The 70,951-nt window shown below is 49.0% G+C and overlaps 1 protein-coding gene and 1 long non-coding RNA gene across 7 annotated transcripts; one reads left to right on the top strand and one right to left on the bottom strand.

Moving 5' to 3' along the window:
* Positions 1–26,422: 26,422 nt before the first annotated feature.
* Positions 26,423–27,666, bottom strand: LOC120372871. The gene is made up of 3 exons (XR_005585228.1): positions 27,609–27,666; positions 26,661–26,832; positions 26,423–26,554 (listed from the first exon to the last, which is right to left on the bottom strand). It is a non-coding gene; the product is annotated as an uncharacterized LOC120372871 (long non-coding RNA).
* A 1,202-nt stretch (positions 27,667–28,868) lies between these two features.
* Positions 28,869–67,993, top strand: LOC120373706. Of its 6 annotated transcripts, none has more exons than XM_039492482.1 (14): positions 28,869–29,023; positions 42,031–43,173; positions 46,760–46,976; positions 50,892–51,049; positions 53,536–53,637; positions 54,788–54,985; positions 55,858–55,919; positions 57,691–57,970; positions 59,105–59,321; positions 60,834–60,976; positions 62,278–62,391; positions 64,016–64,222; positions 65,702–65,795; positions 67,215–67,993. In XM_039492482.1, the coding sequence occupies exons 2-14, from the start codon at positions 42,294–42,296 to the stop codon at positions 67,276–67,278; spliced, it is 2,736 nt and encodes a 911-aa protein (XP_039348416.1). In that variant the 5' UTR covers positions 28,869–29,023; positions 42,031–42,293; the 3' UTR covers positions 67,279–67,993. The 6 variants fall into 6 exon arrangements, with proteins under 6 accessions (XP_039348416.1, XP_039348412.1, XP_039348415.1 ...); XM_039492478.1 differs by having other exon boundaries at positions 28,870–29,023; positions 42,037–43,173; positions 55,858–56,408; XM_039492481.1 differs by having other exon boundaries at positions 28,870–29,023; positions 55,858–56,408; positions 64,019–64,222.
* The last annotated feature ends 2,958 nt before the right edge of the window (positions 67,994–70,951 follow it).

Below are 70,951 nucleotides of genomic sequence, written 5' to 3'. Positions count from 1 at the left end.
TACATTTTATCTCTGAAGCAGACAACTTCTCAAAAATTGTAGACCAGTGTTAGAGCCAGCTGGGGGTGGGGTCCACGAGAGGGGTAGCTGGGACTGGAGTTTTCTGTCTCTGGGAAAGGAACCATTGAGGGAGCTTGTACCCTGTCCCTGTTGGGAGAGGGTAGCTGGAGAGAAAGGGGCTTGTAATTCAGGTCTGGGAGAAGAGGGAAATGCTAGGAAAGAAGCACTGAGGGTCAGTGGCACAAGAGGAGCTGGGTTTCCTCCGAGGCAGTGTCTGCAAGAGCGAGGATGAGCTCTGCAGAGGCTGGGGGAGAGGAGAAGCACCTGGAGAAGGCTAGAAGAGTTCTTGTTCCTTGGCGTTGGAACTCTGCTACCCCCAAAGGCGCAGGACTCTCAGCGTGACCTGGCTGGAGGGCTAAGTCACTGCAGTCTGGAGGAGGAGGAGGGTGAGGCAGAGAGGTTGTGAGGGTGGGTCTTGCTAGAAGGAGGCACTCCAGGAGGCACTCCATAAACTCTCCATAAACTCCCTAGGGATGAAGCCTGGTCCCAGAGTATGCAGCCCAGAATCTATCCCAGATGCATTCAGAAGGGATCTAGAAGCACAAGTTCTAATCTCAATTCCCTGTACACACATGGGTGCCCTTCCTTCTTGTTGTGCTCTCTGCCATACAGGGTGCAGCAATGCACAGATGGTTACTTTCCCTAGTGTCACACAACTTCTGTGGTAGGGCATGTACCTGGTTAAATTCCATGGCTAAGGATATTTTCATTGGGGATTTAACACCTTCTTTCCCTGTGGTCTCATCTCAGCCAAGTGACCCTTATCTAACATAAATAAGGGTCTTAAGAGAGACTTAGGCAAGCAGTGTGACTGGAGCAGGCGGTGCTATCCTGGGATACCATGGAGGCAGGAGGGGAAGAGCAGGCTAAAAGCTGCCACCTTCTCTAGACCCAATGCTGGTGGCCCTTCTGTGACAAATCTGCCATGGAAAGACTCTGACATGGGCAGTGTAGTCATGCTTTATTGGGGGAGAGCTCTCTCTCTGTGATAAAAAAATCACCACCACGAATGAGTAGTGGTAGCTTTATTGCCGGGAGCACAGCCTGGTGATAAAGCGGTGTCTATGCTGGTGCTTTTCAGTGCTAAAACTTTTGTCGCCCAGGGGGTTGTTTTTTCACAGCCTTAATGTGTGAATGAAAGTCTTTCTCCGAAGGAGGAGCACGTGTTGCACGGGGGAGGTGCGTGGGAGGTAAAAGCACACGATAGGCTGAACGTGGGGCTTCTCTAGATCCAGGGACTCAAGGGGCTTCTCTGAGTTTAAGAGCAAGCAGATTTTGACCCATTAACAAGATACTCTTGTTCTCATCGCTGTCAATGGGAGCTTTGCTGTTGCTGTCACTGGGGACAGGCCAAGGCCCCCACTTTGTCCCAACCAGTGCCTGTCCGCTGCTTAGGCAGAAAGCCAGCTGCCTTCCCAGCCTATGCCCAAATCCCACTAACAGCATGGGCTTGTCAGCAGTTCCCAATACCCAATCTCCACCTTCGCTTAAGAACTGGCTCCAATTTGGGGTGTTAGTGCTTCAAAGGACAAAAGCCATGGAGGAGAGCAGAAAAGAAAGGCAAAGCGAGAGAGCTGTGATAGAGACAGCATGATGTTGATCCTAGCACAGTAACCATCAGTGCATGAGACGGGGTGGTGCTGTCATAGTGTCCTTAAGAGCCTCTTCTTCTCCTCCTCTCCTCGTGGACAGACAGCAGCCTGACTGGGGATGAGTGGGTGTGGGGACTTGTGCTTTGAATGCTCCAAACCATGCTGTTTGCAGAGGGATCCAATGGAGTTTCCCAGCGACCTCCAGCAGATGGAGAACAAAGCCACTCGGGCAAGGCTGGGCCCTATAAAACAATTTACACATGAAGAAATGAGTTGCAATCCTAGGGCCAAATTCTGCACTTGTTTTCGGTGGTGTAAAGCTGGACTAATCCCACAGACATTAATGAATGTGACTGAGTGGAAGATTCAGCTGCCCCTGTTCAGGCTCTAACCAAACCCTTTTGATAGAATGACAGCTCTGTGTTCAAATTGGGTCAGAGCTTGCAGGCTTTTCCCAGCAAAACTCCCATTGCCTGTAGTGGGTCAAATACTCTAGTGCTTACTCAGGAAAACCAGGGCAAGTTGTCCTGACCAAGAAGTGATTTAAAAATTGATTAAGGACTGTAAGGATTTGGCCTCTTAGAAGTTCTGCCTGGTAAGGGGCAGAGGTTTGCCCAGGATTCCTCAGTTTCCTTCTCTTGGTTCTATGTCCGTCTTGTTCTCCCTGTGAGCTCTGAGAAATAATTGCTTTTCCCAAGTAATGGTAATTTGGTTGGTCTGTGGCCTTCAAATATGGCCTGTGTGAAGTTGAGAGAGGTTGTTTTAATGTGGCCTCTAGCCAGGGCCGGCTCCAGACCACAGCACGCCAAGCACATGCTTGGGGCGGCATGCCGTGGGGGGCGCTCTGCCTGTCGCCGGGAGGGCGGCAGGCAGCTCCGGTGGACCTCCCGCAGGCATGCCTGCGGAGGGTCCGCTGGTCCCGCGGCTCCGGTGGACCTCCTGCAGGCGTCAATGGAAATGAGGTCAATGGAATTATTTTTTAGAATAATTATGTGCTAAATGTGGACACTTCTGTGGGCTTATGTGAGGGCCGGTGGCTTGGAACATGCACTGAGTCATACGCTCCTGTCTGGGACAGCTAGATAGAGCAATAAGGAAAGTGAAAGAATGGCGAATCCCTCCCCCCTCAAACTCATCACTCCTGGTTTTTTATCAGATTGGGTCAATCCCTGTCCTCGCTTGGTCAAAATGTCAGGTAAAAACACTGCTTCTTGTCTCCCTCATGCCAGGGTAAATTGGAGAACATAAGAATGGCCATACTGGGTCAGACCAAAGGTCCATCTAGCCCAGTATCCTGTCTTCCAGCAGTAGTCAATGCCAGGTGCCCCAGAGGGAATGAACAGAACAGGTAATCATCAAGTGATCCATCCCCTGTCGCCCATTCCCAGCTTCTTGCAAACACCATCCCTGCCCATCCTGGCTAATAGCCATTGATGGACCTCCATGAATTTATCTACCATATATAGTTGTTCATAAACCGAATATTTCTGGTAAAAAAGTGACGCATCAAAGAGCAGGGGTCAGCTTATAAACAGGTCTACAGCAAAATGTTATTATTTTAAACTCTATGGAATCATTCCCATTGGCTGGGAACAGCGAACTGCGGCCACAGGGAGCTGAGGGGCTCCATGCCTGCAGATGCTCCAGGTAAACAAAACGTCCCATCCCACCAGCGGCTTACCCTGACAGGCCGGGAGCCAAAGTTTGCCAACCCATTTATTGATGTCAATACTTCAGCCTTTTAAAGTTGCAAAGGCTTTGTTTAGTGGACTATAGATTGGCTTGAAAGGAATACTAAAATGAAATTGAATGTGGATAAATGTAAAGTAATGCACATTGGAAAAAATAACCCCAACTGTACCTACAATATGATGGGGGCTAATTTAGCTACAACTAATCAGGAAAGAGATCTTGGAGTCATCGTGGATAGTTCTCTGAAGACGTCCACGCAGTGTGCAGTAGCAGTCAAAAAAGCAAACAGGATGTTAGGGATCATTAAAAAAGGGATAGAGAATAAGACGAAGAATAGCTTATTGCCCTTATCTTATTGCCCATGGTAGGCCCACATCTTGAATACTGTGTACAGATGTGGTCTCCTCATCTCAAAAAAGATATGCTGGCATTAGAAAAAGTTCAGAAAAAGGCAACTAAAATGATTAGGGGCTTGGAACGGGTCCCATATGAGGAGAGATTAAAGAGGCTAAGACTTTTCAGCTTGGAAAAGAAGAGACTAAGGGGGGATATGATAGAGGTATATAAAATCATGAGTGGTGCGGAGAAAGTGAATAAGGAAAAGTTATCTACTTGTTCCCATAATATAAGAACTAGGGGCCACCAAATGAAATTAATGGACATAAGGTTTAAAACAAATACAAGGAAGTTCTTTTTCACACAGTGCACAGTCAACCTGTGGAACTCCTTACCTGAGGAGGTTGTGAACAGGGTTTAAAAGAGAACTAGATAAATTAATGGAGGTTAAGTCCACTAATGGCTATTAGACAGGAGGGGTAAAGAATGGTGTCCCTAGCCTCTGTTTGTCAGAGGGTGGAGATGGATGGCAGGAGAGAGATCACTTGATCATTACCTGTTAGGTTAACTCCCTCTGGGGCACTTGGCATTGGCCACTGTCGGTAGACAGGATACTGGGCTGGATGGTCCTTTGGTCTGACACAGTATGGCCTTTCTTATGTTCTTAAAAGAGCAGTGCTGCAGATCTGCATGACATTTGACCCATGCATTTCACAAAATGCTATGCCTTACAAGGCAATCAGAAAAATACAATGAATGATAGTACTATAGTACTGATGTCAGTCAATGGAATCTCTAATAAAATTTAAATAGCCTGTTATCCCCACAGACATGCCAATCTACAGGGCTGCTTTGAAATAAACAAAGAACAATAATCATTTGACAGTGATAAAGCAGGTGACATTCCTATATAAAGTCCTACAAAATCTATAACTACAATAATAACATTAATCTATTTTCATTTCAAATGAACAACGGTGAAATCAAAAGAAAAAGGTCTGTTTATCACGCAGCGTTCAAACTTAAAGTTGTTGAATATGCAGAAGCAAACAATAATTGTGCCACTGCTCGTGAATTCTGTAACAATGAGAAGCAAGTAAGAGAATGGCGAAAAAATAAAACACTAAAAGACATGCCAAGAAGCAAGAAAAAATGTCCAATGAGGTGCGCTTCATTTCCTGAGCTGGAGAAAGATCTCAATAATTGGGTGGTTGAATGCCGACAAAATGGGTACATTGTCACTAGAACTGGAAGTTGTCTGCGTGCTCTGCAAATATCGAAAGATGACAAATACAAGTCAGTAAAGCTGTCAGTGTTTGTCATATCAGCGGGTTGGTGTATTCGCTTCATGAACCGTCATGATCTCTGTCTTCGTCAGCGAACAAAGATAGTGCAAAAGCTGCCGAGAGATCTGGAAGAAAAATCGAATCTTTCCAAAGGTTTATTATAAAATATCAAAAGGAATATGCATTTGAACTGTCACAAATAGGAAATATGGACGAAACACCAATGACATTTGATCTCCTGAGCAACAGAATGGTAACCGGTGTTGGTGAAAACACAGTTTTAATTAAAACCACTAGCCATGAAAAAATCCATTTTAGTGGTTCTATCGTGTTTGGCAAATGGATCAAAGCTCTCTCCTGTTGTTATTTTTAAAAGAAAAATCTTGCCTAAAAACATGACATTTCCTGCTAGTGTCATCATACGTGCACACAAAAAGGGATGGATGGATGAAAGTGGGACTATTGAATGGCTGGAAAAAGAGACCAGGAGCACTTTTCAAGAAACCTGCTTTGCTCACTTGGAACATGTTCAGGGCACACAAAACGGATGAGGGGAAAAATGTGGCCAAAAATATGAAAACTACTTTGGCAGTAATACCTGGAGGCTTACCTTCAGTTCTACAACCACTTGATGTCTGCCTGAACAAACCCTTTAAAGACAGGCTATGCAAAATGTGGTCTGAATGGATGTGCTCAGGCATGGTAAAGTTGACAAAAGGCGGGAATCTTATGAAGCCTGAAATCAATCTGGTCACCCAGGGGATCAAGGACACACGTGTGTCCATTCCCTCGGAAATGGTAGAAAAATCATTTAGGAAATGCTGTATCAACAATCATAGAATCATAGAATCTCAGGGTTGGAAGGGACCTCAGGAGGTCATCTAGTCCAACCCCCTGCTCAAAGCAGGATCAAACCCAACTAAATCATCCCAGCCAGGGCTTTGTCAAGCCTGACCTTAAAAACCTCTAAGGAAGGAGATTCCACCACCTCCCTAGGTAACCCATTCCAGTGCTTCACCACCCTACTAGTGAAAAAGTTTTTCCTAATGTCCAACCTAAACCTCCCCCTCTGCAACTTGAGACCATTACTCCTTGTTCTGTCATCTTCTACCACTGAGAACAGTCTAGATCCATCCTCTTTGGAACCTCCTTTCAGGTAGTTGAAAGCAGCTATCAAATCCCCCCTCATTCTTCTCTTCTGCAGGCTAAACAATCTCAGTTCCCTCAGCCTCTCCTCGTAAGTCATGTGCTCCAGCCCCCTAATCATTTTTGTTGCCCTCCGCTGGACTCTCTCCAATTTATCCACATCCTTCTTGTAGTGTGGGGCCCAAAACTGGACACAGTGCTCCAAATGAGGCCTCACAAGTGCTGAATAGAGGGGAATGATCACATCCCTCGATCTGCTGGAAATGCCCCTACTTATACAACCCAAAATGCCATTAGCCTTCTTGGCAACAAGGGCACACTGTTGACTCATATTCAGTTTTTCGTCCACCGTAACCCCTAGGTCCCTTTCTGCAGAACAGCTGCCCAGCCATTCGGTCCCTAGTCTATAGCAGTGCATGGGATTCTTCCGTCCTGAATGCAGGACTCTGCACTTGTCCTTGTTGAACCTCATCATATTTCTTTTGGCCCAATCCTCTAATTTGTCTAGGTCCCTCCATATCCTATCCCTACCCTCCAGCGTATCAACCACTCCTCCCAGTTTAGTGTCATCTGCAAACTTGCTAAGGGTGCAGTCCACACCATCCTCCAGATCGTTAATGAAGATATTGAACAAAACCGGCCTCAGCACCGACCCTTGGGGCACTCCACTTGATACTAGCTGCCAACTAGACATGGAACCATTGATCACTACCCGTTGAGCCCGACCATCTAGCCAGTTTTCTATCCACCTTACCGTCCATTCATCCAGCCCATACTTCTTTAACTTGCTGGCAAGAATACTGTGGGAGACTGTATCAAAGGCTTTGCTAAAGTCCAGAAATAGCACATCCACTGCTTTCCCCTCATCCACAGAGATGGTTATCTCATCATAGAAGGCAATTAGGTTAGTCAGGCATGATTTGCCCTTGGTGAATCCATGCTGACTGTTCCTGATCACTTTCCCCTCCTTTAAGTGGTTCAGAATTGATTCCTTGAGGACCTGTTCCATGATTTTTCCAGGGACTGAGGTGAGACTGACTGGCCTGTAGTTCCCTGGATCTTCTTTCTTCCCTTTTTTAAAGATGGGCACTACATTAGCTTTTTTCCAGTCATCCGGGACCTCCCCCGATCGCCATGATTTTTCAAAGATAATGGCCAACGGCTCTGCAATCTCATCGTCCAACTCCTTTAGCACCCTCGGATGCAGCGCATCCGGCCCCATGGACTTGTGCTCGTCCAGCTTTTCTAAATAGTCCCGAACTACTTCTTTCTCCACAGAGAGCTGGTCACCTCCTCCCCATACCGTGCTGCAGGGTGCAGCTGTTTGGGAGCTGACCTTGTCTGTGAAGACAGAGGCAAAAAAAGCATTGAGTAACACTAGCTTTCTCCACATCCTCTGTCACTAGGTTTCCTCCCTCATTCAGCAAGGGGCCCACACTTTCCTTGATTTTCTTCTTGTTGCTAACAATGCACTCGACGGGTCAGAAGATGATGCCATATTTGATGATGACACAACAGAGGCTGATGATGAGAAGGAATCTGCATCTGAAGACAACACTGCCGACATCTACGATGACAATGCAGGTGCAGCTGTGACTGAAGCCAAGTTTAATGAACTGTTTGGTGAATCAGAGACTGATTCAGACTTCAAAGGATTTTAAGACTTTTTAAAGTCTCATATTGTTCTAAGTTACTTGTTTTAAATATCCATTTACTGATTTTAAACAGTAACTGTAATTTTGAAGGTGAATACATATTTGTTCAGTTGTTATTATAACAAGAGGTTTTTCATTAGATTACATTAAAATAATTCTAGCAAAACTTTTGAGTGTTTCTTGTGTTTCTTGCAAACCGCGGCCACTGGGAGCTGAGGGGCTCCGTGCCTGTGAATGCTCCAGGTAAACAAAACGTCCAGACCTGCTAGTGGCTTACCCTGACAGGCCGGGAGCCAAAGTTTGCCAACCCCTGAAATATAGGGTCGGCTTATGAAAGGGTCATACAGTTTTTGCTATTTTTAACCAATCCATCTTGGAGGTCGGCTTATAAACGAACGGGCTAATGAACGAGTATATATGGTAGTTCTTTTTTTGTTGGCCTTCACAACATCCTCTGGCAAAGAGTTCCACAGATGGACTGTGCGTTGTGGGAAAAAATACTTCCTTTTGTCTGTTTGTTTTAAACCTGCTGCCTATTAATTTCATTTGGTGACCCCTGGTTCTTGTGTTATAAGAAGGAGTATCTGCACTGAAAAAATGATAAACAAAAGAAACAGCATTCCTCAATTCACCCCACAGAAGCATCGCAGTGCAATCCCTCCACCGTGAAAGTGCAACCCACAAATGTGGGAGGGGGAGTTGTTACATAACTGCACTCAAAAACAAAACAATGCAAAACCCCAGAGCCCACAAGTCCTACTCCTCATTCAGCCAATTGCCAAGACAAACAAGCTTGTACACATCTACGGAAGATCACAGACTGTTGTGAAGTGACTTGGAGTGAGAAGAGAATTGGAGCCTGTGCCTTGGTAGTGCTGAGCACCTCCCAACCCCCCACTGGAGTCACTGGGCCAAATTCTGAGTCCTTCCTTAGCCAGCAAATTCCCACAGACATCACTGACTGAATAAGGGGGGAGAAGAGATTTGGTCCAATGCCCTCTTTGCCTATTGCAGCAGCTCTTGCTTGTCACTGAGCAATATTCCAGTTTATGAACCTGGTGGACATTCACCAGTTCCCTCTATCCTAATACATTGTTCTTTCCAGTTGCAAATAATACTTCTGAGCAGAGGCCACCTCAATATTAACCTAGAACACAATTAAATGGGGATGGAAAAAACACTTGCTAGTTTGTTTCCTATTCTGATGTTACATTTGCGCAGTACAATGGCAATTGTCAATTCTCTGCATGTATTAGTATTTTACATTACATAGCAGGGGTGGCCAAACCATGGCTCTTGAGCCTCATGTGGCTCTTTTACAGTTAAAGTGTGGCTTGCGGAGCCCCCTACACCTTCCCCGTTCTCCACCTACCACACTGGGGGGAGGAGCTCGGGGCTTCTGCTCTGTGGTGGGGTGATAGGGTTAGGGGCTTCTGCCCTGCGGAGAGGGCGGTCTCAGGACTTCAACCCTATGGGAGGCATTTGCCCAGCAGGAGCAGGGCTGAAGCCCCAAGCCCCCAGTCCTTGCTGGGCTGAAGCCCTGAGTCTCAGCAGGTGCGTCCCATGGGGGTGAAGCCCTGAGACCTCCCTCCCCGCAAGGCAGAAGCCTTTAGCCCCACCACCACACCACAGAGCTGAAGCCCCACTCTGGCAGGTGTGCCCAGCTCTCGAACTTCTGAAGATTGTCGTATGGGGCTCGGAGGATCAGTAAGTTTGGCCACCCTGTTATATAGCACCTTTGTACTGAAAGATCCCAGAGCATTTACCAACTGTGCAACATATACAAAACTCACTTCAGCCTTTACTGAAATGCAGCCATCTCTGGGTGGAACATGGCAGCTATTTAACAAAACAGAGCAACAATATGCAACAGTTTAGAACAGGAAGTAAAGAAGAATGCTGAATCCTATTGAAACTACAGGATGAAAATAAGTAGGCAGAATTTAATTACCCAAATGGAATACAGTTGGGATACAAGGGCAACACCTTTGCTGTTGTGAAAGATGCCTTTGGATCACATCTTTCAAATATCCTCTGTTTTGAGAGATGTCACTTCTTTTAATCCCAGTTTTACCCACATTCCAGACAAATTGGTGTCCCCTTATTTACATGCGTGGCAAATTGCTGACACTATTATGATGGGTCTCGCACTCTCTCTTCTTTGGGGTGGGGGGGTTCAGGGCACCATTTCTTGCCCCTGAATTGGAATATTAACTGCCTCACTAGTGTCCTAGAGGAGGGGAGTGGAGAGGGAGAGACCTGGGCCCGCCCTCTACTCCAGGTCCCAGCCCAGGGGCCCTGAGGATAGTGGTAAACCACTTGAACTGACGGTTCCTTCCCCTGGGCTACTTCCCTCTCCTGCCCTTCAGCTTGTGGGGGCTTCCTGCCCTCCCTCTGTACAAGCCAGATGCCCCTTTACCTAGGGTCTTGAACTTCTTAGCCCACTGCAGCACTTCTCCAAACTGTCCTCTGCTTCCCTTCAAACTGTTCTCTGCTCCAACACCAATCCTTTCTGCTCCAACTCCTCCAAACTGTTCTCTGCTCCAACAACAATCCTTTCTGCTCCAACTCCTCCAAGCTGTTCTCTGCTCCAATACCAATCCTTTCTGCTCCCACACTGTCTGGCTGAAGCAGGGGTTTTTATCATGTGACTGACTGCAGGTGCTCTAATTGGCTTCAGGTGCTCTAATTGGCTTCAGGTGCTCTAGTTAATCTATAGCAAACTTTCTTCCCCTTACAAGGAATAAGGCTCCCTTCTAACCCTCTCCTGCTGCCCTCTGGCCATGCTGTATCACATATCCCCCCTCCCCTGCTCAACACCATGGGGTTGGGCTACTTGGGACGAGAGGCAGTGTTGTCGCGATAGGCCATCAGCGTTGCCATGTTGGCTTCCAGCCCTATGCTGTACCCCAGAAATGGAAGGGCTGCAGGGATAGGAACCACCTAGTCACTCTTGTTTTCTTCTCCTTGTTTCTGTGCATCCACTGGAGTGGGGCATGGTCTGTCACGAGGGTAAACCGCTGCCCCAGTAGATAGTAGCGGAGAGTCTCCATAGCCCATTTTACTGCCAGACATTCCTTTTCAATTACAGCATACTTTTGTTCCCTGGGGAGGAGTTTCTGGCTGAGGTACAAGATTGGGTGTTCCTCCTCCCCTACCATCTGTGAAAGGACAGCTCCTAGCCCTACCTCCGAGGCATCTGTTTGTAGGATGAATTCCTTCTCGAAGTCTGGGGCTATGAGTACTGGATGGCAGCATAGGGCTGTCCTTAAGTCTGCAAATGCTTCTTCTGTCGTATCAGTACACTTTACTATCTCGGGGCCCCGAGCTTTTATCAGATCCGTCAATGGCCCTGCTATTGTGGCGAAATGAGGGATGAATCTCCGATAGTATCCTACTATCCCTAGAAATGCTCTGACCTGCTTTTTGCGGACTGGTCGAGGCCAACCTTGTATTGCCTCCACTTTGTTCCATTGGGGTTTCACCAAACCTTTCCCTACTACATACCCGAGGTATCTGGCCTCAGCTAGTCCTATCACGCACTTGAGAGGGTTAGCAGTGAGGCTGGCCTTCCGCAGGGCGTCTAGCACTGCTTCTACTTTTCCTAGATGCGTTTCCCAGTCAGGGCTATGGATGGCTATGGCATACTTGGCATGGGGTCGCAGTAACTTATCCATAAGTCGTTGGAATGTTGCAGGAGCCCCATGGAGTCTGAAAGGGAGGACAATGTATTGAAACAGGACAATGTATTGTATTCCTGCTGCATCGGGTGTAGAGAAGGCAGTCTTTTCCTTGGCATCCTTGGCCAGGGGAATTTGCCAATATCCTTTGGTCAGATCCAGAGTGGTTAGGTATCGGGCCTTGCCTAACTGATCAACTAGCTCGTCAATGCATGGTATCAGATAGGCATCAAATTGGGATACTTCATTCAATTTCCGGAAGTCATTGCAAAACCTCAGGGTGCCATCAGGCTTGGGGACTAGGACAATAGGGCTGGACCACTGACTGTGGGATTCTTCAATAACCCCGAGTTCCAGCATCTTCTTCACTTCCGTCCTAATTTCTTCCCTTTTAGCTTCCGGTATTCGGTATGGTCTTATCGTCACCCTTACTCCAGGGCTGGTGACAATATGATGTTGGACCAGTGTCGTACTGCCCAGTTGTGTACAGAACACGTCCTGGTTCCGGTGGATCATCTCAATGACCTTTGTTCGTTATTCTGGGGTTAATTCAGGAGATATCTTTACCTGCCCCTGTGGGTCGTCTGTCTGGGGTGGAGCTTCTCGAATGACCAGACACGTCTCTCGGTCACACCAGGGCTTCAGTAAGTTGACGTGGTAGATTTGCTCTGGCTTTCGGCGGTCTGGTTGTCTGACCTTATAGTCCACCTCCCCAACGGCTTCCACTATCTCATATGGTCCATGCCAGCTGGCTAGGAGTTTGCTTTTTGCTGTCGGCACTAGCACCATCACCCATTCCCCCGGCTGAAATTTCCGTATTTTCACCCAATGGTTGTAATATGTCCACTGGGCCTTTTGTGCTTTTTCCAAATGTTCTCGTACTATAGGGTTTACTTGAGTTATTCGCTCTCTCATCTGTGTCACGTGCTCAATGACATTCTTTCCTGGGTTGGGTTGTTCTTCCCAATCTTCCTTGGCGATATCTAATATCCCGCGTGGGTGGCGTGAGTATAGTAGTTCAAAGGGAGAGAAACCAGTGGACGCCTGGGGGACTTCCCGTATAGCAAACATTAGATACAGTAGAAGGGTATCCCAGTCTTTTCCATCCTGTGCTATCACCGTCCAGATCATACTTTTAAGGGTACGATTAAACCGCTTGAGCAGTCCATCTGTTTGTGGATGGTAGACTGAGGTCCGTATGGCCTGGATGCGGAGTAGGGCACATAAGTCCTTCATTAATTTTGACATGAAAGGGGTTCCTTGGTCTGTCAGGGTCTCCTTAGGGATGCCCACTCTGGCAAAAACCTGTAGTAGTTCTTTTGTTATTGCCTTGGATGTGGGGTTTCTTAAAGGAATGGCCTCTGGATACCACGTGGCATAATCAAGGATGACTAGTACGTTTTGGTGGCCCTGTGCCGATCTTTCCAGTGGGCCCACTATGTCCATGGCTATCCTCTCAAAAGGGACTTCAATAATAGGCAAAGGTACTAATGGGGCCCGCAAGTAAGGTCGGGGGCTATGCAACTGGCATTCAGGGCAGGAGGCACAATAGCGCTGGACTTCTGCGCGTATCCCTGGCCAATAAAACCTTTTTAGGACTCTATCCAGTGTCTTGTCTACTCCTAGATGTCCCCCAAATAGATGACTGTGAGCTAACTCTAGTACTGCTCTTGTGTGTTTCCATGGGACTAAGCGTTGCTCTACTTCTTCCCCTCTTATTTGCTCTATCCTGTACAAGAGATCGCGTTTGAGCACATAATATGGTCTTGGGCCTTTGATCTTTCCTACCACAGGTACGCCATTTACTTCCACTACCTCCTCCCTCACATTCGCATATAGCAGATAATTTTCTGTAGGCAATGACTGGCCCTTATGGTCCAGGTCCCTTCACAGTTGTGGTTTAGTTCCATAAGGGCCTTCATCTGGTTCACCAGGTCTTTCAGCAGGGCTCGGTCCTGGGCAGCCTGACTCATCAACAGATGATTAGTTTCCTGCTGCATCCGAGTCGCCTCCTGTTGGGCGGTTGCTTGAACTCGGGTAGGCTCCTGCTGGGCTGTGGTGGCCTGTATTAGGGCCTTGACCACATCGTCCATCTTAAGGACGGGAGGGTTTTGGCTAGCCCTGGTTTAAGTCCCTAGTGCACAGATCCCACTCCTGACACCACATGTGGCAAATTGCCAGCACTATTATAATGGGTCTCACGCTTTCTCTTCTTTGGGGGAGGTTCAGGGCGCCATTTCTTGCCCCTGAATTGGAATATTAACTGCCCCACTAGTGTCCTAGAGGAGCGGAGTGGAGAGGGAGGGACCTGGGCCCGCCCTCTACTCCAGGTCCCAGCCCAGGGGCCCTGAGGATAGTGGTAAACCACTTGAACTGACGGTTCCTTCCCCTGGGCTACTTCTCTCTCCTGCCCTTCAGCTTGTGGGGGCTTCCTGCCCTCCCACTGCACAAGTCAGGTGCCCCTTTACCTAGGGTCTTGGACTTCTTAGCCCTCTGCAGCACTTCTCCAAACTGTTCTCTGCTTCCCTTCAAACTGTTCTCTGCTCCAACACCAATCCTCTCTGCTCCAACTCCTTCAAACTGTTCTCTGCTCCAATACCAATCCTTTCTGCTCTAACTCCTCCAAACTGTTCTCTGCTCCAACACCAATCCTTTCTGCTCCAACTCCTCCAAAGTGTTCTCTGCTCCAACAACAATCCTTTCTGCTCCAACTCCCACACTGTCTGATTGAAGCAGGGGGTTTTATCATGTGACTGACTGCAGGTGCTCTAATTGGCTTCAGGTGCTCTAGTTAATCTATAGCAAACTTTCTTCTCCTTACAGGGAATAAGGCTCCCTTCTAACCCTCTCCTGCTGCCCTCTGGCCATGCTGTATCACACACCGTTGAAAATGTTTTACATCAGAAGCAAAGTGTCATGAACCTGAGATTACAGAAATAGTCATTTACCCTAAAGCAAGGACTTGCACAGCACATTGCCTTCAGGAATCATTGTTTTTGTGTCTCTCACTTTGGGTCTGTGCCATTCATTCCATTCCACATTTGAGCCTTGGCAATTCAAGAGCTATGCTTCAGGTTTTAGCTGACCGCCAGTGGTCATTGCCTTGGTTATTCATTGTATGTGTAGTACTGACTCCTGTTTGTAACATGGAAGCTGTGCCTCACTTGCAGACTTTGTTATTCAAAGTATAAATGCTATAGCCCCTTTCCCGGCAAAACTCCCATTGACTTCAGCTGGAAGAGACAGACAAAGGGCAGTGATAAGCCTGAATCTTCCCCTACTTTTCTGCACTTATCTAGCCCCTTTCATCTGAGGCTTTACAAGGCTAAATTCATTCATGTATTTGTCTCAGATGCTTCTATGGCTTCCATGACCATACCATCGGAGTGCCTCACAATCTGCAATGTGTTTACCCTCAGAACTGCCTGGGAGGCAGGACAGTGCTCTTACCCCCTAGTACAGAAGGGGAAATGAGGCACAGAGAGGCTAAGGCCCAGATCCTCAAATCTGGTATGTAGGTGACTAACTCCCATTCTTTTCAGTGCATCCTAGGTGCCTAAATACCTTTGGAGGATCTGGGCCTGAATGACTTGCCCAATGTCACCCAAGCAGTCTGTGGCAGAGCAGTGACCTGATCCCAAGTTTCCCAAGTCCTAGCCTACTGCACTGGACCATCCTTCTTCTCAGCCATCGTGTGACATAAGGATTGGCATCGTTATCTCCAGTTTACAGGTGGGGAAACTGAGATGCAGAAGGGAAGTGACTTGCTCAAAGGCCCTGATTCCAGCACCTTTCTCTCCCTACTAGGTGGCATTCCCTACCACTCAGTCCCCTCTCCCTCTATTAGCTGCAGCAGTTTCAGTTTCTATCAGGGTTCAGCCAGCTGCTAACTTAAGCCAGTACTTGCTGCTGGGCCAGATTCTTGGTGTCTTAGTAACTCAGGTCTGAGTTCTCCTGAGCCCCTTCTCACAGGACTGGCCAAGATCCTTTCCCATCAGGGGATTCAGATGTAGTTTTGATTAGGATTTCCTCAGAGATGGGTGGTTCCTAATGGGAGGCCTGCTCTCCACCATCCCACCTCATCACAACTTGCTGGCGCTCTGCCTCAAAGCAACTCAGGCTTCTAGAGTAAACACAGAAGCTGAGATCTATAGGGGTACGTCTACACTACGGGACTATTCCGAATTTGCATAAACCGGTTTTGTAAAACAGATTTTATAAAATCGAGTGTGCGCGGCCACACTAAACACATTAAATCGGTGGTGTGCGTCCATGGTCCGAGGCTAGCGTCGATTTCTGGAGCGTTGCACTGTGGGTAGCTATCCCGTAGCTATCCCATAGTTCCCGCAGCCTCCCCCGCCCCTTGGCATTTCCGGGTTGAGATCCCAGTGCCTGATGGGGCAAAAATCATTGTCGCGGGTGGTTCTGGGTAAATGTCGTCAGTCACTCCTTCCTCTGGGAAAGCAACGGCAGACAAGCATTTCGCGCCTTTTTCCCCTGGATTGCCCTGGCAGATGCCATAGCATGGCAATCATGGAGCCTGTTTTGCCTTTTGTGACTGTCACCGTATGTGTACTAGATGCCGCTGACAGAGGCGATTCAGCAGCGCTACACAGCAGCATGCTTTTGCTTTTGCATGACAGCAGAGATGGTTATCACCCATACTGTACCATCTACCAATCCATAAATTGGTAATAAGATGATCGTGGCTACCAGTCCTTTTGCACTGTTCCATTTGCTGCTGTCATAAGTGCCCCTGGCTGCTCTTAGCCAGGGGCTAAAGCTCAAATTGGGAATGACTCCTGAGTCAATCCCTCCTTTTGGTATCTAAAAATAGAATCAGTCCTGCGTAGAATATGGGCAAGTGTACTAGAGAACCACTGTATCAGAGAACCAGAGAGCACAGCTGCTCTGTGTCAGATCCTGCAGAAATTATGAGCTGTATTCTATTCACATTGGGTGCTCCTGCAACAACCCCACCTGTTGATTCCGTTCTTCCCTCAGCCTTCCTGGGCTACCGTAGCATTGTCCCCCCACTTGTGTGATGAAGTAATAAAGAATGCAGGAATAAGACACAGTGACTTGTTAGTGAGATATGAGTGGAAGGCAGCCTCCAGCTGCTATGATAGTCCAGACAGGACAGTAAGGAGTGTGTAGGAGAGGAGCCCAGCATCCGTCTGCTAGTTCAGGGGCACTTGAATCTTTTCTTTACACATGAAGGGTGGGGGCTGATGGAGCTCAGCCCCCTGTTGCTATGACGACGATGGTTATCAGCCATACTGCACCATCTACCAGGAAAAATTAGGACCAGGCGCCTTTGATCGACCTAACAGATGCTGGTCATCATGGTTACCAGTCCTTTTGCACTGCCCCATGTGCCAATAGGCTGATGACGAGGACAGATACCAGTCGTATTGTACCATCAGCCAGCCATAGCGTGGGGGGAGCAAGGATGTTGGTGTTGAGTGCTGCACCATCGCGTCTATCTGCAGCATTCAGTAAAGATAGGGTGACATGTAAAAGAGTCAAGAGAGGATTGTTTTCCCTTCACTTCTGGGGGTGGGTGGGGGGGTGCGTAAATTGCCGAGCTATGCCCTGACCCACCGCGGACACTGTTTTTGACCCTAGAAGCATTTGGAGCTCAGCCAAGAATGCAAATGCTTTTCAGAGACTGCAGGAACTGTGGGATAGCTTGAGTCCTCCAGTCCATGAGCGTCCATTTGATTCTTTGGCTTTCCGTTACGCTTGTCACGCAGCAGTGCGCTGAGTCCCTGCTATGGCATCTGTCTGGAGATATTTAAAAAATGATTTTGAATTTCGTCTTCTGTAACGGAGCGCTGATAGAACAGATTTGCCTGCCCTTACAGCGATCACGTCCGCATCGTCCATGCGGGAGCTCTTTCTTTATTTTGATTTTTAACTGCATCACCACCCGTGCTGATCAGAGCTCCACGCTGGGCAAACAGGAAATATTCAAAAGTTCGCGGGGCTTTTCCTGTCTACCTGGCCACTGCATCCGAGTTCAGATTGCTGTCCAGAGCGGTCAGTGGTGCACTGTGGGATACCGCCCGGAGGCCAATACCGTCGATCTGCGGCCACACTAACCCCAATCCGATATGGTAATACCGATATTAGCCCTACTCCTCTCGTTAGGGAGGAGTACAGAAACCGGTTTAAAGAGCCCTTTATACCGATATAAAGGGCCTCTTAGTGTGGACGGTTGTGGCGTTAAATCGGTTTTACGCTCCTAAAACCGGTTTAAACGCGTAGTGTAGACCAGGCCATAGAAATGGGATGTGTAGGCTTTCCAAAGCCTATGAGTCACGCTCATCCACCAGATGGTAGTGTGGCAAAGGGAAAAAACCTATAAATCAGTGGTTTTCAATCTGTGGTCTCTGGACTCTTGGGGGTCTGCAGAATATGTCTAAGATTTCCAAAGGGGTCTGCACCTCCATTTGAAATTTTGTAGGGGTCCACAAATGAAAACAGGTTGAAAACCACTGCTATAAATAATTCCATGGACACTGATTGGGGTTGTAGTTTGGTGGGGGTGGGGTGGAGGACCTGATGGCAATGCTGGTGAATTTTTGCAAATTAAAATGTTTCCAGTGAAAAATGCTGAATCAGGTGGACTGAAATATTTTGTAAACTTATGTCAACTTTGGCACTGTGTTTTGGTTAAAAAAAAAATCCTTTTTAAACAACCCCTCCCCCCCTCAAATGTTTTATTTAAACATTTTCAAATTGAAATGTTTCATTTTGAAATTTCCTTTAATTTTAATTTGAAAAAATAAATATTTTTAAATTCTCAAATCAAATGAAAGGCTTTGATTGACCTGAAATGATTTTTGCCCTCACTGATTTTACTAAAAATTTCATTTTGGGGTGACTCCAAACTGATTTATTTTTATTGTTTATTTTTGTTTCCTTCACAATTGCAAAAACCCTGAAAAATCCCTGACTTGCCCAGCTGTAGTGCTGAGCCTTAGCAGGGTGTGTGGGTTGGTGAATTTGGAATGATTCTGGATTTTTTTTTAAGGGCTGACAGACCGCCATTTGATTCTGATTACTACAACTAGGGCCCGGAAACTCAGTCTTTTGCAAGGATGACACAAATCCCTCACCACAAAGGGAGTTTCCTCCAAAGAACTATTTCCCAGATTTCATGTCATTTGAAGACCTCATGACAGCTTGAAAAGAGAAAGAAGAACAAATCTTTACAATTAAATTAAACAAACTTCATCAGCAAGGGCGGCTCCAGGCACCAGCACGCCAAGCGCGTGCCTGGGGCAGCAAGCCACGGGGGGTGCTCTGCCGGTCGCTGCGAGGGTGGCAGGCAGGTTGCCTTCGGTGGCATGCCTGTGGAGAGTCCGCTGGTCCCACGGCTTCAGCGGACCTCCCGCAGGCGTGCCGCCGAATTCGCGGGACCTGGAACCTCCCGCAGGCAAGCCGCCGAAGGCAGCCTGCCTGCAGTGCTTGGGGCGGCAAAATACCTAGAGCCGCCCCTGTCCATCAGGAGGTAGATTTCCTTCCTTATCACTGGTTTTCTCTACAGAAGATAGCATTTTCTAGAGGTCAGTGCAGACTAGGGAGTCAGGAGATCTGAATTCTATCCTGGCTTTGCTACTGACTTTCTCTGTGACCTTGGGCAATTTGTTTCACTTCTCCATGCCCCCGTCTGTTAAATGGCAATAATGAAGTGTACCCATCTTTGTCAAATGCTTTGAGATCTAAGATGAAAGTCTGATATAATGTGCAATATTAAATGTATTGCATGTTTATTTTATAGGGTGTTGGCCATTTGATTTCTAGAAGTACCTGAAAATTAGGCAGGCTTTAAAACGCCCAGTATCCTTGTTTACCAGTTACATAGAATAGTACCTGTCAACCAGGATGGGCCCAATCCTGCTATGCTGAGCCTCCTCAATGCCCATGAAAGTCAGGGAGTGTCCTGGGTGCTCAGCACTTGGCTGAATTGGGCCCTACATATTCATAAGGAAGGCAGTGTGGCCTGGTAGATTGTGCTCTGAACTGGCCCTCAGAACATCTGGATTCTGGTCCTAGCCTTCCTGCTGGATGATCTGGAGCAAGTTACTTCCCCTTTCTGCGCCTCAGTTTCCCTATCTGTAAAATGGGGATAATGATACTGACTTCCTTTGTAAAGTGCTTTGAGATCTATGGATGAAAAGAGCTAGGTAGTACAATTTTTTGCTGTCTTATTTGAAAATCCAGGCAAAAATGCACAGGTGTCACTTTACCTGTAACTGAAATGCAGCCATCTCTGGAGGAGTTCACAGAACTTGTTTACCAGCTCACACCAACAGTTTAGGACAGGAAGTGACATATACCATACCCAGCTTGTATGGTACAAATGGGGCGGAGGGACCACAAGCATTCAAGGCCCTAGGCTCAAGTTATCATTGGCCTGTAGCTTGGGCTGCCATCTACACCAGGGCAAAGTGAGGGCAGGAGGCTACCAGTAGTATTTTGCACCTGCTTGGCATGTACTTTGCACTGGTGTATTTATGCCTGAGGGCAGGGCAACTCATTTCACAGAGGTGTCCAAAGCAGGACTCCATCCACAAGAGCTCATTTCACATTCAACAGGTGAGCCCATCAGCAGACGGGCAGCAGGCAGGCAGTAATGGAGTCTGGCAAATCCATATGCTCACTTTGCGCCTCCTCAGTGTATTTTCTTTAGTGTCTATAGAGAGCAGATGCTAAGCCCCTGCATCTGCTACTTAACAGATCATGCTCCATGACCAGCTAACCCCTCATTCAACACATCCAACCCATGGCTTTGTAGTGGACTCAGAGTAGCTAAAAACAGCAATAGCTCAGTCATTTTAAAAAAATAAGAATGTTGACAGGGCACTGTTGTGAGGAAACTCACACTGTTGGAGCCCCAGCAGTCATTGACCAAGGCAATGGTACTACTGTGAGGAAGCTTGCATTGCTGAAATCCTAGCTGGCACTGATAATGCTGTAGCACTGCCATGGGGAAGCTGACACTGCTGGTGTCCTAGCTAGGACAGACAGAGCACTGTTGTGGGGAAGCAGGCATTTCAACAAGGACAAGTGCAGAGTCCTGCACTTAGGATGGAAGAATCCCATTCACTGTTACAGACTAGGGACCGAATGGCTAGGAAGCAGTTCTGCAGAAAAGGACCTAGGGGTTACAGTGGACAAGAAGCTGGATATGAGTCAACAGTGTGCCCTTGTTGCCAAGAAGGCTAACGGCATTTTGGGTTGTATAAGTAGGGGCATTGCCAGCAGATCGAAGGATGTGATCATTCCCCTCTATTCAACATTGGTGAGGCCTCATCTGGAGCACTGTGTCCAGTTTGGGGCCTCAAACTACAAGAAGGATGTGGAAAAATTGGAAAGAGTCCAGTGGAGGGCAACAAAAATGATTAGGGGGCTGGAGCACATGACTTATGAGGAGAGGCTAAGAGAACTGGGATTGTTTAGTCTGCAGAAGAGAAGAATGAGTGGGGATTTGATAGCTGCTTTCAACTACCTGAAAGGGGGTTCCAAAGAGGATGGATCTAGACTGTTCTCAGTGGTACCCGAAGACAGAACAAGGAGTAATGGTCTCAAGTTGCAGTGGGGGTGGTTTAGGTTGGATATTAGGAAAAACTTTTTCACTAGGAGGGTGGTGAAGCACTGGAATGGGTTACCTAGGGAGGTGGTGGAATCTCCTTCCTCAGAGGTTTTTAAGGTCAGGCTTGACAAAGCCCTGGCTGGGATGATTTAGTTGGGAATTGGTCCTGCTTTGAGCAGGGGGTTGGACTAGATGACCTCCTGAGGTCCCTTCCAACCCTGATATTCTATGATTGCTGCTGTTCCATCTGGCACCGACAGGGCACTGCTATGGGGAAGCAGGCAATGCTGGTGTTCCAACTGGCACTGGTAGGGCACTACCATGGGGAAGTGGGCACTGCTGGTGTCCAAGATGGCACTGACAGGGCACTGCCATGGGGAAACGGGCACTGCTGGTGTCCCAGCTGGCACTAACAGGGCACTGCCGTGGGGAAGCTCACACAGTTGGTGTCCCAGCTGGCACTGACAGGGCACTGCCATGGGGAAGCTCACACTGCTGCTGTGCCAGCTGGCACTGACAGGGCACTGCTGTGGTGAAGCGGGCACTGCTGTGGGGAAGCTCACACTGCTGTTGTCCCAGCTGACACTGACAGGGCACTGCTGTGGGGAAGCTGTCATGTCCATCATCTTTGTTTATGTTTAGAGACTCCTGCCTGGCGAAAAGGCCAATATATATATTTTGTTCTATACCGAGAAGTAGAATAAAGGGGGTAGAGGTGAAAAGAAGGTAAAAAACCAAGAAATCTCTCTGTTGCCAATTGGTAAAGTCTAATTTCTCCCTTCCTAGGACACACAGCAAGAAGTCTATGAGTGTCCTTGCAGCTCCTGGGACACAGACACACCCAGCACGTAGAACCAGCAGGAGATTAACACGCCTGGAATGAGCTTTATGCTTTTGGCAGCACATTTGGTTTTTACTATGGTAAATGCTGGTTTCCAGGGACGTACCACAAGACAAGGCACCAGAGCCCTGAATCACTGAGTCACAGACCCACTGGCAGCTGAACTGCCTCTCTGTTAAATGTTTATTTGGGAGTTCAGCACAGAAGAGGAATCTCCTTCTTATCCCAGGTTATTCAACAAATCTTATCGAGGATATCTCCTGCAGGTATCCCTGTAATGCACCATGTCAGGATGGTCCAGGAGGACAGGAATCCACCATATACGGAAACTGTATTGCCCTCTCATCAGAGGTGGAGATGGTCCCATAGAACAGGATACTAGGGCCCAGATCTTCAAAGATATTTATGCCCCTAACTCCCATGGATTTTAATGGGAGTTAGGCACCTAAATACCCTTGAGGATCTCGACCTGCAGTCCATTACTGAGACAGTGGAAGAAAACCCAACACCCTTACAAGTGGGGAGATCCTCCATAGATTCACAGAACAACTACTGTATGTGAATGCACAGCTCCCATAATAATCTCCCTATGGGGCACTCTGGCTGCTTGCCCGTGTCATTTCACCTCAGGGAAGTCAAAATGAAAAAGTTGGGTAGATCCCTGGCCCAGAGCTGGTAAAGCCATGTAACAGCCCTTAAGGCTGATGAGGGGGACCCTCCTGTGTCATCACCAAGCCCATCACTGGCCCCAAGGTTAGGACATGAGGCTGGCATTCCAGGGGCAGACTGGGCCTCCCAGTAGGGAGGGATCAAACTGGCTCCAGCCAGTCTTCCTCCCCCAGAAATCAGAGACCAGAGTAGGCTGGGAAATGTTGTTCGCCAGCACAGTCATGTTAGTAGTTGTAGTAGGGGCAAGGCATGCTGGGAAATGGGGGAGGTATAAGTACGCTACCTTTTCCACAGAGGGAGACTGAGGAGGAGTGAGGCTGGGCCTCCTGAGTGATACAGGACAGTAAAAAATCCATGATCTGTAGGTTTTAAAACATTTTTATATGGATTTTCAGTCGGCAGCCTCTGTACTCTCTGAATTAGCCTATGGAAGTCTGCAGACAGTTCACTTTGTGGGGGGAGGGTGAGGAATGGCAAATTGATATAAAGCTCCCCTCTTCCTCCTTTTGCAGAGCTATCATTATGGTTTGCAGGCTTGAGGGATGGCAGTGGCATACAGACATACTAGCCAGTTCAATACAATATCAATATAGTTGTTTATGTTGGAAGGATAGCAATGTTAGTAATTGCTGCACAGCAAACAGAGATTTATAGTAGCACTTGGGTGTCTGATTCCTAAGTAGACTTTTTAAAAATCTCCTTGTGTGATTCTCAGCAGCCCATGGCAGCTGTGGGGTTGGTGTCTGGGAAAGGTGTGTGTGTTTATATGGGGGGTCGGGGGTGGGGGGCAGGGGGTGGAAGGGGTGTTATAGAGGCCATTGCAGAATTAAAGTGTAGGTCTAGTCTGAAAAATGACTGTCACAATGGCTTCAGGGGGCTTGTGGCTATTTCTCAAGAGTTTCCAGCCCAAATGAGTTCACTCTGCAGGCAATGAAAGATGGCCTTTCTAATTGCCAGCTCTCAGGGCTGAAAGTCAAGCTGGGGTACACACCTTAGGGGACCGATTTTGCCAGTGTACTTTAGGCAAGGAGTCTGTTGTGCAGGAGCCAGAGCAGACTTCAGCTCCTTCCCCCAGGAATAAAACAGGAACACGCTGGCCTGGCCTTGGAGCTAGCCGGTGAGAAGCTGGTACAGACAGAAAGCAGATCTGTGGAGTAAGAAGGCTCTATTTTTACATAGCCCCCTTCCTGTCCATAACTAGCTGGCCTGCAAATCTCGAGAGTTGCTCCCTTCCCTTTCTCTCCCCATTCAGGGGCAGAGCAAAACAGGCCTGCCCTGTGCCAGTCCACTCAAGGGGCTGCTGCTCAGCAGGGCCAATATAAAGGTACATTTCAGCTCTGGCTCTGGCTCCAAGGCAATGGATGGAGAAGTGTCCGCGGGGAATAAGTGCCCTGTAGCCTGAGTGCTGCAGAGCCAGGCAGCTCCCTCATCCCCGCTGAACGCCAACAAACCGGCCTTTCTTTGGGTATGTCTACACTACAAAATTAGGTTGAATTTATTTAAGTCGACATTTAGCTCTGATTTTACAAAGTTGATGCTGCATGTCCCCATTATGCATAGAATCATAGAATATTAGGGTTGGAAGAGCCCGCAGGAGGTCATCTAGTTCAATCCCATGCTCAAAGCAGGACCAACACCAACAGTAGCATCCTCACTACCATGGCTAGCATCGACTCATGGAGCAATGCACTGTGGGGAGCTATCCCACAGTTCCTGCTCCATATTGGAATTCTGGGTTAGTCTCCCTATGTCTGATGAGACAAAAACATTTTTGCAGGTTGTTTTGAGTACATATCATCAGCCTCCCATGATGTAATTGCTTTCTCCCTCCCTCCCTCCATCCCTGAAAGCTGGGGCAGCTCTATGTATTTTGCCACCCCAAGCAGGGCAGTTAGGCGGCTTTCGGCGGCGCGCCTGCAGGAGGTCCGCTGGTAATGCAGATTCGGTGGCATGCCTGCGGGATGTCCGCTGGTCCCGCACCTTCAGCGTACCTGCCACCGAATTGCCACCGAAGCAGCGGGACCGGCAGACCTCCCGCAGGCATGCCACTGAAGGCAACCCGACTGCCGCCCTCACAGCAACCGGCAGGCCACCCCCTGTGGCTTGCCGCCCCAGGCACACGCTTGGTGCGCTGGTGCCTGGAGCCACCCCTGCCTGAAAGCAAAGGCAAACAGTCATTTTTGGACCTAAGCCTGGGTTACCTGTGCAGACACCATTGTACAGCAAGCATGGAACCTGCTCAGCTGTATACTGTTGTTGTGAGCATCGCAAACATATTACCCATCGTCCTGTGGTATTTGCAGAGCCTAGCCAGGAGCCACTGCGCGGAAGAATGTGATGCCACGCAAACAGCCGTGCTGAAAGCCATCGATTGGAGCAATTTGCACATGCTGGCGGTGGCAGCCAGGCTTGTTGACATGGTGGAATGCCACTTCTGGGCCCAGAAAACAAGCACAGACTGGTGGGACCGCATAGTTATGCAGATATGGGATGAGGAGCAGTGGCTGCACAACTTTCAAATGCGTAAGGCCACTTTCATAGAACTTTGCAAATTGCTTTGAAATTTGCAAAGTTTCTGAAGCACAGAAATACCAATATGAGACCTGCCCTGACAGTTGAGAAGCGAGTGGCGATAGCCCTGTGGAAGCTTGCAATGCCAGATTGCTACAGGCAGTCGGGAATCAGTTTGGAGTTGGTAAATCTACTGTGCGGGCTGCTGTGATTCAAGTAGCCAGGGCAATCAATTCACTTCTGCTAAGAAAGGTAGTGACTAAGGGAAACGTGCAGGACATAGTGGATGGCTTTGCTGCAATGAGGTTCCCTAAGTGTGATGGGGCAATAGACGGAACGCACATCCCTATCTTAGCACCAGACCACCTTGCCAAAGAGTACATAAACCGCAAGGGGTACTTCTCAATTGTGTTGCAAGCGCTAGTGGATCACAAGGGCCATTTTACTGACATCAACATGGGATGGTCCAAAAAGGTACATGACGCACATCTGTAGAAACTCCAGTCTCTTCATAAAGCTGAAAGAAGGAACTTCTTCCCAGACCAGAAAATTACCGTTGGTGACATTGAAATGCCAATAATTATCCTTGGAGACCCTACCCTATCCCTTGTTCCCATGGCTCATGCAGCTTGGACAGCAGTAAGGAGCAGTTCAACCATAGGCTGAGCAAATGCAGAATGGTGGTAGCATGTGCCTTTGGACATTTAAAGGGGCACTGGTGCAATTTACTCACTAGGTTAGACCTCAGCAAAAGCAATATTCCCATTGTTGTTGCTGCTTGCTGTGTGCTCCATAATATCTGTGAAAGTAAGGGGGGGAAGTTTCTGGCAGTGTGGGGGATTGAGGCAGATTGCCTGGCTGCCAGTTATGAGCAGCCAGACACCAGGGCAATAAGAAGAGCACATTGAAGCACACTGGGTCTCCTACAGGCTTTGAAAACCAGTTTAATGAATGCCCCCTTTTTTGCATGTACTGCCCTATAAACTAAACTCCCACCAACCACAGAGTGTACAGTAAATAAAGAGCCTCTTGTCCGCAATCCATGCATTTTTATTATGCTAACAAACACTGAACAGAGACACCAATGAATAGCAAAGATAACCTGGGTCTAAGGGCCTGATAACACAGGGCATGTAGCTTATTACAATTGCATTGTCTAGCAATCAAAGTTGTGGGAATGAGAGCCTTCTGCTCCATGAACCATCCCTTGGAGTTGAGTTCAAGTGATAATAGAGCTCCCCCCCACCCCATTTTAGGACAGAGGTGGGCAAACTATGGCCCCCGGGCCCTCCCGCCGCTATTCCCCCTTCCCCGCAGCCTTAGCTCACTGCGCTGCAGGCACAATGCTGTGGGCTGTGGGGCTGTGAGCTCTTGTGGTAGCGCAGCTGCAGAGCCCGGCCTGACCTGGTGCTCTGTGCTGCCCGGTGCCGTGGGACAACCTTTGTGCTGGTGTGGAGGAAGCACCCACAGACAAGGTTGCAGCTGCAAGGAAACAAAAACCACAAGAGTAGCCAGTTGTTTACCTCGAATTAAACATTAAACACAATTGCATTTAACCCATGTAATGTGATTACAAGTGTGCACTCACCAGAGGTGCCTTCACGGTCCCGCAACAGTAGGTCCTGGGAGGGGATTGGCTCCAGAGTTAGGAGAAGGTCTTGGCTGTTGGGGAGAATGGATCCTCCACTTGCCTGCTGTGCATTCTCCTCCTCATCATCAACAATGTCCTCCTCATTGTTGCCTGTGGCCACCTGAGGCCCCTGGGAGGTATCATAGAATCATAGACTATCAGGGTTGGAAGGGACCTCAGGAGGTCATCTAGTCCAAACCCCTGCTCAAAGCTGGACAAATTCCCAACTAAATCATCCCAGCCAGGGCTTTGTCAAGCCTGACCTTAAAAACCTCTAAGGAAGGAGATTCCACTACCTCCCTAAGTAACCCATTCCAGTGCTTCACCGCCCTCCTAGTGAAAAAGTTTTTCCTAATATCCAACCTAAATCTCCCCCATTGCAACTTGTTCTGTCACCTGGTACCACTGAGAACAGTCTAGATCCATCCCCTTTGGAACCCTCTTTCAGGTAGTTGAAAGCAGCTATCAAATCCCCCCTCATTCTTCTCTTCTGCAGACTAAACAATCCCAGTTCTCTTAGCCTCTACTCATAAGTCATGTGCTCCAGCCCCCTAATCATTTTTCAAGTATCAGAGGGGTGTTAGTCTGGATCTGTAAAAGCAGCGAAGTGACCTGTGGCACCTTATAGACTAACATGCATCAGAGGAAGTGGGTATTCACCCACGATAGCTCATGCTCCAATACGTCTGTTAGTCTATAAGGTGCCATAGGACTCTTTGCTGCTTTTACTAATCATTTTTGTTGCCCTCTGCTGGACTCTTCCCAATTTTTCCACATCCTTTTTGTAGTGTGGGGCCCAAAACTGGACACAGTACTCCGGATGAGGCCTCACCAATGTCGAATAGAGGGGAATGATCACATCCCTTGATCTGCTAACAATGCCCCTACTTATACAGCTGCAAATACCGTTAGCCTTCTTGGCAACAAGGGCACACTGTTGACTCATATCCAGCTTCTTGTCCACTGTACCCCCTAGGTCCTTTTCTGCAGAATTGCTGCCTAGCCATTCGGTCCCTAGTCTGTAGCAGTGCATGGCATTCTTCCGTCCTAAGTGCAGGACTCTGCCCTTGTCCTTGTTGAACCTCATCAGGTTTCTTTTGGCCCAATCCTCTAATTTGTCTAGGAGAGTGTTGGGGTTCTGGTGGAGTCCCCACATAGAATCACATGCAGCTGCTCATGGAAGCAGCATGTCTGTGGCTCAGAACCAGAGTGACTGTTCTCCTCCCTTGTCTTCTGGTACGTTTGCCTGAGTTCCTTTATTTTCACACGGCACTGCTGTGTGTCCCTGGTGTAGCCTTTGTCCCCCACGCTCTGTGAGATTTTGGCATAGATGTCAGTGTTTCTTCTGCTGCTTCGGAGCTCTGCCTGTGCAGAATCTTCTCCCCACACAACAATCAGATACAGTTTTTCCTGTATGCTCCATGCTGGAGTGCGTTTGTGGCCCTGGGCTGGTATGGTCAGCTTTGCTGGTGAGCTCTCCACACTCATCAAACAGGAAATGAAATTCAAAAGTTCTCTGGGCTTTTCCTGTGCACCTGGATGAAGTGCAGTGGAGCTGAAAGTGCTGTCCAGAGCAGTCACATTGGAGCACTCTGGGATACCTCCTGGACTCTAATCCTGTCAGATTACACAGTGTTGTGTCTACACTACTCCTAATTCGACCCAGGAAGGTCGACTCTAGCACTACTCCTCTCCCTGAGGTGGAGTACAGGCATTAATTTTACAAGCCCTTTGGGTCGGCGGAAAGGGCTCAGTAGTGTAGACACACACATTATAAATTCGACCTAACGCGGCATATGTCGACCTAGGGCTGTAGTGTAGACCAGTCTTAAAGTCGATCTTGTTTGCTTGCTTGAGCCAGCCTCCTCCCCGAGGCAGGTCAGTGTGGCTGTGAGGAGCTCTGCTCTCTCTCCCCCTTCCCTCCAGCCTGGGATCACTCACTGAGGAAAACAGTATTTCCTCTCCCCCCCCCCTCCAATCCCGTGGCCAAATCTCCGTGCCGGTTTGGGCTTCAACTCTGCGAGGATTCAGAGCAGGAGGAAATAGGGAACTGCCGGGAGTCCGGGGAGATCCTAAAGAAACAGGAGGGCGGGGGCATTAGGAGTGACGCAGAAGGGAGCCGATGAGAGGGAGAATGAAGTAAATTAACCAAGGGGGGAGGGGACAACCACTTCCTTCTTGCTCCATCTTCATTGTTCAAAGCGGCGCCTTCTGCGAATTCTGCATTTCCTGTCCCTGAAATCCTGGGGGGGGGAGACCCCTCCGGAGCTGCACGGCCCCTGAGCACGGCCGCAGTGAGCAGTTTGCAAAGCGCAGCTCAGGTACGTGCCGAGGGGTCACTCAAAGCGGCGGGTCGCGGCTCCCCTCAGTCCTGTGCGCCGGCGCGGGGCTGTCTATTGCAGAGCCCTGCGCGGTTCCGGAGCTGGCGTGGGGCGGGAGCGGCTGTCCGGCCGCTGGCTTGGGAGGAACGCCACGAGCAGGGGTACCCCCGCTCCGCATCCCCTGCCTGGTGCTGCCCTGGGTCCGAGCTCCGTAGCCGGGACGGCCAGTTCCTCCAGGGGATGGGCAAGCTGCCTTTGAAGGGACTCGGGGAGAATGGCGTTCAAGCGGCTCCAGAAGCCTTACGAGTGCGGGTCCCTCCAGTGGTTTCCTCAGGACTTGAAATTAGCGGGGGTGTTTGAATTTACAGGGAGGCGGGTGTCAGGGCCGATGAGGGGTGAAGGTGGGCTGTATGGCACCATAGTAAAAACTGAAAAATGTTTCATGACCATTTTATTAGATTTAACTCATGTTTTAAAATCATCACACAAATTAAAGTTGGTTACTCAAGCCTTCTATGAAGCACTACGTCTACATCCTTCTTGGTTTCTTGTTATAATTTTGCACAACTCTGTTAATGAACTTCTGCAATGTAGTGCGTTCATCTTTGGTGGCTTCTCCTGTGTCCTGTACTTCCATTCCTTCAATTGATATGCTAATTAGTTCATTCACATGATCAGGCAGAAGGCGACTTCTTTCAGAACACAAAATTCTATTCAGTGACGAAAAAGAACGCTCAACTGTAGCTGTTGTGACTGGGAGTAGCAAGAGATGAATGCCTACTTCTTTCATCCCAGGAAACGGATCACAAAGATTGGGTTGAGCCACTAGTGATGATAAAAAAGAAGTTGAAGTCAAATCTTCATTCATTCGTCGTATGATATTCCACTCTGAGTTCAAATTCTCTATTCTGTCCTGATCACATAGCAGCCCGATTGCTGGTAGTGCCTAACTCCACTCAACTATTGGTGTTTTGTAGGACAGACATCTGTAAAAGCTACATAGAGGTTGAGTAGAATCTAGAAGTCGCTGTTGAAGATTTTTAAGAATCAAGTCTGTGTACTTTTTCAGTTTTCTTAATAAACACTTCCTGTCTTCTTCATTTAAGGATTCAATATAAATGCCTTCATTAGTCAACTTCTGGACTGAAGTCTTTGCTTCTTCCAGTACTTTTTCAATGGATAGCTCTCTGATTGATCCAAATGTAGCTTCAAGTGCTGGACAAAGATCTACTACTGTTGTAGCAGATGACCTGGATGGCATTGTATAATGACCCAAGTGGTTTCAACAGTAGACTTACAAGAGAGAGAATGGCAATAGTCTTCTCTGAATGTAGTAGAAAAAGTAATCCACCAGCCTCACTACTTAGATCCATCCCATTTGATAGATACTTTCCAACGCCAGTAATAGCAGCTGGAGTAATTTTAAGACAACAGCCAAGGATCACTCATGAGAAAGCCAGCGGGTTTTCCCAGGTTGGGCTAATTTGAACTTCAGTCCCAGTGGTATCTTCTATATTTTCCAAGATATTCAGTATTTTTGGACTCTCGCTGAAAAACGAATATAATGAAGACATTAAATTTATAGCTTTTTAAATGTCTTTTGAAGATTCTGCAGCTCGTACTAGTGCTAGTTGGAGTAGATGGCCTCTGCAGTGTGTATAGGAGAGATTAGGGTTACACTTTTCTCTGAGAAAAGCTTGTACTCCACCATGTCTTCCAGAGAAGTTTGCAGCTCCATCAAATGCACAAGCAGCCATCTGTTTGGGGTCCAGTTGACAAGCATTTAACTCTTCTAAGATGTGGGCTGTCACAGATGCAGCCGATGTGTCTTCTATAACTTGAACATCTAGAAATGCATCTACTGGCCTACCCCTGACATCAAGATAACATACACAATGACTTAATACTTGATGCCCATTTGCATCGGTGCATTCATCAGCCATGTATGCAAATTTTTTTAATGTGGTGAGAGAGTTCACTTTTTCAACTGTTGAGTCTTTCACTGTTGTACCGCATGCTTCTAGCCAGTCAGCTGAGTTTCTTGCAGAAAGATAGTGAGCATTTGCTGGTCTTGTCCGGAACCAGCATTCAACTTCAGGATGAAAAAGTGACAATGCACTTAACATTGGCCGCCAGTTTGTAGTGTGTGGTTTCTCTTGCTTTAAATAGAAAGTAGGATGCCACAGCCATGTTTGTTTGCATGAACTGTGTTGTGTCTCCAGCATTCTTAACAGCCTCATTAAGTACTTCTAAAATTGGCTTTGAAAGTGGGCTTATAAGGCTTTCTGCATGCTGATGCACTCCAGAGGCCTGGTGTTTTGCAGCCTTTTCATGTCGTTTGTCAGCATTGGCTTTGCTGATCAGTTTGACAAACCAAGCTCCTCCACTTTTACCAATTATAGCATTGGGAAGCTTTCCTTCTTCGTAAGCTTTTTTGCAAGAGGTGCACCAGTAGCCATCTTCTGTAACTTCAATAAATGGGAACACTTGGACCGACAAACATCGGGAACTGCCTTTAGGTTTTGGAGACACTGTTTCTTCAGTAGGTAGCTGTATTTGTGCTTCGGGCTGGTCAGATGTAGATATACCCCTTTAACCTTCAGATGACATGTTGATATATTCTTGGTTCTTGATGTGTTCTTCACCTTGGTTAGTTTTTGAGGCCTTTGAGTGGAAAAATTGTATTGTTTTTTGTCTTTTCATTTTCATTTTGACCTGCTATATATAAAAGAGATATGAATAAAATAAATGTTTTGTTAGGATAATGCAAATTTAACATAAGGATAATGCAAGTTACACCAAAACACATAGGTCTAGATTTCTAAAAATATATATATTTTTTAAAAAAATGTATTATTTTGAAAAGTAAGCCATCATAGGATAAGAGGGAAGTTGTCTCATGGATCAGTAACTGGTTAAAAGATGGGAAACAAAGGGTAGGAATAAATTATCAGTTTTCAGAATGGAGAGAGATAAATAGTGGTATCCCTGAGGGGTTGGTACTGGGACCAGTACTGTTCAACATATTCATAAATGATCTGGAAAAATGGGTAAACAGTGAGGTGGCAAAATTTGCAGATGATACAAAACTATTCAAGATAGTTTAGTCCCAGGCAGACTGCGAAGAGTTACAAAGGGATCTTACAAAACTGGGTGACTGGGCAACAAAATAGCAGATGAAATTCAGTGTTGATAAATGCAAAGTAATGCACATTGGAAAACAATCTCAGCTATACATACAAAATGATGGAGTCTGAATTAGCTGTTAACACTCAAGAAAGAGATCTTGGAGTCATTGTAGATAGTTCTCTGAAAACATCCACTCAATATGCAGAGGCAGTCAAAAAAGTAAACAGAATATTGGGAATCATTAAGAAAGGGATAGATAATAAGACAGAAAATATCAATATTGCCTCTATATAAATCCATGCTACGTTCACACCTTGAATACTGTGTGCAGATCTGGTCACCCCATCCCAAAAAAGATATATTGGAATTGGAAAAGGTACAGAGATGGGCAACTAAAATGATTAGGGGTATGAAACAGGAGGAGAGATTAAAAAGACTGGGAATTTTCAGCTTAGAAAAGAGAGGACTAAAGGGGGATACGATAGAGGTCTATAAAATCTTGACTGGTGTGAAGAAAGTGAATAAGGAAATGTTATTTAATCCTTCACATAACACAAGAACTAGCAGTCACCCAATGAAATTAATAGGCAGCAGGTTTTAAAAAAACAAAAGGAAGTACTTTTTCACACAACATAAAGTCAACCTGTGGAACTCTTTGCCAGGGGATGCTGTGAAGACCAAAACTATAACCGGATTAAAAAAAGAACTAGATAAATTCCTGGAGAATAGGTCCATCAGTGGCTATTAGCTAGGATGGGGAGGGATGCAACACCATGCTCTGAGTGTCCCTAGCCTGTTTGCCAGAAGCTGGGAACGGGCAACAGGGGATGGATCACTTGATGATTACCTGTTCTGTTCATTCCCTCTGAAGCACCTGGCCTTGAACACTGTCAGAAGGCAGGATACTGGGCTATATGGGCCATTGGTCTGACCCAGTATGACCATTCTTATATAAAAATTAGTTATAATAATAAAAATGTTTAGTACAGAAACTCCCCAACATAATGACCTCTCAAGATAGCAATGATGTGAGATAAAAACCTTGGAAAATAATGCATTTTAAAAATCTTGGCCTACTAGGAAACATATTTATATAAGTTTCCATTCCCAGTCACAAATCTAGCATTCTGGAGCAAAGTCACTAAAATATAGTCCAACAAACAAATGTTTATTTAACGTGCCCTTCATTTTTCCCTCCACCACACCCCAATCACCGGTGTTGTCCTTGGTCAGTGGAGACTCAGAGTTCAGAGGTGCTTTCACATGAGTTCACCTCCCAGGTGGGGGGCAAGAAGGCACCTTGCTCGTTCCTCCAGCTGCTCACTGTTCGCTCTGGCCACGGCTGTTCGTTGTGCCACCGTTCACTCCACCACTCCACCAATGGCCCTGTGCAGTCACCTTCTGCTGCCACTGTGACCTCTGCGAGTTGGTCTCTTGAGGTTCCACCCAGCTCTCAGTGATTTCAGCTGAGCTCTCAGTGGGGGAACCTCGCTGCTAGTGCAGTCTGGGCCGTCTCTTCCACAGAAACACTGTCCCCACAGCAGGACTAAGCACTTAGACCTGATTATCAGTGATTTCAGCTGCAGTGGTCACTTAGACTATCTATGGGGCCTAATCAGCTCTTTCTTTAAACAGTGGAGAGGGACAGGTCCCCACCCTCTCTCTTGATGCCCTCAATCAGCACAGGCTAAGTACAGTTCTATTGCCCTTTACTCATACAATAAGAACAACAACATTTCATCCCCATCCCACACCCACATTCAAGTGATTTGTAACCCAACCCCTGCCAAAATCTATCACTTGGACAACACAACTCTGTTTGCTGGATACCTAGGTAGATTAGGTGTGAATGTAAATACAATCTGGTCCTGAAGCCTTTCCCCCGAGCCCCAGCTCATCACTAGCTGTCAGGGAGACCTCATTTAGACTTTGCTTACAAATCATGATTTGAAATTATTAGGTTGGCCAACATCACCAAAATGAATGCACTGACATTGTCATAAAAAACAACAGCTGTATAAGGAAGCTAATCTATGTTCATACTTTTCAAATCTATTATACTTTTTTCAGATACACATATTTTATCATACACTATGTATGCTTTTAAAGTGTGTATTAATGTTTGAATTTCAATTCAAATTTCCAAACAGTCACTAAATTGGCATGTAACTAGTTCACAAAACTGGGAGGGAGGGTGTTGAGGAAATTCGGGTGTGTGTGTGTAGGGAAATCACTGGTTCCCTGAGCCCCCGTTGCTGCCTGGAAGATGCATGGGGAGCAGAGTGACCAGACAGCAACTGTAAAAAATCAGGAAGAGTGTGGGGGGTAATAGGCTGGGAGGCTTACTGTCTTGGGCTGCATAGACATACCTTTCACATTCTATGTGGGTATCTGGTTTTGTCAACATCACAGTGAGCCTCAGTGCTTGCCTTGATGTTGCAATGTTTGCTGTGACCTCTCAGCATGGATCAATGCAGTGTCAGGCTGTGGTTTGCACGGTAGATGTGGGCTGCAGAAAGAGCTGGAGTCCTTGACTTGCTCTGCCTTCCTCTTGCAAATCCCACTCACCTTTAACCAATGAAGCCTCCCAGGATGCTGTGAAGCAGGCCATTGTCCTTTTCCCTCATGTACAAATGGGGAGGGAGGGAAAGTCACTCCCTCAAGGTCCCCCAGTCTGTGGAAGCTGCCAATAGAATGTCTGGCTCTCAGGCCTGTATATGATGTCACTTGGTTTAGAAGTTATCACAGGTGCCACCTGCCCATGCATCTAGACTGAGTGGGTGGAGTGGAACTGGGCCCGCCCACTACTCCAGGTCCCAGCCCAGGGACCCTGTAGATCAAAGCCATCTGCTGTGTCCCTTTAACTATGGGTATGTCTACACTACAAAATTAGGTCGAATTTATAGAAGTCAGTTTTTTAGGAAGCGATTTTATACAGTCGATTGTGTGTGTCCCCACTAAGTGCATTAAGTCGCATTAAGTCGGTGGAGTGCGTCCACAGTACCAAGGCTAGCATTGACTTTTGGAGCATTGCACTGTGAGTAGCTATCCCACAGTTCCCGCAGTCTCTGCCACCCATTGGAATTCTGGGTTGAGCTCCCACTGCCCGATGGGACAAAAACATTGTCGTGAGTGGTTTTGGGTACATGTCATCAGTCTCCCCTCCCTCCGTGAGAGCAATGGCAGACAATCGTTTCATGCCTTTTTTCTGCGCAGACGCCGTGCCATGGCAAGCGTGCAGCCCACTCAGCTCAGCCACCGCTGTTGTGTCCTGGGTGCTGCCGGCAGCAGATGGTGCAGTAGGGCTACAAACCATCGTTATGCTTCCATTGCCATTCTGCTCGCCTGCTCTGGCAGAAGATGGTACAATAGGGCTGAAAACCATCATCACACTTCCACTGCCACTGTGCTCTCCTGCTCTGGCAGCAGACAGTGCAGTAGGGCTGCAAACCATTGTCACGCTTCCGCTGCCACTCTGCTCTCCTGCTCTGGCAGCTGACGGTACAATAGGGCTGCAAACCATTGTCATGCTTCTGCTGCCACTCTGCTCTCCTGCAGACGCCATACCATGGCAAACATGGAGCTCGCTCAGGTCACCGTGGCAGTTATGAGCACTGTAAACACCTCGTGCATTAACCTGCAGTATATGCAGCACCAGAACCTGCAAAAGCAGGCAAGGAGGCGACGGCAGCACAGTGATGAGAGCGATGAGGACATGGACACAAACTTCTCTCAAAGTAGGGGCCCTGGCAATTTGAACATCATGGTGGAAATGGGGAAGGTTCATGCCATGGAACGCCGATTCTGGGCACAGTCTGGTGTGATCGCATAGCGGTAAAGGTGTGGGATGATTCCCAGTGGCTGTGAAACTTTCGCATGTGTAAAAGGGCACTTTCATGGAACTTTGTGACTTGCTTTCCCCCGCCCTGAAGCGCATGAATACCAAGATGAGAATAGCCATCACAGTTCACAAGCGAGTGGTGATAGCCCTGTGGAAGCTTGCAACTCCAGACAGCTACTGGTCAGTCGGGAATCATTTTGGAGTGGGCAAATCTACTGTTGGGGTTGCTGTGACCAAGTAGCCAACGCAGTCACTGAGCTGCTGCTATCAAGGGTAGTGACTCTGGGAAATGTGCAGGTCATAGTGGATGGCTTTGCTGCAATAGGATTCCCTAACTGTGGCAGGGTGATAGATGGAACCCATATCCCTATCTTGGCACCGGAGCACCAAGCCAGTGAGTACATAAACTGCAAGGGGTACTTTTCAATGGTGCTGCAAGCACTGGTGGATCACAAGGGACGTTTCACCAACATCAACATGGGATGGCCGGGAAAGGTACATGATGCTCACATCTTCAGGAACTCTGGTCTGTTTGAATGGCTGCAGCAAGGGACTTACTTTCCAGACCAGAAAATAACCGTTGGGGATGTTGAAATGACTGTCGTTATCTTGGGGCACCCAGCCTACCCCTTAATGCCATGGCTCATGAAGCCATACACAGGCACCCTGGACAGTGGTCAGGAGCTGTTCAACTATAGGCTGAGCAAGTGCAGAATGGTGGTAGAATGTGCATTTGGATGTTTAAAAGCGCGCTGACACAGTTTACTGACTCAGTTAGACCTCAGCGAAACCAATATTCCCATTGTTATTACTGCTTGCTGTGTTCTCCACAATATCTGTGAGAGTAAGGGGGAGATGTTTATGGCGGGGTGGGAGGTTGAGGCAAATCACTTGGCTTCTGATTACGCGCAGCCCAACACCAGGGCTGTTAGAAGAGCACACCAGGAAGCGCTGCGCATCAGAGAAGCTTTGAAAACCAGTTTCATGACTGGCCAGGCTACGGTGTCAAAGTTCTTTTTGTTTCTCCTTGATGAAAACCTGCCCCCTTGGCAGGGCTGCCCGGGGGTGGGGGCAAGTGGGGCAATTTGCCCGAGGCCCCGGGCCCCACAGGGGCCCCCACAAGAATATAGTATTCTATAGTATTGCAACTTTTTTTATGGAAGGGGCCCCTGAAATTGCTTTGCCCCAGGCCCCCTGAATCCTCTGGGCAGCCCTGCCCCTTGGTTCACTCTACTTCCCTGTAAGCCAACTATCCTCCCCTCCCCCGCTTTGGTCACCGCTTGCAGAGGCAATAAAGTCATTGTTGTTTCAAATTCAAGCATTCTTTATTAATTAGTCACAGAAATAGGGGGATAACTGCCAAGGTAGCCCGGGAAGAGTGGTGGAGGAGGAAAGCACCGAGTGGGGTGGTAGAGGAGGGGAGGACAAGGTCACACTGCACTTCAAAACTTATTGAATGCCAGCCTTCTGTTGCTTGGGCAATCCTTGATGTTGCAATGTTTGCTGTGACCTCCCAGCATGGATCAATGCAGTGTCAGGCTGTGGTTTGCACGGTAGATGTGGGCTGCAGAAAGAGCTGGAGTCTTGACTTGATCTGCTTTCAGAGTGGTTGGGTGCCCGGAGCCCACTCTCCCCTCCCCCTCCGTATTCTTGGGCATCTGGGTGAGGAGGCTATGGAACTTGGGGAGGAGGGCAATTGGTTACACAGGGGATGCAGCAGCGGTCTGTGCTCCTGCTGCCTTTCCTGCACTTCAACCATACTCCAGAGCATATCAGTTTGATCCTCCAGTAGCCGCAGCTCCTCCTGCCTCCTCTCATCACACCACCACCACTCCTCTTGCTCCCGCCACCTCTCATCTCACGCGTCCCTCCTGTCCTCGCGTTCATTTTGTGCTTTCCTGGACTGTGACATTGTTTGCCTCCATGCATTCTGCTGGGCTCTTTCAGTGCGGGAGGACTGCATGAGCTTAGAGAACATTTCATTGCAGGTGCGTTTTTTTCACCTTCTTATCGGCGCTAGCCTCTGGGACGGAGATGATAGTGGTAGCGTTGAAACATTTGTAGCTGCGGGAGGAAAAAAAGGGAGAGTTGGGTTGACCATTTAAAATGGGTTGGCCATTTAAGGGGCTAAGGTTTTCAGGTTAACGTGCAGCACAAACCCAACTAACCCCCTCCTCACACCCAAATCTCTGGGATGATCGCTTCACCCCTCCCCACACCGTGTGGCTAACAGCAGGGATGATTTCTTTTCAGCCACAGGCACATAGCCCAGCAGGAACAGCCACCTCTGAATGTCCCCTTAATAAAATTCCCCTATTTCTACCAGCGACAAAGAGTCCTGTGGCACCTTATAGACTAACAGAAGTATTAGAGCATAAGCTTTCGTGGGTGAATATCCACTTCATCAGACACATGAATGATATCACTCTCCTGAGGATAACACAGAGAGATAAAGAACGGATGTTGCTTGACTGCATTCCAATAGCTTTGCTGGCCATGAATACCTCCCAAGTCTTCAGGGCAAATTAATCATTAAATATGCTTGCTTTTAAACCATGTATTATATTTACAAAGGTACAATCACCAGAGGGGCCTTCTCTGCCTTCAAGGTCCGGGAGCCTGGGTTGGGAGGGTAATGTCTCCAGGGTGATAAACAGTTCCTGGTTGTCAGGGAGAATGGAGAGCCTGCTGTGTGCTATCTTCAACCGCCTCCTCATTGTCATCTTCCTCATCCCCAAAATCCTCATCCCTGTTGCATGAGACTCCTTTGCAGGAGTCCACGTACAGGGGTGGGGTAGTTGTAGGGGCACCCCCTAGAATTGCATGCAGCTCATGATAGAAGTGGCATGTCTGAGGGTCTGACCCAAAGTGGCCGTTTGCCTTTGTTTTTTTGGTAGGCTTGCCTGAGCTCCTTAAGTTTCACATGGCACTGCTGCAGGTCCCTGTTATAGCCTCTGTCCTTCATGCCCTTGGAGATTTTTTCAAATATTTTGGCATTTTGTCTTTTGGAATGGAGTTCTGATAGCACTGATTCATCTCCCCATACAGCGATCAGATCCAGTACCTCCCATTCCATCCATGCTGGAGCTCTTTTGCAATTCTGGGACTCCATGGTCACCTCTGCTGATGAGCTCTGCACGGTCACCTGTGCTGATCAGCTTGCCACACTGGCCAAACAGGAAATAAAATTCAAAAGTTCATGGGGCTTTTCCTGTCTACCTGGCCAGTGCATCTGAGTTGAGAGTGCTGTCCAGAGCGGTCAAAATGGAGCACTCTGGGATAGCTCCTGGAGCCATGTAGCAGGGTGGACCCTGCTCCTGCTGTGAGGGGTTTAAAAGCAGCCTGGCAGGGCTTGAAAGCTGCTGCTCTAGGCTGGGCTGATTGGGGAAGTGGCTGCAGCTGGGGCCACGCCCCAAACTGAGCCAAGGGCCTTATAAGAAGGCCAGGGAAGCTAGAAAAAAGACAGTCTTCCTCTGTCTGTAGAGGGAGATGGGCCTGGCTGCAAGATCTAGACACAGAGTACCTGAGTGAAGCAGGGCTGGGGAAAGGCAGAGGAGCTGGGGAGCTCCAGCCTGGAAAGCCCCAGGCTGCAACCTAGTATTGGGCTAAAAGGTACTGGGGATTGCAGAGGGCAGCCCAGGGGTAGGCCAAGGCAGCAGGTCCAAACCCCTTTGCCTGTGATGAGTAGGCTGATACTGCAGTCTGCCCCAGAGTGTGGGGCTAGACAATGACTGGCAGTAGCCAATACTGAGGCAAGGTGGGGATAGAGGGTGAGGTTTCCCTGAGGAGGGGAGACCCTAAGAGAAAGGGGTTACTGCTAGGGGGCAGCACCCCATATAAAAGGGCACCGGGTCCAGGGAGGGACACGGGGGCCTGCGGAGAGGTGGATCACCAGCCTGCAGAGGGCGCTCCAGTGCTGGAATAGAGCTAATTCCCGGAGTCACCAGCAGGAGGCGCCGCAGGAGTGAGTCCGACCCGTCTACAAGCCAATACAGTCTAATTGCGTCCACACCAGGGGTGGCATGTTTGGTGGTGCCCAGAACCTGCCCCTGCCCAAACTCTGCCCCTCACCTGCCCAAGACTCTGGGAGGGAGTTTGGGTGAGGGAGGAGGTCTGGGGTGCAGGCCCTGGGCAGGGGATTGGGGTGCAGGCTCTGGCAGGGAGTTTGGGGATGTGAGGGGTGCAGGGGGATGGGGTGCAGGGGTGAGGGCTCTGGGGTGTGGGAAGGGCTCAGGGCGAGAGTAGGAGTGTGGGGCGTGAGGGCTCTGGCTGGGACTGGGGATAAGGTGTTTGGGGTGCTGGAGGGACTCAGGTTTTGGGCAGAGGGTGCGCTGCAGGGGTGAGAGCTCTGACTTGGGGTGTGGGGTGGGGCAGGGCTGGGGATGAGTTTGGGGTGCAGGCAGGCTGCTCTGGGACAGGGGACAGAGAGGACTCCTCCCCCCAGCCCTTTCCCTGCTGGCAGCAGCAAGCTCTGCGGGAGGATCCCTCCTTTCCTGCCCCCCCCAGCAGCACACTCACCCCCACCACTGTCACTGCAGGTGCTCCTAGGGCCCCTCTCAGGTCCAGGAATCTCCCTCACCTCCCCCGTGGTGGGTGCCAGGGGGTGCTGCGTGCGCCTCCTCCCCTGCTGCTGCCACTCACTGTAGCCTCACTGGGGGTGAAGAATGGGGCTGCCTCCTTGCCCAGCATGGGGCAGTAGCAGTGACTGTGGGCAGGCGGGGGGGGGGGGGGGGCTGTGCTGGTGGAGGGTCCCGCCAGAAGAGGGAAGGATCTGTGGTGGAAGGGCAGGCTTAGAGTCTATCTGCCTTGACAGTCAAGATGGGGGGCGCTAGGACCCTGCGGCAGCAGTTGCTGCAGGGAAGCAGCATGGAGGAGACAAAGACAGAGATGCTCTGCTCTGGGCCTGGGAAAGGTGAGCAGCGGGTGGGGGCAGCAAGTCAGGGCCACGGGACACTTGTGGGGGGTGTGTGCAGGTGGGGCCGGGGGGAGCTGGGCCCTTGGCTCTGAATATTGCTGGTGCCCAAGCACCACATGGGTATGGAACTCTCTGCCTATGGTCCACACTACCCCCAAATTCGATCCGGCGATGTCGATTTCAGCGCTAATCCCCTTGTCAGGGAGGAGTACAGAAATCGATTTTAAGACCCCGTTAAGTCAACAAAAATGGCTTTGTGTGGACGGGTGCAGGGTTAAATGGATCTAACGCTGCTAAATTCGACCTAAACTCATAGTGAAGACCAGGGGTATGTCACACAGCTGCTCTAATTCCCTGGGCCACTTCCCTGTGGCTCTACATGTCTTCACCCTTGTCCTAATGGAGTCCCAGCAACTAGCTCGGGGCTCCTTCTCGCTCTCCCCAGCTTCTGGCAGTGCAGCCCTGCCTAGGGTGACCAGACAGCATATAAGAAAGACCCAAAAATTGGGACTGTCCCTATAAAATCAGGACATCTGGTCACCCTAGCCCTGCCCTGCCCAGGGTTCTATAGCTCCACCAGCCAGTCACACACCAGCCATACTCCTACAGCTCCAGCAAAAAACTACCCCTGGCCCTGCAGTTCTTCTTATACTAGGCTGCTGGGCCCTGATTGGTTGTGTCCCACACAGCCACTCTAGGCAGTTTGGAGGACCCTCTCCACTTCTCTTTTTGAGGCAGGGCATGACAGGGCTGTGAGGTCTCCAGCAGGGGGCCTCAGAGGGTCTGGTATACCCCTTCACAGGCACTTTGAGGAAGATACTAATACTGGGGCTCGTGAGCCACTTAACTCATCAGGCTGATGGGTAACTAGGGGGTTGGAGTGGAGCTGTCTGTCTGTCTGGATAGAAAGCTGGTCGAGGGACTTCCCTGCACTGTCACTTGCCAGTGTCCCATTTTTGCATTCTCTAAGAGAGCTACAGGGAAGGGTGGGTTGTTGTGGTGTTCAGTGGAGAAGCTTTGTAGCAGATGCAGTTGGATACAAAGAGCTCTTTAATGCCATTAAGTTCCACTGGGATTTTTGTCAAGTTCCTTCCTTACTATATATTTTTCTCTCTTTTCAAGGAGCAGAGTTGGGAAGTCCCTCATCCTACTGATCCCCTTTCAAGCAGATTTGTGTGGCATTTCCCCTTTATTCTGTACACCTGGGGTGCCAGAAGCGCTGTGGGTCTCCTGTGAGTGCCTGGATTTGAAGTCTTTTATCGCCATCCAATCATGGCAAGAAGATGGTGTTGCTGAACAGAATTCCATCCATCCCTCGTAACATGTGCACCCTGTTGGTTTGAACTGGAATAGAAATCCCAGCATTTTAGGACTTGGGAGAGCTAATGGCCTCTGCCATGGGAGCCAGACAGTTGGTGGCTACTGTGGTGCTTATGTGCATATTGCTTCATGAGACATCTGCTCAAAACCTCATCAAGAACCAGAAGACAGAGCACTTGCTCCTGATAAATGAGATCAATGCAGACAACCCGGGGGAAGATACCTCTGAGTTTGTGGAGCTCTATCACACCAGTGGCCAAGAGGCCCCCTTGGATGACTACTACCTGGTCTTTTACAATGGCAACGGCAACCAGGCCTACAAAGTCCTGAACCTTCAGGGCAAAGTCACTGATAATCAAGGGTTTTTTCTTGTTGGGTCTTCCACAGTGAAACCCCAGCCCTCCGTGATCTTGCCTAAGAACACTATCCAGAACGGGCCTGATGCCATTGCTCTGTATTATGGGAAGAGGAACTACCAGGAGGGCATGAGGGTCACCAGTGACGGGCTGGTGGATGCCTTGGTCCATAAGTCCAGGAAGAGTGACAGAGCGGACATGTTGCTCAGTGTGCTGACCCCCAACAGAGATGCTTTCCTGGAGGATCCCTCCTTCAGGACCACAGATGAGTCGATAGAAAGGTGCCATGGGGAGGGTTCTCAGTGGATCTTTCAAGTGGCCATGCCCACCCCAGGCAAGGATAACCACTGCATCCGCTCTTCCCAGCTGAATGCTTCTGCCGTGCTAATCAGTGAGGTTCATGCTGTTACCTCTCCTGGGGAGTCTGAATTCATTGAACTTCAGGGACCTCCTTCCACTGCCCTGAGGGACTTGGTTCTGGTGCTGATCGAAGGACAGACCAAAGGGGTTTATTTCTTCATGGATGTTTATGGCAAAACCTCTCCTGAGGGGCTATTTCTCATTGGTCCTGCACAAGCCAGAACCCCAGGTAGGATCCCACTCTTCAGACTACTGTGAACATCTGAGAGTGGGGGTTATGGGTGCAAGGACAGCAGAGTCTTACTGTCCTCCTGTCATCACTCACCTTTCTCCTTCCTCACTCCCTCCTCCTTGGAGGCGGGCCCCAAATGTGAAAGACCTGGAGGGAGTTCATGATAGGGATTTGATCCCATTTTGGGGACTGTAGAAGGAAGTGTTGTTTGCTTTCTCCAGAGAAGCAGTGCTGGTGAGGGAACTAGGCTCTGCTCCAAGCTCTATAGCTGGTGACCTTAGGCAAGTCATTTCACTGCTCTGTACCTCAGTTTCCCCATCTATAATACAGGGCTGACACCCTCTTCTTGAGAGACCCTCTAATGGCAACCATTGTGTAAGGGCTAAGTAGTACTTTCCCTACCCACATAAAAACCCCAATCCCCATGAGATCAGTGTAGTGTTTTCTCTTTATGAACCAACTGTGAAGTTACTGACTGGGATCTGAACTTCTCCTGGCTTATCATAGATAATTAAGGTTGGAAGGGGCCTCAGGAGATCATCTAGTCCAGTGGTCCCCAACCTTTCTGTGGCCAGTAGCACATTCATGTTTTCAGAAGAGTGGGGTGGGCACCAACAATTAACTCACATACAGGGCCGGCTCCAGGCACCAGTGGAGCAAGCACGTGCCTGGGGCAGCACATGCTATGGGGCAACATTCTGTCCATTCTGCAGAGTTGGAGCATTTTTTGTTTTGGGGTTTTTTTGGTGCCAGTTCTGGGCAGTGCAGAGAGAAGCTGGAAGGACAGAGAATTCCGGGGCTGCAGGCTGCGGGCACCAATGTTCTCTGTCCCCAGCAGGCGTGGGGCCCCGGCTTCTCTCCCCTGCTGGGCACTAGGCGGGCCCTGCACCTGCTGGGGACCGAGAACACCGGCTCCTGCAGCCCTGGAGTTCTCTGTCCCCGTCAGGTGCAGGGCTGTGGCTTCTCTCCCCTGCTAGGCACGCACACATAAATACCCCAGCAGGTGCCATGGCACCTGTGGGCACCACGTTGGGGACCACTGATCTAGTCCAACCCCCTGCTCAAAAGCAAGACCAATCCCCAACTGGCCCCCTCAAGGATTGAACTCACAATGCTGGGTTTAGCAGGCCAATGCTCAAACCACTGAGCTATCTCCCCCTCCCCCCCCCTTCTGACATTTCCTGTGGAGAAATGGGTGGGGAGCAAATATGTTACTAAACTTGGCCAGCTGAACAGAGGAATCTGGCTGGTGGAGACACTGACTCCGCAGACCATCTTGTGTAACTCTGTGAGTCAGGATTGTTAGTCATCGCTTATTTATACTTTTTTAAACTGCAATATGCATTTCAAGCAGTTCAGTTACATTAGATACCCAGAACTTTTGGCTACTTTTTAAATAACAGGTTGATCACTTAGAGAGACACCAATGTGAAATCTAATCAGTCTAAAACAAATGTGCTAAAAGCAGTTTCAGGTCCTTTGCCTGAATCATCCTTCCAAGTACTGTGGTTTTGTAGTCATGTTTTCGGGGGTGGGTGTGTGTGTAAGAAGGATGGTTTAGTGGTTAGGTTGCTGGCCTGGAACTCAATTCCCTGCTCTGCCACAGATTTCCTATGTGACCCTAGACAAGCCACTTACAGCTGAGACACTGTGCACAGAGTGGGTACTAGTGCTGACCTACCTCACAAGGAGAATGTGATGTTAGATACGGCAGTAGTTAAAGCCATATATGAACTTACATTTTGTTTTTCTCCCGTACAACTGAGAGAGAGACTCATACAAATGTGGAAACTAACTAAAAAGGAAACTAAAAGTGCTGCTAAATGCACAAAGTTAACGGAAATCTTTTTCCACAGTAACTTTGTTCTACTTGTAGCAACAGCAGGTAAAACATTTTCTGACCAACTTTTTTTTTTTTTAAGTCAACATGTCTCTTTAAAACACTAGTCACGCCAAACAATCTCTACTTCTCTTGCCGAAATTCAGACTGTCAGCAGTCCCATTAATGGTGTCCCGGTTTTCCTTCAGAAAGATAGTGTTTTAAATTTACACCAGAACTGTCTGTACTTTAATGGGGTTTGAGATCTATGAAAAACTAAGGGGATTCAGGCTAACTGGCAAGCTATACTATCTCTGGCTGTGGTGATCTCCTGTCTCACGCTAAGCAGGGATAGCCTGATAGGATAGGAGATTCCCATGGAATAAGTTTAATGTTGATAATTCAGCAAGAGGCTCTCAAGTCAGTATGAAACTAGTTCCCCAGGATAGCAGTAGGAGATGCTGTGCTGCCTGTGGAGATGCCATGTTTCAGGTGAGATGTTGAACTTTTGGCTCATACTACTTATGGGGGGTTTTTAGTTAGTATTTTTGAGAGGGGGGGGGCTAAGATTTTCAAAAGGGTAGTGATTTGGGGGTACCTACATTCTTGGGGGGGCCCCCAAAATGAGGCACCTTCAAAGGACCTGATTTTCAGAGAGTGGGCACTTAGCACTTTCTGAAAATCATAGGAGGCCCACCAAAATTGAGGCACCCAAAACCTCTAGTTTCATTTGAAATCCTGGCCAGTGGCAACTGTAGAGATCTAGGCCCCAGTGCTTCCAAGGTTCTGAGCAACAAAGAGAATAGTGTACAGGCCAAATTCCAGCAGAGCAACGTACTAGGATGCCCAAGTTAGTAGCCAAAGCACAGGACTAGGAATTGAGTTGCAGCCCTGTCACTGTCCCACTGTGACTCTAGTCAATAACTTCAATCCCTTGTGTCTGTTCCCCATCTGTAAATCAGGGACAGGACTTCCCTGCCTCATAGGAGTACTGAGATTTCATTCCTTAATGTTTCACACTTTGAGATTCTTGGGTTGAAAGTGCTATAGAAATATTATTAACATTCTACCTCCTGCAATTTCAATCAGCTAACAAATGAAATAAATTAGTGTCAGTGCCACAATAAGGATGAGGGGGGAAATAAGGAAATGCATCAAAATTAAGGTTGAACTTTCAACCTTAGTTCTGTCCCCTTGTATTTATGCCTCTAACATATAGTCACTTTATATCACACATTTATACTTAAATACGATAATAGAATACAAAATGGATTTTTTTTTAACAGCTTTGTATATAGTGAGTTACAGTATATTCAGCTTTCAGGCTTAGCTTGTTTTGCAGATCTCATTGAGGAGTAAGCCAAGTTTGAATAAAAGCACGTCAGAATTTCTTGTTTCCAATTTTGTGCATGTCAGTTATTTGATCAGAACACAGGGGTAGAGTTTTGTCTCCTTATGCAAGTAGAATTCATACAGCAGAGCCAGCTCTGCTAAAACTCCCCCCACAAAATCCACCTTTGGGCACAGTGATGGATGGGATATTTTAGCCCAAAAGAAAGCTCTTTGTCAAAGTTGGAAGTATAAATGACAGGGAAAGGTAGGGGTTAGAGTGAGAGCTAGAAATTGAAATGAACTCTCCCTGTGCTACATGATGTGATCTGCTGACCCTGAGCTCTGTTAATTCCCTGCTGAGTTGTTGCCAGTTTGTATGTTTTTAATTCACTGCATCTATTCCAATCTTTCTCATTCCTCCTTGCGGTGCAGTTGACCTGCCATTCCCACCAAACTCAAGCAGCCCTCTTCTCAGCACTGGTTCCCAAGCCATCGCCCTGTACGTTGGAAACAGCAGCAGTTTCACATTGGGGAAAGCAGCATGTGCTACCAACCTGTTGGATGCTTTAGTGTACACGAGCAACGGGAGTGCAGACCCAGAGCTCCTGGAGATCCTGACCCCTGGGAGACATGCCTATGAGAAAAACAGGTGAGAAGGCAGCCCAGTAGAGCAGGGTTGATGGGGTCTGAAAGGACTTTTGCTTAATGGATTGTTTTTTGCTCTTCCAAAGCAATAAGCAGACCCTTGAGAAGGTCTTGGTCACCCGTGAGAGGTATGTAGGGGAGTCCCTGATAGCAATTGGTTTACTGTATAACATGAACTTTCTCTGGTCAAGCCATGACCCATGTGTAACACAGCGGGCGGCCTCTCCTGTATGCATGCCCCTTTTCTGTTCAGCCTGATGGTGGCCTCATCACACACCAACCTTTATCCAGCTGCTTGACTTGCCAATCTCCCCTCCTTGAGCTCAAGTCTAGACTAGAACACACTGGCCCATCTCAACCCCCGAAAAATCATTGGCTTCTTCCACCAATCTTATGACTGGTATGGTTGGATCCATCATCCACCCCATTTCCCACAATCCACAGCTCTCATTTAGAAAGAGACTCTCTAGAGGAATACCACCAACTAAATGTCTGCATCTTGATTAGTAAGTGTTAACCATGTTGATGCTTGCTAACCAAGATGCACACAAGTGACTGATGGGCACATCCTGGGCTCTGGAAAGGCTAGGGCAGTGAATGGTGGAATGGGCGAGGTGGGGCGTAAGCAGGGTGAGGAAATGGAATGGACAGGGTTGGGTGGACAGGTAGGTAGAAGACAACAGAAAAGCCTCTTGTCTGTGGTATTAACAGAGGAACTGGGATTGAAAGGGCACATCTAATTGTTTAAAATGATGCCCAGTGTCCTAGCTCCAAAGCTGGAGAAAAGCTGTCTCTTTATCAGTGAGGAGGAGGATTCAAAGGAAAAAAGCTGGGACTCTTGTTGACGGCATCAGAGCTAGTTGTGATTTAATCCTTGGATTGGGAAATTGGGCATTCTAGACACTTTCCTCCCTCCCACAGTCCTCTGCCCTCCACACGGAGCAGAGTCTGCCTCTAGCCAGAAAGGTGCCCTGCGCTCCAGGAGCGAAGCAGCTATAGTCTGTGCAGCTGTTTACACTCTGGGCTCCATCCTTAATCCCTGGGATCTGAGCTGGGTAATTTGGTCCCTGTCTTAATTTTTAGCTGCTTTGTTCCATTGTCTCCCACCCTGGCCAGCAACTGCATCCTGAGCTCGAACCTCAGAGATTCAGTGCAAGCATTTCCCTTATTAGGCCAGCTCACTCTGGCCTCAGGTGGCCACCTTTGTTGGCTGGAATTAAGGGAAAGTACATGAAAAACAAGGGACAACGCTTTGTTTAAGGGTGTGTCTACACTACGGGATTATTCCGATTTTACATAAACCGGTTTTGTAAAACAGATTGTATAAAGTCGAGTGCACGCGGCCACACTAAGCACATTAATTTGGCGGTGTGCGTCCATGTACCGAGGCTAGTGTCGATTTCCGGAGCATTGCACTGTGGGTAGCTATCCCGTAGCTATCCCATAGTTCCCACAGTCTCCCCTGCCCATTGGAATTCTGGGTTGAGATCCCAATGCAAAAACAGTGTCGCGGGTGATTCTGGGTAAATGTCGTCACTCAATCCTTCCTCCGGGAAAGCAACGGCAGACAATCATTTCGCGCCCTTTTTCCCTGGATTGCCCTGGCAGATGCCATAGCATGGCAATCATGGAGCCTGTTTTTCCTTTTGTCACTGTCACCGTATGTGTACTGGATGCCGCTGACAGACGCGGTGCTGCAGTGCTACACAGCAGCATTCATTTGCCTTTGCAAGATAGCAGAGATGGTTACCAGTCATATTGCACCATCTGCCATTGTAAATTGGCGATGAGATGACGGTTATCAGTTGTTCTGTACCACCTGCTGCTATCATGGGTGCTCCTGGCTGGCCTCGCTGAGGTCGGCCGGGGGCGCATAGGCAAAAATGGGAATGACTCCCTGGGTCATTCCCTTCCTATGTTTTGTCTAAAAATAGTCAGTCCAGCCTAGAATATGGGGCAAGTGTACTAGAGAACCAGAGAGCACAGCCGCTCCGTGTCAGAGCCCCAGAGATCCCGCAGAAATGATGAGCTGCATGCCATTCTAGGGGGTGCCCCTGCAACAACCCCACCCATTGCTTCCCTCCTCCCCCAACCCTCCTGGGCTACTGTGGCAGTGTCCCCCCATTTGTGTGATGAAGTAATAAAGAATGCAGAAATAAGAAACAGACTTTTTAGTGAGATAAAATGAGGGGGAGGAAGCCTCCAGCTGCTATGATAGTCCAGGCAGGACAGTAAAGGGTAAGGGGGGAGAGGAGACCAGCCTTCCGCTGCTATGATAGTCCAGGCAGTACAGAATCTTTTCTTTAGACATGACACGGGGGGGCTGATAGAGCTCAGCCCCCAGTTGCTATGATGAGGACGGTTACCAGCCATTCTGTACCATCTGCTGGGAATGACCAGGAGTCATTCCTATTTTTACCCAGGTGCCCCCGGCCGACCTCACCGAGGCCAGCCAGGAGCACTCACGGGCTGATGACGAGGACGGATACCAGTCCTTCTGCACTGTACCGTCTGCCACCGGGGAGGGGAGAGGAGAGGTGCACTTCAGCACCCTGTCTACCAGCAGCATGCAGTAGACATAGGGTGACATTGAAAAAAGGCGAGAAATGATTTTTTTCCCTTTTCTTTTGGGGGTGGGGGAAGGGTGTAAATTGACGACATATACCCTGAAACACCCGGGAAAATGTTTTTGACCCTTCAGGCACTTGGAGCCCAGCCAAGAATGCAAATGCTTTTCGGAGACTGCGGGGACTGTGGGATAGCTGGAGTCCTCAGTCCCCGCTCCCTCCCTCCATGAGCGTCCATTTGATTCTTTGGCTTTCCGTTACACTTCTCACGCAGCACTGTGCTGAGTCTCTGCTGTGGCCTCTGTCTATCATAGCCTGGAGATTTTTTCAAATGCTTTGTCATTTCGTCTTCTGTAAAGGAGCTCTGATACAACAGATTTGTCTCCCCGTACAGTGATCAGATCCAGTATCTCCCATACGGTCCATGCTGGAGCTCTTTTTGGATTTGGAACTGCATCGCCACCCGTGCTGATCAGAGCTCCACGCTGGGCAAACAGGAAATGAAATTCAAAAGTTCACGGGACTTTTCCTGTCTACCTGGCCAGTGCATCCGAGTTCAGATGGCTTTCCAGAGCGGTCACAATGGTGCACTGTGGGATAGCTCCCAGAGGCCAATATCGTCGATTTATGGCCACACTAACCCTAATCCTACATGGCAATACCAGTTTCAGCGCTACTCCTCTCATCGGGGAGGAGTACAGAAACCGGTTTAAAGAGCCCTTTTTATCGATATAAAAGGCCTCATTGTGTGGACGGGTGCAGGATTAAATCGGTATAACGCTGCTAAGGCCTAAGGGACATTTTAGGGAAACACCATTTCCCTTTACATGTCATTGATTTTTCTCCCCAGTGTACATTTTGACTGCCTCAGGTATACGATGCAATTATCCTCAGCTTCAATGGAATGTTTCAAATGTCCTTATTGTCAGTTTTAATACATTTCAATACTTCTCAAAATAAGGGATGGGTAATCACCCTACTCTGGCCAGGCTGTACATCCACTGAAACCCTCCACCTGGTGGACTCTGCGTAGAGCTGCAGATGGGTGATGGGTGAATGGAATGGAGGAAATGGGTAGACAGTGACATGCTGGAAGAGAAGGGGTGTGTTGAAGACACTACAGTCTTCTGTGTGGAGAGGTTCCAAAGAGCTCTTGAGTTTCTTTCCAGAAGGCTAGGAGTGATAGAGGAAGGGAAGTCTCTCCCCCGGCTCTTTATTTTGGGTGAGGAAAGCAGATGTATATGACATCAACATCCATGCCTGGTGCAGGCACCCTGCTATTGAGTCAGGAGCACCAACAGTCTGGGTTGCAGATCATATTTTCTTCTAATTTGTGTCTCTGCCTCTTTCAGCCACCAGCCAGGTAACATGTCCATGAGTCGGTGCAGCTGCTGCTCCGTGACCCGGGACCCCTCCATCTATGCCCTCAGCAGCCCCACGCCAGGACAGTTCAATGACTGTCCCAGCAGCCGCTTCAGCCATCCCATCTCCCTCTGCCTCCATATAGCAGGTAGGTCCTAGATCCCTTCTCTGCTCCCTGGATCTGAGACCCCCAGGGAAAACTGAAGAAACTGCCCTGAAGGGACAAACAGGTGGACATTCTCCCTTTATAAGCTTCAAGGAGCCTTCCTAGAACTTCAGCTTCTACTGTCCATCCTGGGAGGGGCTCACGGGTTACTAGAGCACCTGTAAAACCATCAGCAGCAGGAAGATTAGCACAAGGTATTCTTCCTAAAAGAAAAATGGCCTCCAGTCTTGTACAGTGCAGCGTCATGATCTTTGTTTAGCTCTGCTTCTCCGTTGTTCCAGCTTAGGGTACAGACAGGAGCAGGAGGGGAGAAGTGCTCCCCTCCCCCCAAAGAAAATGGGGGCTTTAAAAGATACTCACCCCTGTGTAGAGAGCTGGCACTAAGCCTGTGAGCCGCTGAAATCCCACTGAAACCCTCTGGGCTTCACTGGTGCATAAACCCACTCTGCACAAGGGTGGTTTTCATGCCCAATGACTTCCAGAGCCCAACTGCCCTGCTTGCAAGTCAAAAGAACCAGCTGTGTTCTTCCCAGGAATGAAGATTCCACCTGGAGAACTGAAGCTGATAACACCTTTAAGGAGGCTTGAGGCTTCAGTCTCCAGCTCTTATAGTTGAAGTGACTCTGGAGAGTTAACAACATTTAAGCACTTATAATGCTTTTTGTGGGTAGCTTGCAAAGCTCATTACAAAGGTAAAGTTTGGGGGCTGGGAGGAGGCAGCATCATCCCTACTTCACAGGTGGAAAAACTGAGGCCCAGAGAGTCATAGATTTTTAAAGCCAGAAAAGACCAGTATGATCCTCTAGACCAGGGGTCTCAAACATGTGGCCCGCAGGGCTCTTGTGTGTGGCCCGCCAAGCTCCCCGCGCCCTCCCCTCGCTCCTCTGCCTACCCGCGGGATTGTCCCCTGTGGCATTGCGAGTCCCGCGCTGCTCTCTGAAGCAGCTGGCAGCAACCCCCTTTGGGCCAGGGGGAAGGAGGCAGAGGGCTCCCGCATTGCCTCCTTCCAGGCACCGCCCCCCGCAGCTCCCATTGGACGGGAACAGGTAACTACGGCCAATGGGAGCTTCGTGGGAGGTACCTAGAGGAGCGGCAAGAGCAGCGCACGCACAGAACCCTGAGCCCCTCCCCCTCCCCCAGGGGCTGCAGGGACACAGTTCCAGCTGCTTCCTGGAACGGAGCAGTGCGGGGTCTGGGGCCAGGGCAGGTAGAGAGGGAGCCTGCCCTGGCCCCGGTGCGCACCACTGCCACCCCGGAGCCGCTCTAGGTAAGTGGCGCCGGGCTGGAGTCTGAACCCTGCACCCCAACTCCCTGCCCTGAGCCCCCTGCCACATCCCACACCCCTCCTGCACCCCAACCCCCTACCCTGATCCCCCCTGCCACATCCCACACCGCAACCCCCTGCCCTGAGCCCCCTTCCACATCCCACACCCCTACTGCACCCCAACTCCCTGCCTGAGCCCCCTGCCACATCCCACACCCCTCCTGCACCTCAACCCCCTGCCCTGAGCCCCCTGCCACATCCCACACCCCTCCTGCACTCCCTGCCCTGAGCCCCCTGCCGCACCCTGCACACCACCTGCACCCCTTGGTGGGGACTTCGGGGAAGGGGTTGGATTGGGGCAGGGAAGGGGTGGAAAGAGGTGGGGCAGGGAAGGGGCCTAATGGAAGGGGTGGAGTGTGGGCAGGGCCAGAGGCAGCAAGGGGGGGTGTCAGTGATGCGACCCTTGGTTAAATGCACTAGTCCTCATGTGGCTCTTGTGGTAATTTGAGTTTGAGACCCCCTGCTCTAGACTGACCTCCTGAACAGCAACAGCCAGAGAACTTCACCCAATCCTTTCTCCATAACTTTTGAAATGCAACCCCCACCTGGTCCCCCTCATGACAGGCAGGGACACTTGCCACTATGCTTACAAGGAAGAAGCCACTAACAAGGAAGGTATGGGGTGCAGAAGTGACTTGCCTAAGGTTATGCAGAGAGTCAAGTGGAAGGCAGGGACTAGAATCAAGGTTTCCTAATGAGTTCCCTAGATCAGCCAACCTTCCTGAAACACATGAGAATACACAGATGTGAGAAGAAAGATGACACCAGGCCTGTTACTCAAGTCCAGTGATTTGCTGGAAAACAGCTGTTTGGAACCAGGGAAGCCACACTGACTTTGGGTTCACTAGTTCACACAGTGTATGTTTAACCCTTGAGGATGGCTAGTGGCGGCATCTAATTCTTTATGCCCCCATCCTTCAAGGAGGTTTCTCACTCCCTTTCCTCCTAGCAAACAAATTCCAGGCTGAACTTCCTGAGTCTCTATGTCCCTGGACTCCATGCAAATTAGAGCCCTATCTGGTCCTCTTGGGCTCTAACCAAGACCAGGGCTGCAGCTGCTACAGATGCACCGGATGGTGATAACCTTGAACTTTGTGGCTCTTGTTGACCTTTTCAAGTCACTCCTAATCTCTTTGTTTCTCAGATTGCCAGCTGTGGCTCCTTGGGTCATATGAGATACAGACGGCTCTAGCCCAGGCCCTTGACAAGCTGTGCAATTGTGGAATGTCTGTTGCATACTTTAAAGGTGAGAAAGAGGTGTCTTAGATCCATATTGGCTGGGGCTCACTCTCTGCCAATGGGCTATACCTGGCTTCACTGATGGATTTCCACCTCCTATGATGAAACCTATTTTATTTTTGAGCATGGGTGAACTTGCTGCTTGTGACAACAACTGGTGCTGGCTTGGGCCATGTATGGTCCAAACAGGTGGTGAGCAGTAGTCCCATACATAGCTCTGCTAATGCATTTTAGTTCTGACCGGCAGCTGCCCCTGCTATTCCATCCCTGAACCTTTACTGTCATTCAGACTTGTGTGGTGGGGGTTTCTAATGTAACCTGGCTAAACCATCCAGCTCACTAGAGAGAGAAAGTCCTAATACATTGGGCCCCTTAACCACCCAGTATACAGACACTACAGCAGGGAGATGAAGTCAGTCCTCTAATCATAGAATATTAGGGTTGGAAGGGACCTCAAGAGATCATCTAGTCCAGCCCCCTTCTCAAAGCAGGACCAATCCCCAAATCTCTAAATGGCCCCCTTTAAGGATTGAACTCACAACCCTGGGTTTAACAGGCCAATGCTCAAACCACTGAGCTATCCCTTCCCCCCAGGATTGTAATCACCAGAGACTAGGTTTTCTTTCTAAGGTTTCCTCTTTGATGTGCACTGGGGACCACGTTATGGCTCTGCCCAAGTTAAACTGTGTGGCAGCAGAGGTACCTCTGAGCTTTCCTCTTTGTAGTGAACATTCAGACCAGCCTGTTGTTGCAGTAGAACAGGACCATGGAGAGCTGAGCCAGCTGATATGATGCTGACCACAACTCCACCCTCAGCTTGTCATGGTTAGACCCTGCTGAGGGTCCAAACCTGGCTGCTGTTGGGCAGCTGTCAGAGGCTGAAATACAAAGAAGGGGGTAGTGATGAAAGGGTGCAGACTATGTCTGGGTGTTCCATGTGGGCTCGATCATAGAACACTCCTCCGGGCTGGTGGAAGGGCTGTGAAGCCTATTGGAAGCTTGCGTCACTTCAAATTATATAGCTAAATTCTACCGCTGGGAACCAGTCCTGGATGGGAATGGGGTGGTGGTAGAAGATATACTGGCAAGCTGTGGGTCGCTTCCAGAGAAGGGGTGGCTGTGGTGAAGCTGATGTACCTCTCTGCTTTCCTCTTCAGATCCTGTCACAACATGCCAGGGCACAGAGCTTGTATTCACCATGCTCCTGACTGCCAAGTCAGCTGAGCAGCTGAGCAGCCTGGTACAAGCCTTCACCAGCTTCCTGGAGAACCCCAAGGCAGCAAGCTTCAGCAACTGGAATGCCACAGTGGAAAAGGCCTGTTCCAAAGATGCTAATGTCACGGCATCTCCTCCAGGTACCCGTCATCATTCCGATCGGGGAAAAGCAGGCATCTGAAGTCAGACACACATCTCTAGCTCCTTCAGAAGGATTCTTTTCCATGCTAGTTGACTGGGAAGTGTGAGACATTGCCCTAATTCTGCCCCTCTCCATCCAGTTACTACCTCCATTATACCTTGTTGCCTTGGCTTAACTGGCAAGCCCTGGTCCTGCTGGTTGATGGGGCTGGGGGTGGGCAGGGAATGCTGATGTCTCTTTGGGGTGTGCTGGAGCATTTCATGGAGGAGAATATGTGGCACTTCATTCTTTATCGGCCAAACCCAGAGGCCATGTGTGCCTTAGACATATTCACACCCACTTACTAACAAGTGAGGGAATTGCTATTGGTGTCACTTGTACCACGAGGAGCCAGAGGAAGGATTTAGTGATACTCCTGCAGTGCCTTGATGCTTGAGTTACCCTAACCTGGAGTTGATAGGCTAACATCTTGTACAAGGGGCACCTCACGGGTGGGTGAGTAGGGGTATCTAGGCTGCAGTAATGCAGGGACTGTCTTCTGTTCCCTGTTTGTACAGTGCCTAATGCAGTGGGGCCCTGAGCCCTGGGAGTCAGAGAGAAGGGATGTGCTGGTGATGCTACCTAGCTCTTATATAGCACTGTCATCATGTCAGCCTAGATTCTCTCTGTCCATAGATGCCCCGCTCAATTTGGCCCTGTGTCTTCAAAGCAAATTAGAGACACTACCTACCCTTGCCCAGTCCAGGTGCAGTGTGTGCAGGTACCTGGTGGTGTCTAATGGGATTTTGCATACAGTGCTCTACCCTGTCTAGTTGCAGGAAGCAAAATGCAAGCTAAGTCTAGGGTGATGGTATTTTTTCACTCTTAAAGGTGCCTCATCAGAAGGGACCAGTGAGCCACCTTCCCGTGCAGCTGAGCTGCTCATCAATGAGGTGAATCCGGACAATCCAGGAGGCCAGGAGGATATGGAGTACATCGAGCTGCTCTACACTGGGCAGACACGTTTTGACCTCCATGGTTATTGGCTGGTCCTTTATAATGGCAAAAACAACCAGGCCTACAGGGTGGTGAACCTGACGGGCTACCGTACTAACGAGCAGGGCTACTTCCTGGTGGGGAGTGCGTGGGTGACCCCAAGTCCTGTGATTGTTCTGCCTCCGAACACCATTCAGAATGGGGGAGATGCCGTGGCCCTCTACCACAGTACCACGTTCACCTACAGCGTGGGCATGGCTGTGACAGAGGCAGGGCTGGTGGATGCAGTGGTCTACAAGTCCCGGGCGTCTGACAGGGCAGATAAGCTCCTCAAAGTACTGACCCCAGGGCAGAATATCCTGTATGAAGATGACTCCCACAGCAGCCAGGATGAGTCTCTGAGCCGGTGTAACAGCCAGAGCCCCAGAGTCCACAGCAGCTTCCAGGTAGGGGACAGGAGCTGTTTGGTCTTCACTGGGTAGGTCTTAGCTGTGCAAGCTGACATATGGCTGGCTCTTCATAGACACTTGTGCCTATTATTTGTGCCCTCTGGGTTAGACTATCTCTCATTGACACTCCTATTCCCTCTGCTAACCATGTGATGGCTCCACACTACACCTTATCCAAACAAAGGGTTTGGACTAATCAGCTAAATTACTGAGCTGAGAGGTTGCCAATAAACAAGCACAGACTCAGCCTCCGTGTGCTGAGGATTTTAATGAGTAAAGGTGATTCCTCGGCTGACCGTAAATGAGAAGGAAACTTGGGTTCTAAAGTTCTGACCCTGAGAAATCCTGGACTACCTCTTTGAACTGGGTCCCAAATGCACAAGGCATCTTCTCCTCCTGAAAAATCAGACACCAAGTCACCTTTAATGCTCCGGCCTCTCTGGTGCATAATGTCCAAAGTGCAGTAAAAAATTTACCATCCATGGCACCCAACTTCCTTTCACTTGAAGGAAACATTTAAAGGGACATGCTCAACTGGAATTGGTTGAATTTGGTGCCTTTCTTTTTAATTCCTCTTAATTTTAAAATGTCTAGTTTCTGACAGAGACCCCTTTAAGCAGCACACACCAAGTTTTTATCAGTTTCCTTTGATAAAGCTTTGTAAGGATTTTCTTTTTCCCTGCTGATGTTTACAAGGGTCTTTCCAGCAGAGGACTGGGCAGGCCCAAAAGTCACACATGTTCTTGAAGCAGGTAGAATGTTCACAGCAGCTGCAAGGAATCTCGCTAGCCAAGGGCACAAGGTCCTGTGATGCTGCCACCTGTAGTTATTGAGGGATTTGTAGAGAGACATCGGAGCCTCCTATTCCAAGCAGACTCAGTACAGAGGGAGGGGACTATGTGGCATGGAGAGGAGATATGAGTGAAATCAAGAACTCTGATGGTTGGGAAAGGAAATGATACTGTGGAAGGACCCAGCAGTGCAATTGGGAGAGAGACAATGGGGTGTCTGACAGTGGTTGTGAGAGAGCTCAAATGGGGGTACCCAAAAAAAGATTGTGGGGAGGAGGTGCTGCCATCAAGCTTGAAAGTAAAACCATCCATATCTTGAGCATAGGACATACGTGTGCTGCAGGGTCCCATTTCAAGTGGGGAGTCAGATTGCAGTTGTGTGGGACTGGAGAAATCCAGTGCTGCAAAGAGAGGTGCCGCCACCTAAAGAAAAGAGAATAGAAAGGATCCCTCCTGCCCTCACAGCCTGGTGTCTCTGTCTCTGCAAGGTGACTACGATAACACCATTCGGGGAGAATGCCTGCACCAACTCCTCAGCACCATCTCCCACCGTCCCCTCCCTCCTAATCAACGAGCTGAGCCTGGCCAACAGCACCGCCCCCTACCAGTTCATTGAGCTGAAGGGCAAACCTGGAGCCACCCTGGGAGGATATACCTTGGTGTTCTTCTCTGGGCAGGATGGCAAAGCATATGCCAGCATTCCACTACAGGGCAAGTTCGGGGTGACAGGCCTGTTTGTGATTGCAGCGTCAGGACCGCCCAGGCCTGGTAAGGCTGACAATAGAGTACTGCATACAGGTGCTTCCTTCACTCCCATGCTGAGTCTAGAGTTGGGTTTTCTTTGGTGGGTGAAATCCAGAAAGCAGCTTTTGGGAGGCAGATGGCTGGAGACTGAGTGGCTTCAGCATTGGGGGGATAGATAATGGGCTATGAAGCTTTTGATCTGCAGGATGCTGGTTCCAATATTGCCCATGTCAATAGTGTTTATATGTCAGATGTTTGATAGCCTGTGCAAAATGGACTGATGTTTTCAGTCAAGCTCCTCATGGACAGTGTTAATCACCCCACTGAGCAGTCTGCCTCAGGGCTGAATGGGTCCTGGAGACAGAAATCTCCTCTTGCCCCTCAGGGGCTGTTGGGAGGAAGCTTGTCTTGATGCTACACCTGTTCTGTGGAGAAACAGAAGGCTTCAGTCTCCAGGACGGCCAGTAATCCTTTGACCAGCATTACACACACATAGATAGACTTGTATATTAAACTATATGAACCAACACCCTGCAGTGCTGCTGCCCCCATCCTGGCATTTGGAATAGATGGTGGTTGATGTTTGCATGTCATATGCATTAATCATGTCATTTACTTGCCTTAAATTCCTGTTGTGCTGTGTAAAGAGCCTGAGCTGCTGGGCAGTCTGTGCTACCAGCAGTCAGTGGCTTCATTACAGGTTCAACCAACTTTTAATCACACCAGTTTCAATTTCTGTTCTTGAGGTTGTGGTGTATTGAAAACAGTGTTAAAATTGTAAGCTGATACTTCAAATTTCAAGGGTTTTTCTGGGTCCTGCTTGCTGGCTAGGATGCTCTGAACAGAAGCGTGCAATCTGGATCAAGCAGCCAGCAGTTTGCAGACAGCCTATAGTAAAGTGGGATGAGTTGTGCCTCTCTTCAGGAAGCAGCCTGCTTTGTCACTCTTCATTTTGGATCTGTTGTTCTGAATTCAAAGAAAATTATGTTGCAACCTTCCAGCAAGAGTATTAATGGTTTTATCTGACTTCTCTGTGTATATGCCATGAGACATAACAGGGAGGCATCAGTGAAATCTGCTTCTCATTGCTCTTGGCTTGTCACTTTGCCCTGCCTAATGTGTCCGGTTGCTCACCAACTTATCCCCCACTGTTTTCAGATCAGCAATTGCCGTTTGTCAAGAACGCCCCATCTGTTAGACATGGTTCCAGCGCTGTGGCAGTTTACAACAGCCGTCAAGCAAGAATTCCTGTTGGCATGATGGTGACTCTAGAGAACCTGGTGGATGCTCTGGTGTACACATGGGAATCTAGCACAGGCAGAGGACAACTGAACCGCCTCGGTCCATCACACTTTGTGCCCTGTGCAGAGGAGAGGTGAGGTATCTTCTGACTCCAAACATGTTATGAGCCTTCCATTTTAAAAGTCTCCAGGTTTTCTGTGCCTGGAGACCCAAGCTGGCAGAAGATGGAGCTGCAAGAGCCTTGAGCATTCTACCTTATTACCCTCCAAATAAGAATGTGATGAGAATTGTAGAACTGAACTGGATGATACAATGGAGAATGTAGTATATGGAACAATAATGCTCTACCAGGTGTGACCTGATGTCTTTCCTCCCTTAAAATAAAAAAACATGATGAGAATGAAGTCTTACATATACTGATTCAAAGCAGAATGAAGTCATAAGTCTCGACCATCCTCAAACTGCACTTATGACGTAACAAATAATAATGGAAAGCAAACTTAAAGAAATTAAAGTAAAATGATTCTCAAACATCAACCCCGATGAACAAGTTCTCTAAAACTTAATAGAAAAGAAACCAATAGGATTCTTTAGTGATTAAGTAAAATTTTCTATATTTAAGAGTAATTTCTAAAGAATCTCATCTCTGCTATAGAATTCTATAGGCTGGGTTTAGATTTTTATACACAAGTATCTTATTCTTGATTTTAAAATGTTGTAGGTATTTTTTTATAAGGGATATTTGTTGCATTATATGAAAGAACACAAACCATTGTAAAACTCAGAAAATAATTATCAGCTTTGGCTCTTTCCAAACCCGTTGGAGTAGTTCTTTAATTTCAGCCAAAAAGTGGGTAAACTCCCATTTCTTGTTCATTGAAATACTTTGCTGCTTATATATTTGTCAAGGAAAAGGAGATGCTTTAGTAAAAGTGGCATTGAGGTCCTCTGCTTCCTGAAGGGTGTGTTTGAGCCACTGGCCATCAGTCTGCCAGAACTTTCTGAGGCAATTGTTTGTAACTTAGTTATCTGATCTGCACTGCTGCTCCTTGTGCTAGAAAAATATTGTCTTTTTCATCATGAGGAGAATAGAAGCACAGTGTTGCCAAGTCTTGCAGTTTTGTTATGAGTCTCTGAGTGGGGGTGAGCATGAATGTGAGGATGTGTAAAAGTTTCTAGCCCTGGGGCGGGTGTAGAGAAACACTTGACCACTAAAGGCTCAGAAAACACTCCAGAAGGCAAATGATCACTCCAAAATGAAGGTGTTTTTTGAACAATCTCATGATTTTTCAAGCCAATCTCATTATTTTTGAACACTGGAGGTTGGCAATATTGGGGTTGTTACCTCACTTCCAACCAGAATCAAGCTGTCCAAAGCCAAATAGCCTTCCCTATGGCCAGAGACTCTCAAATATTCTCTTCCCCATCAGAGTCGAGGCAATTGGTTAATCCTGTCTGAGACACTTGCAAAAGCTGATTAAAACACCTTCTACAAACATGCCTGTCCTAGCAAGCCATCCACCATCTTGGATGAGCCTCCCCACTGACAGAAGCTGGGATTCTGAAGGGGAGGCCGTGGCTTGAGTGTCTTGAAGCCCTTGAAATGCTGTATTAGTGAGACCTGACTCATTTCTCTTGGGTACAGGCCAGTGTCTCTGAGCCGATGCTCCTGCTGTGATGTGAGTGCTGCGCTGGTGTATGCCATCTCGGACCCTACGCCTGGCTTGGAGAACAGCTGCCCCCTGAAGTCATTTGCTGTGGATCTTGATATGTGCCTGCTGACACTCAGTAAGATGGAGCTATCATCTCATGTGGTGTGGCGTTGGGGAGAGGCCCGGACTGATTTGAGGGGAAATACTTTTGCTGAGTGTCCCTCCTAATATGAACCAGATGGTGTGGAGAATGAATGCATTAGTGCACCATGTCAGCTTGGCCTGTGCTGCACTCAGAGGCGAGCGGGGAGGGGTGTGTGCTGGTGATGGGGCCCCATGCCACTCAACCATTGGGAGTGTCAGTCCTGTCACTGGTGGGGTGGTGTTGATAGGCAGGGCAAGGTATTTAATTCCAGGCACCTCTCTGATCATCCCTCTGTGGAAAGGCCATTCACTTTTCAGCAATGACAGGAAATCCCACCTCATGTCTCTCTGGTGATAACGGGGGCATAGTCACGGGGACCAAAAGCAAATCACCCTGTCCCAGCCCAGCAGGTCTAACTGCTGCGACAGGAACAAAGTGTTTGACATAACCCTAACCCCTCAGGTTGGTGACAGCGCATAGGTGACATAACCCTAACCCCTCAGGAGCTGGGCTATGTTCAATGGGTTTCCGTGTCTCTGGCTCATTGCAGTGCCTTGCACCCTGCCAAAGAATCCATTATTTGAGCAGAGTCTTAGCCAGAGCCTACTTGAGGAATGGGTGAAACTGCTTCCCCCAGGCTGTTGTTAGACAGCTGCCTCAGTCCATCAGCCAGCTGTGGAACATGGCTTTCCCCTTCCCCTATCTCGTGCAGTATTGCCAGGCTAGGAAGCTTGGAACTGGAGTTCTGATCCCCTTGCCTGGTCTTGCCACTAGCACCTAGGTTACCATGGGAGTAGGGAGCATTCGGTAAAGCTGGCATACAAGTCTATGGAAAACCAGAAAAGAGGCCCACATACAGGCAGAAATATCAAATGTTCTTATAAATTAGAAACCTCCTAGGGGAAAGGGAGTGAAGCTCCTTATGAATCTTGGCATGAGCCCAGCCATTGGTGGTGACACGTGACTAAATCCACATCAATGTCTCTGCCATGTCTGGCCTGTAGAAAATCCAACTCTCACCCCAGTGCCTGAATTCAGTGGATCCATAAACGCCATGGACAAACTCAGGCCAATACGAGAAGGGTGGAATCCCCTCACAACTGCTCTGTCATTTTGTCCTCTTCACCCTCTAACTGAAGCTAGTTCCAGGACCTCCTATCCAAGTAGTAACCAGCCCCAACCCTGCCTAACTTCTGAGATCAGACAAGACTGGATGCTTTCAGGGTGATATCGTTGTAGACTAATTGCCAGGGCCAGTTTCACTTTAATAACATCTCCCCCTCCTTCCCTAGATTGCTCTATGTGGACCTCAAACCCTGAGAGAGCGCATGACAGCCTGGAGAAGGTATTAACAAAATCCATAGAGGAAAACTGTGCCTGTGGCATCTCCCAGTTCTATCTACACGGTCAGTACCAAACCCACTCACCTTCATCAAAATCCACTTTATATCACCCTTCTCCTATTCCCAACCCCAGTGCAGCCCAGCCTACGTACTCTGACTGAAATAAGGAGGATGGTGTGTTATGACAGCAATGAACAGGCAGCCATTGGTGATAAAGGAAATGGTCCTTTCCCAAACCATATTCTTCACTTAGAGACCTCTTGCACTGGCACTCTGAGGTAATTCCTGAGTGTGATAAAGTAGGAGGGTCTGACCAACACGAGGTGGGTGGCAAAGGAAGTGGCGAGAGGCAGGATCTGCCATTAGGGAGAGGGACATGAGGGAGGAGGAGGGTCTGATGTGAGTTGCTCATAACCAAGAAATGGCCAGTGCTGCAGGGAGGATGGGGAAAACTAGTTTCCCTGTGCTTCTTGCAGCATGGCAGAAAGGAAGAGAGTACCAGCACCTTGCAGGAGGTCTGAAAAGTGACCTGCCATTTGTGGCTAACTCCCACCAACTCTAATAGCAGTAATGCACTGCTACTTGTGCCTTGGGAAACAACCCTGCTCCTAGCTGTTTAGCCTGGAACAGGCTTCTGCCAAATGCCTTCTCTGAACTTTGGCTTGGATTTGGCCAAAGCATCTACCTGAAGCCAATTTTTTGGTACAACCCCCTCTTGGAGTGTCAGCCTAGAGTTCTGTGCATCAGAACTGTGGTGAATGTTAATACAATACAACTTGGAGAGGGGCATTCAAAAATCTGTGTTGAATGGCTCCCTAAACAAGCATTGTACATGAGCAGAAATGGTCCTATAGACTGTATCCCATTGAGGAGTCCATGAAATAAATTAAAATGCCTAAATGTGCAGAATCATAGAATATTAGGGTTGGAAGGGACCTCAGGATCTAGTCCAACCCCCTGCTCAAAGCAGGGCCAATCCCCAGACAGATTTTTACCCCAATTCCCTAAATGGCCCCCTTAAGGATTGAACTCATTATTGTGGGTTTAGGAAGCCAATGCTCAAACCACTGAGTTATCCCTCCCCCTCTCCTTCCCATAAATCACTTTGGATGCCCTCCTTGAAACACCTTAAAGGGGCCTAATTTCCAGATGGTGGGTGCTCAGCACTTTCTGGAAATTGGTCCCTGTGTAGGCTTCAGGGATTGGGCCTCCCCTTAACAGAGGCACCCAAAGTTACTTGTCACATCTGAACAGGTAGGCCAAGCCAGCTCTGGAGACATGTAAGAACTATTGCTTGTCAGGAAGTGAAGTACTCCTATTTTATTTTGTAAAGCTGGTAACTTGGATACTACTTTCTATCCATGTCAGTTTATCAAGATGTATCCCTATTGGCCTTTCTACACTGAACCAAGCAGAGAGGGCACAAAATTGAGCTTAGAATGGGAACCTGATTATGGCCTGGCCTAGCACCTCTCCAGAATGAAATCCGAGATGGGCTGATGGGAAGTAGTGCATTGATGGGGCTGGGGAGCAGGGTTTGCGTTTGGTTTTGGTTTGGATTTGATGGTGCTGAAATCTCATGAATTTTTGAACCGAGATAGAAATTTTGCAGATGTATGGGGGGTGAGGAGGAGAAAGGCAGCCCATCCAAACTGAATCAGAATCTTTTCTTTTCCTTGCCTCCCAGCAGAGCTCAACTTCACCTGCACAGACTCCATGTTGAAGCTTTCAGGTCAGGTGTGGGCCAAGTCACCAGAGCAGCAGCATCTAATCCTAAACTGGCACAAGGACTTCGCTGCCAGCCCTCATCCCTTTTCCGTGGATGGGAGAGTACTTAAAACAAACAAAGAGTGTGTCGCTCTGGACAACGCAGTGTCAACATCACAGAATGGCTGTGAGTAAAGGAAAAATTGGCACAATGATTTGCCCACAAGCTCGAGTGTGCTGGGTCTAGAATGCCAGCTCTTTAAAATATCCATGGTGGTTATTCTACACAGCTGGCATTGAACAAGGATGAGGGGGGTGATCTAAAGCAGTTGACATCTAGACCCTCATCTCCAGAAACTGGTCTAGTAGAAGCCAATGGGACCTGGCCCTAGAGAAGTAAGACGATTCAGCTTTTCTGAAGTTAATAGTGACGTGCTAGTCTCGTCACTTCTGTAGTAGTCTTGCAATGTGCAAAACTAAAAAAAGACCATATCTTTTTCAGAGAGCAGTGTGAAATGCCTCTCTAGAAGGCACTCTGCTACCCTAAAGTGACCAGATGTCCCATTTTTAAAGGGACAGTCTCGGTTTTTGGGACTTTTTCTTATATAGGTACCTATTACCCCCCCCCCATCCCATCCCATTTTTTCACAGTTGCAATCTGGTAACCCTATGCTACCCTGATGATGGGCACGGTCAGGGCTGGATTAACTTTTTGTGGGCCTAGTGACAAACATATTTGTGGCCCCCCATTTGCGAAATAAGGCATGTGATTGGGGTGGTCTGCAGAGCGAGGGGCCAGTTGGGGACAATGAGGCGCAGCGCAGCGGGAGTTGCCCCACTCAGCCAGCACACGGGCACTGTTTACAAACCCACAACTGCTAGATGCACACTGGCAGGCCAGCCCTGCACTGCCAGTGTACCCCTTCCACACTGCCCCAGTGCCCTGCCCTTATGCCCAGCACCCCCTCACCCAGAGACCTCCCACACAGATTCCTATGCCCAATGCCCCCGGACCTGCTATGCCCAGCACCCCCTGCCCAGAGACCCCTTTCACTGACCTTCCACCACAACTGCAGAGCACCCTGCACACCATACCCCCTGCCCAGCTCCCCACCCACAGATCCCCTACTGTCCAGCACTCCCTTCACAGTCCCACCATCACAGCTGTACAGCACCCCATATTCCTGAGGGAATTCTGCATCAAATTCTGTGCATAATATTTTAAAATTCTGCAATTTTTTTTTTACAGTAAATAAATGTGGAAGCGCCACCATGGCAGTGGGGAGCACAGGCCACTGGCTGCATGGAGCTGAGAGAATACCCTGCAGCCTCCCCCGCCCCCTTGGGACAGGGACTTGGCAGTGAGGCTGAACCTGACCCAGCACAAGAGCCATGCCTGCCACAGAAACACCCTGGAGCCCTGCCCCTTTTTGCCCAGCCACACCAACAGCAATTCAAAGCGGGTTACAGTTAAAACAATAATGCTGTGTAGTGAGCTTTTTCCAGGGACTTGAGCCCAGTGAAGTGCAAAGACAGGGCTGTATAGGTCACTGATGTGTTCGTTATAAGGAACCTTGCTCTCCTGAAGTGCAGTATCTGCTAGATGAGCAATATCTTACATAATTCAGCCAAGTCTCCACCTGTCTCCCTTTCTCTTTTCCCACAGCCTCCTTCCAAGCCTGGGAAATAGCCCTCTTTGTCCTGGGAGCTATCCTGCTCACACTCACACTAGTCGCTGTAGCAGCCACTTACTTCAAAAGGTAAGAAATCATCATGTCTGCCCATTGCCTTATGTACCAGGGGCAGCCACGAGTGACTCCTTCCCTACCCCATCATGCACCAATGATCCTGCCCTTAGTGTGGGGCTTAATGCTCTACCCAAAGACCTGCACTCCACAAGAGACTGGACCTAAATTCAGTGGTGGGGATCCCCTGGTGCAGCAGCCTGCAGCTCCTCTATCAGTTTCAGGTCATCTTGTAATGGAGGGTTTCCATGATCAGTGTATAGAATACCATGGGTGCCATATTAACAGGGCTGCCCAGAGGATTCAGGAGACCTGGGGCAAAGCACTTTTTGGGGGCCCCTTCCATAAAAAAAGTTGCAATACTATAGAATACTATATTCTCATGGGGGCCCCTGTGGGGCCCGGTGCCTGGGGCAAATTGCCCCACTTGCCCCCACCCCCCCGCCTCCAGGCAGCCCTGCCTATTAAACTCAGTCTGTTTTTCTGCTGCTTGGAATGCTTGTACTGATAACTTCTGCCATTATGTTTTGGCCAGGGGGAAGCTGGAGGGCCTGGTGACAGGGTAGGGAAGTGTGGGGGATCCTGGCATCCTGGGGTGGGGACTCTCTTAGCACTAGGGAGGAGCTGCCTCTTGTCCCTTGAAGGGCAGGAGCGATGTGACTTCCCACTTTGGGAGATTGACTCTAACGACTAGTTCCCGTCTCTGGCTGCTGCCAAGAGTCTCAGTCTCCCTGTTGTTAGTGTGGTATCACTGATAGATAGGCTCTTGGATGGCTTTGCTGATGTTATCCACATTGAAAGCTTTGAAAAATTCTGTATTTTAAACATTATTTGTAACTAGAGCAGAGAAGTTCTTTTCTCACTAATTCTTCCCCATTTGCTCAAATATTTTTATTTTGTATATTTGACAGGACACCATCTAATCAATTTTACTTTCTTCCAGTCTACCATGGGCTGAAAAAATACTTAAATCTGAATAGGGGATTAGAAAAACCCTTTAACATTTCTTTAAAAGGAACTTTAGGTATAGACTGTGGGGGCTTAAAAATGGATTCCTAAAAAATCAGTCAGACACATACTCAACTTGAATTTCTTGAAAATAATTGTTATGTGCATTGCCACTAGTAGGCCTCAGAGTCAACACTCATAAGCTGAATGGGGATAGTGAATACCTTTGTCTGCAGACTTGGGAGGACAATGCGGTCCACTAGTTGCATTTAGTTCATAGTTGGAAGGCTAACTATAAGGACTAGAAGGTTTTTTTTAAATGAAGGTTTGGGTTAGCTTTTATAGTAATCCTAAAGCCAAGGCTACAGAATTGCTGAACCCGAGACCCTGACTGTATTAGGCTGCATTCTTAGGGGCTCTCTCTTTATCCACCCTCTATTAAGGAGCAAAGCAACTAACCTTCTCGCATTTTCACCCATTTTTTAGACACTCCCTGAATTACACCACCATAGAAATGAATGACCGCAGACAGATGGCAGCAGACTTCTAACTCTTCCAGGAAAAATGTCACTGGCAAGATCCATTATTCTAGGGGTGACTGGGGCTTGCATCTCAAGGTGAGCAAGCTGTCTGTCCAGTACCCTCCCCGACACCAGGACTTTTGCACAGACCCACTCTACAGTGAGAATGTAACTTTACATTTAAAGTGCCTGGGTTATTTTTTTAAACTCTGAGTGATCTACAACTGACTAAAAGATTTAAGAAATGGGCTTGTGGTGGATGCAGAGCTTGAAAGGCCCTGAGCTGCAGCAGGATGGCTGTCCCCATTGTGGATGGGCTGCTAGACTGGGTGAGGAGAATACAATATTGTTCCCTAGTTTTCTCCCAAGACAGATTTGGTACGGATGGTAAATTAAGTGGTGGCAGCTTGCAGGGGCATGGGAACTGTCCCAAGCTCTGGTCAGCTGGGGAAAAGATTAACAGAAGGACAGACTGGCTGATTGTAGAAGATGAGTACAGTTCTTATTCGGCCTGATTGCTGCTGTACATGTGAGTAAAATTGTTTAGCCACTGGAGTAACACATCTTCCTTAATCCTTTCTGTTCGAATTCCATGTTAGATGCTCTAGGCCTTTCAAAAGCCCTGCCATTCTGATGACAGTATAGCAGGGGCCACAGCTTTACAAGCCTAAATGCATTAATATGAAGGTGGGATGGTTTTGCATGTGACTGATAAAGTTTGCTTCTAAGGTGATCTGGGTAGCATTTATCTGGTTGAGAATCTGTTATTTCTGCCCCAGGAAGGCCCTAGCTTGACTGTGTCTAACCCAGGGGTGGGCAAACTATGGTGCGTGGGCCGGATCCGGCCCCTCAGCACTTTGGATCCGGCCCACAGGATTGCCCCCCATGGCGCCTTGGGGCCCCATGCCGCTCTCAGAAGCGGCCTGCACCACGTCCCTGCGGCCCCTGGGTCAGGGGGGCAGAGGGCTTCATGCGTTGCCCTGGCCTCCAGGCGCCGCCCCCCGCAGCTCCCATTGGCCGGGAATGGGGAACTGCAGCCAATGGGAGCTTTAGGGGAGGTACCTGGAGGCGCAGCAAGGGCAGAGCATGCTAAGCCCTCCACTCCCTCTCCCGCAGGGGCCGCAGCGCTTCCTGGAGTGGTGCAGGGCCAGGGACAGGACAGGCATGCAGGTAACCTGCCCTGGCCCCAGTGCACGCCGCTGCCAACCTGGAGCCACTTCAGGTAAGCGGCGCCGGGCCAGAGCCCAAACCCCTCCTGCACCCTGCCCCCAAATCCCTGCCCTAAGCTCCCTGCCTGCACCTCACACCCCTCCTGCACCCCAACTCCCTGCCCTCAGCCCCCTTGTACACTCCACACCCCTGCTGCTCCTCAACTCCCTGCCGCGAGCCCCCTGCCGCACCCCGCAACCCTCCTGCACCCTACCCTGAGCTCCCTGCTGCACCCGTGCACACCAACCCCCTGCTTTGAGCCCCCTGCTGCACTCCAAGCCCCTCCTGCACCCCAACCCCCTGCCCTGAGCCCCCCTCCTCCTCCAGTCCACACCCCTCCTGCACCCCTCCCCTGAGCCCCCTCATACACCCTGCATCCCTCCTCTGCCCCAATCCCTTGCCCTGAGCCTCTTACTGCACACTGCACCCCCGCCCACACCCCCTCCCACATCCCAACCCTCTGCCCCGGCTCTGCACACAAATTCCCCACCCAGATGTGATCCTCAGCCCAAAAAGTTTGCCCACCCCTCGTCTAACCCCTAACCCTGTAGGATTGTTTTATGCCTCAAGCAGTGTCTTTGGTGCAAGACGTTCTTCTCATTCCTTCTCCTGCATTACCTAGAGCTGCCGGAGGAGGCAGGCAGTGGAGCAACTGCGTGGTAGGGGGAGAGGACGGCTGTTTAGCAGATTTCCTCTGGTCCCTCTTCAGATGGGATCTCTTGCCTCCACCGGGTGAACAACTCAGTACCAAACAGCAGGAGCTCCCTAACTGATAATTGCAGATGTGGCATGCTATTTGTGTGCCCTGCCGGTCAAACGCTATACCAGAGTGTTCAAAGTCCTGGGTTACCGTATTTCATACTCCTCTACTGCGCTCACACATTCCTGTCAGAGTACGCACCCTGTGTTACGTACCCGATGTGCCCCATGCAACAGTCCCGCTCCACCCCACGTTACGTACCCGCCCAGCCCTGTCTGACAGTCCCGATCCATCTTGCGTTACGTACCTGCCAAACCCCATCAAACAAACATACTCCACCACGCATTTACATACCTGCCCAGCCCCATCCCACAGACCTGCTCCACCCTGCATTACGTACCCACCGAGCCCTGTGCCACAGTCCTGCTACACCTGCGTTACATATCAACCAGCCCCGTGTCACAGTCCCACTCCAGGTGGCATTGCATCCCTGCCAAGCCCTGTGCCGCAGTCCGGCTCCAACCCGTGTTACATATGCAACAGGTCCCGGGCCACAGTCCCAGGCCACCCTGTGTTATGTACCTGCCCAGCCCTGTCTGACAATCCTCAGCTCCAAGCAACAGACCCGCTCCAGGCAGCATTGCATCCCCGCCCAGCCCCATGTGACAGACCCATTCCACCCGGCGTTATGTACCTGATGGGCCCTATGCCCCAGTCCTGCTCCTCCCCACGTTACATACCCATCAACAGACCTGCTCCACCCAGCTTTACATACCCGCCTCGCCCTGTACCACAGTCCCGCTCACTCTGCATTATGTACCCGACAGGCCTTGTGCCACAGTCCCACTCCACCCATGTTACATACCCGCCCAGCCCCATCCAACAGACCTGCTACACGCCCGGTTATGTACCTGATGGGCCCCATGCCACAGTCCTGTTCCACTCCACATCACGAACCCCCAGCCACATCTAACAGACCTGCTCCACACCTTATTACGTACCCACCGAGCGCCATCCGACAGACCCGCTTCACCCTGCATTACGTACCTGCTGGGCCCCATCCCACAGATCCATTCCTCCCAGTGTTATATACCCGATGAGCCAGTGCGACAGACCTGCTCCACCCCTGTTACGAACCCAACAGGCCCCGTGCCAAAGTCCTGTTCCACCGATTATGTATTCACCCAGCCCCACCAATAGACTCACTACACCCCCCCGTTACGTACCTGCCCAGCCCCGTGTGACAGACCTGCTCCTAGTGGCACTGCATCCCCGCCGAGCCCCCTGTGACAGACCCGCTCCAGGCGGCATTGCATCCCTGCCCAGCCCCATGCAATAGACCCTCTCCACCCCCCGTTACATACCTAATGGACCCCATGCCACAGACCCACTCCACCACACATTATGTACCCACCCAGCCTTGTGCCATAGTCCCTCTCCCCCGTGTTACATATCCACCAAGGTTTATTCATAAAAGGAAAAAAAAAGATATAGATGAGAGCTAGAATTGGTTAAATGGAATCAATTACATACAGTAATGGCAAAGTTCTTGGTTCGGGCACTGGTGCAATAAACTGCAGGTTCAAATCGAGTCTCTGGAGCACATCCACAGCTGGGATGGGTCATTCAGTCCTTTGTTCAAAGCTTCAGGTTGTAGCAAGGTTCCTCCAGAGGTCAGAAGCAGGATTGAAGACAAAATGGAGGGTTTTTCAGGGCCTTTTATATTCTCTGCCCATGGAAGGACACTCCTTTGTTTTTACTGTGGAAAATCACAGCAGCAAGATGGAGTCTGG

Source organism: Mauremys reevesii, linkage group 10 (assembly GCF_016161935.1).
Source record: "Mauremys reevesii isolate NIE-2019 linkage group 10, ASM1616193v1, whole genome shotgun sequence".
NCBI classification, from domain to species: domain Eukaryota; kingdom Metazoa; phylum Chordata; order Testudines; family Geoemydidae; genus Mauremys; species Mauremys reevesii.
This window is presented reverse-complemented; position numbering and strand designations above follow the sequence as displayed.

What these genes read in the sequence shown, in the direction of transcription:
- LOC120373706 (XM_039492478.1), top strand. Translation starts at nt 42,294, where the DNA reads ATGGCCTCTGCCATGGGAGCCAGACAGTTGGTGGCTACTGTGGTGCTT. An exon ending in CCTCTGCCTCCATATAGCAG is followed by an intron (nt 51,050 to 53,535) that starts GTAGGTCCTAGA and finishes TTTGTTTCTCAG; the next exon opens with ATTGCCAGCTGTGGCTCCTT. An exon ending in GTCAACATCACAGAATGGCT is followed by an intron (nt 64,223 to 65,701) that starts GTGAGTAAAGGA and finishes CTTTTCCCACAG; the next exon opens with CCTCCTTCCAAGCCTGGGAA.